This window comes from Drosophila suzukii, unplaced genomic scaffold (genome assembly GCF_043229965.1).
Source record: "Drosophila suzukii unplaced genomic scaffold, CBGP_Dsuzu_IsoJpt1.0 scf_17, whole genome shotgun sequence".
Classification (NCBI taxonomy): Eukaryota; Metazoa; Arthropoda; class Insecta; order Diptera; family Drosophilidae; genus Drosophila; species Drosophila suzukii.
This window is the reverse complement of record NW_027255904.1, coordinates 178,820-246,146: the sequence shown is the minus strand read 5'-3', so window position 1 is coordinate 246,146 and position 67,327 is coordinate 178,820. Positions and strand designations below refer to the sequence as shown.

General features: G+C 38.6%; 3 protein-coding genes and 3 long non-coding RNA genes across 6 annotated transcripts; 2 read left to right on the top strand and 4 right to left on the bottom strand.

Moving 5' to 3' along the window:
* Positions 1–17,326: 17,326 nt before the first annotated feature.
* LOC118879391 (uncharacterized) lies at positions 17,327–20,708 on the top strand. Its single transcript, XR_010654597.2, has 2 exons — positions 17,327–18,716; positions 19,005–20,708. It is a non-coding gene; the product is annotated as an uncharacterized lncRNA (long non-coding RNA).
* On the bottom strand, positions 20,130–22,051 carry ND-51 (NADH dehydrogenase (ubiquinone) 51 kDa subunit). Its single transcript, XM_017077158.4, has 4 exons — positions 21,909–22,051; positions 21,359–21,715; positions 20,463–21,297; positions 20,130–20,402 (listed from the first exon to the last, which is right to left on the bottom strand). The coding sequence occupies exons 1-4, from the start codon at positions 21,952–21,954 to the stop codon at positions 20,216–20,218; spliced, it is 1,425 nt and encodes a 474-aa protein (XP_016932647.1). The 5' UTR covers positions 21,955–22,051; the 3' UTR covers positions 20,130–20,215.
* Positions 22,052–25,592: 3,541 nt separating this feature from the next.
* LOC139354728 (uncharacterized) lies at positions 25,593–28,007 on the bottom strand. The gene is made up of 2 exons (XR_011605589.1): positions 26,902–28,007; positions 25,593–25,761 (listed from the first exon to the last, which is right to left on the bottom strand). It is a non-coding gene; the product is annotated as an uncharacterized lncRNA (long non-coding RNA).
* A 203-nt stretch (positions 28,008–28,210) lies between these two features.
* LOC108011910 (E3 ubiquitin-protein ligase PPP1R11) lies at positions 28,211–28,869 on the top strand. The gene is made up of 2 exons (XM_017077161.4): positions 28,211–28,486; positions 28,539–28,869. The coding sequence occupies exons 1-2, from the start codon at positions 28,291–28,293 to the stop codon at positions 28,820–28,822; spliced, it is 480 nt and encodes a 159-aa protein (XP_016932650.1). The 5' UTR covers positions 28,211–28,290; the 3' UTR covers positions 28,823–28,869.
* On the bottom strand, positions 28,816–31,194 carry Fbw5 (F-box and WD repeat domain containing 5). Its single transcript, XM_017077160.4, has 3 exons — positions 30,550–31,194; positions 29,076–30,494; positions 28,816–29,017 (listed from the first exon to the last, which is right to left on the bottom strand). The coding sequence occupies exons 1-3, from the start codon at positions 30,955–30,957 to the stop codon at positions 28,934–28,936; spliced, it is 1,911 nt and encodes a 636-aa protein (XP_016932649.3). The 5' UTR covers positions 30,958–31,194; the 3' UTR covers positions 28,816–28,933.
* A 354-nt stretch (positions 31,195–31,548) lies between these two features.
* LOC139354727 (uncharacterized) lies at positions 31,549–32,360 on the bottom strand. The gene is made up of 2 exons (XR_011605588.1): positions 31,992–32,360; positions 31,549–31,712 (listed from the first exon to the last, which is right to left on the bottom strand). It is a non-coding gene; the product is annotated as an uncharacterized lncRNA (long non-coding RNA).
* Positions 32,361–67,327: the final 34,967 nt, after the last annotated feature.

The following is a 67,327-nucleotide window of genomic DNA, read 5'->3' as shown; positions in this document are numbered from 1 at the left end:
TCTTTAGTTTTTATACCCGTTACTCGTAGAGTAAAAGGGTATACTAGATTCGTTGGAAAGTATGTAACAGGCAGAAGGAAGCGTTTCCGACCCCATAAAGTATATATATTCTTGATCAGGATCACTAGCCGAGTCGATCTAGCCATGTCCGTCTGTCCGTCTGTCCGTCTGTCCGTCTGTCCGGATGAACACTGAGATCTCGGAAACTATGGGAGCTAGGCTATTGAGATTTGGCGTGCAGATTCCTGAGCTTCCTACGCAGCGCAAGTTTGTTTCAGCAGAGTGCCACGCCCACTCTAACGCCCACAAACCGCCCAAAACTGTGGCTCCTACAGTTTTGATGCTAGATAGAAAATTTCAACTGAAATGTATTGGTCTCGTCAATACCTATCGATTGATCCAAAAAAAATTTGCCACGCCCACTCTAACGCCCATAACGCTTAAATCTGTATACCGCCGGTAGGTGGCGCATTTTAATCTCGCTTTGCTGCTTGCATATCTCCATTTAGCTGAGTAACGGGTATCTGATAGTCGAGGTACTCGACTATAGCGTTCTCCCTTGTTAATTTTAGCAAGACAGCATTTAATTCAAGTGGATTTATAGGAACTCTTAAGGGTCGATTTTCGCCATTGGTTACACCAATGTTGTCTATGTAGACCACAAATTTTCACTTTCTCTTTTCTCTTCTTTGCTAGCAGGATCCGTTATAGCTCTATCACTTACTTGGCTGGTTGGACTCGGATGACTTACAGGGTCATTGACTTCTTTCATTTCAACTTCTTCGCTTTCCGATTCCACTAAATTCTTATCCGTAGGTTTTTTCTTTTTATTTAAGGGCGATAATTTGGCCTTTTAACGTTGCTCAACTCCGAGGGTTTTTACCCTTGGCCTCGGAGGAGGCCATATTTCTTGGAGTAACTTTACTCGTAAATGATTATTTATTTAACCAATAACAATAAACAAATATTTATAAACAGTATTTAAACGTATATATTTTGTTATATTTATACCCGTTACTCGTAGAGTAAAAGGGTATACTAGATTCGTCGGAAAGTATGTAACAGGCAGAAGGTAGCGTTTCCGACCCCATAAAGTATATATATTCTTGATCAGGATCACTAGCCGAGTCGATCTAGCCATGTCCGTCTTTCCGTCTGTTCGTCTGTCCGTCTGTCTGTCCGGATGAACGCTGAGATCTCGGAAACTATGAGAGCTAGGCTATTGAGATTTGGCGTACAGATTCCTGAGCTTCTTACGCAGCGCAAGTTTGTTTCAGTAGACTGCCACGCCCACTCTAACGCCCACAAACCGCCCAAAACTGTAACTCCTACAGTTTTGATGCTAGACAGAAAATGTTATTAAAATTTTAACTGAAATGTATTGTTCTCATCAATACCTATCGATTGACCTAAAAAAAAGTTTGACACGCCCACTACACAATTTGCATGCTAGATAAAAAATTTTAACTGATATGTATTGGTGTCGTCAATACCTATCGATTGATCCAAAAATAAATTTGCCACGCCCACTCTAACGCCCAAAACGCTTAAATCTGTCTACCGCCGGTAGGTGGCGCATTTTAATCTCGCTTTGCTGCTTGCATATCTCCATTTCCCTTTGAGTAACGGGTATCTGATAGTCGAGGTACTCGACTATAGCGTTCTTCCTTGTTTTGTTTTGAATAAAACAGAAAAAGTACAAATCTGTTAGTATCACACACTGCTCAAACACCTCCGTTGCATGCAACAGTCATCACGAGAATGTTGTATTCTGCAGAAATTATTTAAGCTCTGATCAACAGCTCAATAAAGTTGTTTACAAATCTGAACACCCACAAGACTTATTACTTCCATCACCAGGTGACTCTCGCCAACTCACCCTAGCACAGTTCTTCGATCGCCTGTGGTCCGGCACCGTACTACTCTAGTTACCTGTGTCGCGACGCGATCGTCCTGTTCTACCTAGTGTCCCCGTGCCAGCGACAAGTGTTCAGTACCCCCTTGTCCCGCGGCGTGACCCCAACACACTGTTGATCCCCGGTTACACGAACATTCGTAAACTCACCCCACACAGTCCTATATAGCCTTTGGTCCGGCACCGTGCTACCCGTAGTCATCCGTGTTGCGACGCGATCATACTGAAATACACAACGTCCCCGTGCCCGCGACGAGCGTTCATATTTCACAAAATATTGACGAAATGTGCACAATTATAAGACTAACAAAACACGTGATTATCACAATACTAACTCCCCCACTTGTTGCCTTCTAGGTCACAGGACACTATTTGAGATATTGTGGGCTTTTGGGGTAAACCCAAAGCCTCTGCTCCCCCACCCAATCGTAGCAGCCGTAGATGTCTCCGACTGCCTCTTGTACCGGTCACCATAGGATACCTTGGGACTGTCTACTCGCCGTTAATTGTTCACGTACGGCAATAAATAAATTGATTTAAATTAGTGATATAAATAAATAAATAATCGCGCATTTAATTTTTAAGAGTAATAAAAATCCCCTCCCCAACAAATATTATACAAAAAAATTATAAATGATTTAATAAATAAATAAATAGCTAAATTAATGGACGACACAACATAAATATAAAAGAATTATTCCGCACTAAGCCGCCGATCTCTTCCAGCTCCGGTTGGTGACGCAACTCCACCACGTGCTGCTACGCTCGATCGAGTCACTCCACCGAATTCTGGACAGGATTACGCCTCTTCAAAAAAAAACTTGGCCAGGCCCTAACTATTGGAACCTGGCCACTACCTTCCTCGTCTCCTCTCGGCTGGCCATAGAGCCTTGGCCCGTCCGGCTTCGGAGACCGTTTTTCGGCGTCGGCGACTGGCGAAAACTTTCAATGAGCGGGATCACTCCATTTAAATTAACGGCACTGCGTTCGAAAATTTGATTGAAAATGTCTTGGAGCTGATGGCCACTTGAACACCGCGACTGCTGTAAGGAGGCTGCTATTTGAATGAACCCGCTGCGACTGCGCGCCGCCGACACCAAATCTGAACTGATCTAATGTCGGCCATTTTCCTTCCGCCAACCCATGCAGTGTCCCTATAACCTACATTGGTCCGGTTTGAATTTTAATTCGCCCCAAACCGACTCCAATTTTCACGTAGCCCATCACTGGACCCTAAACCCACTTTGCATCCCTGGTTTTCCTGATTAATCAATTACTGAGGGATGGCGAAATAACATACATTTTTTCATTTTCTTAATAATAAGACCAAACTTAATAAAAAAATATTTGCGTTTTTTTTTCGCATTTTTTAGGTGAAACAGTTAATTTGTTTTTATTACCACTAACATTTTTATCAACGTTAAGTAAGTAAAGTAATGTTAAACAAGGGAGAACGCTATAGTCGAGTACCTCGACTATCAGATACCCGTTACTCAGCTAAATGGAGATATGCAAGCAGCAAAGCGAGATTAAAATGCGCCACCTACCGGCGGTATACAGATTTAAGCGTTATGGGCGTTAGAGTGGGCGTGGCAATTTTTTTTTGGATCAATCGATAGGTATTGACGAGACCAATACATTTCAGTTAAAATTTTTTATCTAACATGAAAATTGTGGGCGTCACAGGGTTTTGCGGTTTGTGGGCGTTAAAGTGGGCGTGGCAAACTTTTTTTTGGGTCAATCGATAGGTATTGATGAGAACATTACATTTCAGTTAAAATTTTTTATCTAGCATCAAAACTGTAGGAGCCACAGTTTTGGGCGGTTTGTGGGCGTTAGAGTGGGCGTGGCAGTCTACTGAAACAAACTTGCGCTGCGTAGGAAGCTCAGGAATCTGCACGCCAAATCTCAATAGCCTAGCTCCCATAGTTTCCGAGATCTCAGCGTTCATCCGGACAGACGGACAGACGGACAGACGGACATGGCTAGATCGACTCGGCTAGTGATCCTGATCAAGAATATATATACTTTATGGGGTCGGAAACGCTTCCTTCTGCCTGTTACATACTTTCCGACGAATCTAGTATACCCTTTTACTCTACGAGTAACGGGTATAAAAATATTTTTAAAAGATGTATTGTTTAATAATAAAGATAATTGCTCACTGTTTATTTTAAGATAACCTAGAAACTAACATTTATCAGACAAAAATGCAGGAAACATACAGTATTAGGTAAAGGTCTTTAACGACAAATTTTAGAAAATGTGCGCAAAACTGCACTTTATGAGCTTAATGAGAATTAAATACTCTAAAAGTTAAAAAGGTTTCAGAGGAGGAAAGTACTGAAAGCTCTACTTAAAAATTAAAATTAACTTAAAGTTGTTAAAGTTAACTTATCTTTTTCTGTTAGTAACATTCGGAATTGATATTGATTTTTAACGAACTTTAAAACATGGGTTTCGGCCAATTCCCCATAGTGCAACGAAACAAATCGCAAAATGCATCATCGTCGAAGTACTGCTTCAAAAGCTGGATCCGGCAAGTCAGGCAAAATGGGAAAAGCGTCTGGAGGACCCTGCTTTCCTTACTTTAATTTCAATGTGGGAATCTATGGCATCTTTTCTGGAGCAGCGATGCGGGACGTTTACGATTATAGATTTTGCCATGGAAAACTATGCGCCGGGTAATCAGGTAGGAAATGACAGATTTTTCAAAACGCGTAGATTCGCATTTGTTGCCACATTTCTTAACCCTTGGATCTTTATTTTCTGTAATAATGCTGGTCACTCTACTTCCAATTGTCAGAATTTTAAAAACCTTACTGCTACGAATCGCCTTCAGGAGGCAAAAAGGCTCGACCTTTGCATAAATTTCATCAAGCGAGGCAATACAATTTCAGTTTGCACAAAACCTTTCTTCACCTGAGAAATTTATCTTCCACTTCTTCGCAAGAAGCATGGTAACTTCCAGAAGCGTTTGCCTCTGTCTCACTAAGTCGTGTCATAGAACCATCTGTATTGCCTTCCTTGCCTTCCTGTATTTGTTTTACAGTATTTCAGTAATGATTTCGTGCTCTTAGCAACAGCCAGCGTATTAGAAAAAAACCTGTCTGAGGGTAACGTTCCTTGTCGAGCTAAACTCGACTTGGGCTCTCAGCTGCACCTAACAAGCCGATTCGCAAACCAGCTTCAAAAAAGAAGATATGTAACAGGAATGTGAGATTTCAATTTTGTGATTTAATATAACAATGCAGTCCCGAGCGTCCGAATAGTCACTTAACTTCCTCCTGGATTGCCTCTAATTCAAAAGTCATTAGTCTCTGCCGCTGACATCGGACCGTGCCAATACTTCTTGCCTCATCATTGCTCCATAAAGGAAGATAGCTCCACCACAAAACTTCGCGTAGTTTTCAATGGGTCTTAGGCCAGTTCATCTGTCTAGTCTCTAAACAATTTGCTTATGGCGGGGCTCGTAATTCACCATAAACTGTTTCAGATTCTTCATCGGTTTCGTTCACACCCAGTAGCAATCACAGGGGAAATTTGCAAAATGTACCGTTGTGTTAGGGTTTGCAAGGAAGACAGCTATTTGCTATGCATTCTGTGGAGGGGTTCCCCTCAGATCATTGAAGATTGCTAAGTATCATTTCTATAGCGCTGCTGGCCTTCAGTTATAGCCTTATTTGAGTTGCCCACCATGAAGTGGCCGCTGGCAAGAGTGGTCGACGGCGTTGCTCAAGTTGCCGTAGTGAAGACAGCATCAGAAGTGATAAAGCGAGCAGTGAACATGCTGTGTCTGCTGCCCCTTGATGAAACACAGACTTCAGACTTCAATAAATGTTGACCGTTTTTCTTCTTGCGCTCTCGTTGCGAGCACAACCGAAAAAGTTCCTACTGTCTCGCTCTCGCTCTGAGCAAGAGACTCTTTTTGTCTTCATTTATGTTTTCTGTTGAGCGCTTTTCGGTGAGCTTTTTGTATGCCGCTCTTTAATGAGCAGTGCGTAAAGAGCGGAACGAGAAACGCTCGCACAATGACAGTCAACAAAAGACCGATTGTCCGAAAAACTCAACGCAAACGGTCTTCACATTTACTTTCGTTGTTGTGAAAAAGAAATAATATAATTTGTTTAATACAACATTTTAAATTTATTTTCAAATATTTTGGTTAACAAGTTCCATTTCGATTTCATGTAACGAATTGATATCAAAAAGCAATAAAGTTTCAGAATATGTTGTTTTTAAATTTTTTTTGCATTAAACGCGTTTGAACGTACGTTCGCGACCCGTGAAAATTCCCATATATATTTTTGTAACATTTTTTATATATTATGTGTTAAGCTTTATAACTAGTAAGGCGTTCAGATTCTCTGCACTAATCGAACTTCTTCGTATATGAATTTAATGGCAAGCGACCAAATGTAACGTCGAAGTTTTCGATGTCAGCATAAATTTTGACAAGTTTTGAAGAAACAGGATCTTTTTTGCTTTCTGACACTGTCTGAAAATCGTCCAAATATGCCGAGAACAGCGACTTCTCCTCAAATGAGGATGCGATTGACAAAGTTAACGAGAATGAGGAGTCAAACATCTCTTCACGCACAGGAGTTTCGAGCGCTGGAACATTTGGTGTTTGTGCCTTAAATAATAAAGCGATAATAAGTATGAAATGTTTTTTGAATTTTAGTTTAGTACAAGTATTAGTTTTTGACGAAGACAATCTTAGTTATTAACATAGTTTCTTAAAATTCCAACATAAACAAAACAGGACCCAAATTTCAAACATTCTGGTTTCTGGTAGTTCGTCAACATACAATTTACCCGAGGATCCATGTAAATCCCTGCCAACAATGCTTCATTTTCTAACAATTTACTTTCTCTTATTTTTATCTGTGCCGATAGTTATATTTTAATTGTTTGATATGTATGTTATATGTTTCTTTGGTTCTCAATTAAGATACGTCTGCATACTATTTATAAATAGTATGTATATATATCTACAAATACATATATATACAAATAAATATATATATATATATAGCTTATCATTACTTACCTATATGTGCGACAGGAACTTATTTTATAAGCGATCTGCCTTGCCTTGTTCACATCGAATACGCACAGTTGCAGAGTGTGTGCTGCACATCTCACAAGGTGTATATTAGCAAGTTAAATAGTATCCAGTTCATTCAGAAGATTCTCACTTTCTGTGTCTTCTTCAAGTTCAGTATTCGGGAGCAGCGGCCGTTAAACGTTATTTTAAATTTTCAGTGTTGGGGAACGTAAGAATTTGGTGCAAGTTGTTATGCATAACGTCAGTTTCCTTGCTAAAAATATATGAAAATGATTTCCTCGTAACTAAAATCGCATACTTTTTAGCTTGCCCAGCGCTCATAGCAAGAATCTGACGTTATGCATAACAACTTGCACCAAATTCTTACCTTTTCTTAATTAGGGAGATGTACCCTACCGGAAAACAAAGGTTTCTTTGAAGGCGTATTTCATCGATTTTTTTTGTAAACTGGTGTTATCAGACGTAACGCTTAAAAAAAATCACATGTTTTCTTAAAATTGTAAGTAGCTCAATTTTTATCTGTAGATTTGATCTAGTGATATTCCATAATCATCTAAGATTTCTAGAATTTTGTTCTTCATGTATATTCCAGTGTGAGATTCCCCGAGCTCAATCATGCCTAAAGTCTTTACAATAATCTCGGTTTTAGCCAGGCTTGCGTGAATCATTTGCAAATTTATTCCTAGAATGGCTTTAACCATTCTGGTGGCAACATCGACTTTCAAGGACAGCAGCTTTCCCTTCAGAAGAGCCCTTATGTTTCCTTTGACAAACTGCTCTTTGACTGACACAAAATTCATAATATTTCGAGACGTTACAGGGTTCATGTCAAGTGCATTATATATTGGATCCATTATTTCTTTGAACACTTCACTGTCTAGAAATATAAATGGTTTTCCGTCCGTGGTTACTATTTTAATCAAAGAAGAAACAATTGTTTCCTCGTTCGTTTGATACGATATTCTTCGTTTTTCTTCACATTGGGTTATTTGTGAATGTCCAGATTTGTTCCACTCATTGAAAATGTCCATATGTTTCGTTGTTAAATGCCGTATAAGGTTTGTTGAATGATTGCCCGACAATTTAATACCACAAACACTACAAATTGACTTGGTTTCTTCCAAATTAAATTTAAAGAATTGGTGCACTTTGTTATTCAATTCTCTTCCCATTTTACAGAACAAAATAATTGCGCAACTTCACACACTCAATTCACGATTGCAATTAATATATTTCGGCTGCAAAACCGACGTTTAACGATTTGCTTGCCTATGCGTGTGAATGTACGAGTATACCAATCCATACGCAAAAGACCGTTTGCTTCACTAAACAGGACAAAACGGTCCTGGAACAACCAGAACAAAACAGATTAGAATGAAAAGGTTTCGCTCTGAGCGCGAGCGAGCTCGTTCAAGAACCCATATATCGGTTGCTCTCTAAGTCTTTTCGTAAAGAGTCAGGACAAGACCCTTATTTGTAGACAACGAAAAACGGGCGACAGTTTTTTGCGAGCTCTGTGGGAGTACGTCGGGTCAGCAAAAACAGTTAATTAACTTCTTCTAATCCAAGCTCTTATATCAACTGCACTGCAATAAGCATCTCTTTCGATCTCGCTCTCTTGTTTTGCATTCTTGTGTCCAGCGTTTGACATTCATATTAACATACGCCCTCTTCGATTTTTTTCGAAAAATTCCTCCTCCCTATAGAAGCCAGCGGGTCTTTCAGCTCCGGTTAAGCTGCCAAGTAGCTGGAGGTGGTGGTGTACGGAGTACTAATGGAGAGGTCGTAGGAGATCACTTTCGTTGCGAGGAGACGCCCGGCAGGATGTCCATGTAGAGAGCCAAGTCCCACTCGGCATATTCCTTCCCACTGGGATTCTCTTGTGAATCTCCTCCAGCACTTCAACTATTCTGCGGATTTGCCCCTGTTGTTTTGCTTCCTGTCGGTGAAATCCCACAATAAAGGGCAACAGCTTGGATTAGGCGTTCTATTTCATCTGCACTGACCTCCTGCATCCTATTTTATGTCCGTCAAATTAGCGTCGGTGACTTAGCGGCGCTGGCGGAACGGTGGAATCTGGAACATGGGGCCCATTTTAATTTTTTGTTTTTCTCGGCTTTTTGGGGCCGAATCGAAAAATATTAAGTGCAAAATTGCTTAGAATAAAAATATCTATCGATCTAGATAGTTTGCAAACATATCCGACTTCTAGAAATTTATTAAAAATCTATTTAAAAAATCAGGTCCTCACAATTTTGTTTATTGCTCCCCTCACAGAGGTTGTACCAATATGCACGGTAAACCTGGTTATTGGGCGTTAATTCAAGTTTCTTGTTAAAAAGTATCATTGAGCTAAAGCCGTCAGTTTTCGAGAAAATAGCTTAACAGTGAAGGCACCTCGGATTTTCCCCATACAAAAAAGGGGGGCAAATAGTAAATTGCACAGGGCTCCACTCTCAGACGTTGTACCAACATGCACGGTATATTGGCAGATTGGGGATCGCCTAAAGCAAATTCAGTGCAAAAATTATAACGATAAAGCCGTCAGTTTTTGAGAAAATCGCTTTACAGTGGGGGAAGATAAATAATTAAAAGAAGTGGCGCCAGGTTAAAATTTGAACCAGTAAGTTCCAAGACATGAACCACTATGTAAGAAATGTATTCAGGACACTAACCATATGGCAAAAAATTATGTTTCGACGCTATCTCTATTTGTAATAATTTTGACTTTCACAGACGTTGTACCAACATGCACGGTACCTCGTTGGAAAGGAAATTCATTTTACTAATTAACAAATGCGGTTCGGCGAACGAAAAGAAGTCAGTTTTTGAGAAAAAAGCATAGTGCGTTGTGGGCATCTCATTTGTAACAAAATTGTTCACCCTGTTCTAAGCTTCCAAGACACTAACCATATGGGAAAAAAATAATGTTTCGACGCTATCTCTATTTTTAATTAATTTGACTTTCACAGACGTTGTACCAACATGCACGGTACCTCGTTGGAAAGGAAATTCATTTTGCTAACCAACAAATGCGGTTCGGCGAACGAAAAGCCGTCAGTTTTTGAGAAAAAAGCATAGTGCGTTGTGGGCATCTCATTTGTAACAAAATTGTTCACCCTGTTCTAAGCTTCCAAGACACTAACCATATGGGAAAAAAATAATGTTTCGACGCTATCTCTATTTTTAATTAATTTGACTTTCACAGACGTTGTACCAACATGCACGGTACCTCGTTGGAAAGGAAATTCATTTTACTAATTAACAAATGCGGTTCAGCGAACGAAAAGCCGTCAGTTTTTGAGAAAAAAGCATAGTGCGTTGTGGGCATCTCATTTGTTCCAAAATTGTAACTAAGAACACATGAACCTTATATCGATACCCTATATCGATACTTCGATAAAAACGAATGCACGAGGGCTGGAGAAGAAATAATTAATATATTTTACTGAAACTCTTAAAATGTGAATTTCTAATAAACTACGGACCCGATTTTAATAAATAATACATCAAATTGATCAGGTGAGCGAGTATAATCGAAGGAATGTCTTTATTTCGTTGAAAATATTATTAAACATAATTTCGTTTTTATGTATTATGGCGCCAAGATGTTGCCAGAGCGCAAGGGCAGCTCCTACAAATGCACGAGGGCTGGAGAAGAAATAATAAATATATTTTACTGAAACTCTTAAAATGTGAATTTCTAGTAAACAAGTAAAATACTATTTCAATAAATAATATATCAAATTGATCAGGCATGTCTTTAATTCGTTAAAAATATTCTTGAACACAAGACCGTTTTTATCGGACTTTTTTTTTATTTTATTAGTGTACTTTATAAAAAAAATAATTGTAATGAAAATCGGTGGGAAACAGGTAAGAAACTCAGAATTTGTACAAAATACACGAATTTGTCATACCCTACAAAGTATAATATTAAAAAAACTCGATATTTCCCTTAGTGTATTTAAAAAAAAAATAATTGTTATGAAAATCGGTGGGAAAATCAGGAGGCGGCCGTCGATAAGGCTGATGGCCAATAAATAAATATCAAGAAATAAAAACATCAAAAGTAAATGCGTCGAATTTTTATTTTTATACCCGTTACTCGTAGAGTAAAAGGGTATACTAGATTCGTCGAAAAGTATGTAACAGGCAGAAGGAAGCGTTTTCGGCCCCATAAATTATATATAATCTTGATCAGGATCACTAGCCAAGTCGATCTAGCCATGTCCGTCCGGATGAACGCTGAAATCTTGGAAACTATAAGAGCTAGGCTATTAGGATTTGGCATGCAGATTCCTGAGCTTCTTACGCAGCGCAAGATTGTTTCAGCAGCGTTTATTAAAATTAAGGAAAATATCGAGTTTTTTTAATTTTTTTTTTGTAGGGTATGACAAGTTCGTGTATTTTGTACAAATTCTGAGTTCCTTACACAATGCTGTTTCCCACCGATTTTCATTACAATTGTTGTTTTATAAAATACACTAAGGAAAATATCGAGTTTTTTTAATATTATATTTTGTAGGGTATGACAAATTCGTGTATTTTGTACAAATTCTGAGTTCCTTACCTGTTTCCCACCGATTTTCATTACAATTATTTTTTTTATAAAGTACACTAATAAAATAAAAATAAAGTCCGATAAAAACGGTCTTGTGTTCAAGAATATTTTTAACGAATTAAAGACATGCCTGATCAATTTGATATATTATTTATTGAAATAGTATTTTACTTGTTTACTAGAAATTCACATTTTAAGAGTTTCAGTAAAATATATTTATTATTTCTTCTCCAGCCCTCGTGCATTTGTAGGAGCTGCCCTTGCGCTCTGGCAACATCTTGGCGCCATAATACATAAAAACGAAATTATGTTTAATAATATTTTCAACGAAATAAAGACATTCCTTCGATTATACTCGCTCACCTGATCAATTTGATGTATTATTTATTAAAATCGGGTCCGTAGTTTATTAGAAATTCACATTTTAAGAGTTTCAGTAAAATATATTAATTATTTCTTCTCCAGCCCTCGTGCATTCGTTTTTATCGAAGTATCGATATAGGGTATCGATATAAGGTTCATGTGTTCTTAGTTACAATTTTGGAACAAATGAGATGCCCACAACGCACTATGCTTTTTTCTCAAAAACTGACGGCTTTTCGTTCGCCGAACCGCATTTGTTAGTTAGCAAAATGAATTTCCTTTCCAACGAGGTACCGTGCATGTTGGTACAACGTCTGTGAAAGTCAAAATTATTACAAATAGAGATAGCGTCGAAACATAATTTTTTGCCATATGGTTAGTGTCCTGAATACATTTCTTACATAGTGGTTCATGTCTTGGAACTTACTGGTTCAAATTTTAACCTGGCGCCACTTCTTTTAATTATTTATCTTCCCCCACTGTAAAGCGATTTTCTCAAAAACTGACGGCTTTATCGTTATGATTTTTGCACTGAATTTGCTTTAGGCGATCCCCAATCTGCCAATATACCGTGCATGTTGGTACAACGTCTGAGAGTGGAGCCCTGTGCAATTTACTATTTGCCCCCCTTTTTTGTATGGGGAAAATCCGAGGTGCCTTCACTGTTAAGCTATTTTCTCAAAAACTGACGGCTTTAGCTCAATGATACTTTTTGACAAGAAACTTGAATTAACGCCCAATAACCAGGTTTACCGTGCATATTGGTACAACCTCTGTGAGGGGAGCAATAAACAAAATTGTGAGGACCTGATTTTTTAAATAGATTTTTAATAAATTTCTAGAAGTCGGATATGTTTGCAAACTATCTAGATCGATAGATATTTTTATTCTAAACAACTTTGCATTTAATATTTTTCGATTCGGCCCCAAAAATCCGAGAACAACAAAAAATAAAAATTGGCCCCATGTTCCAGATTCCACCGTTCCGCCAGCGCCGCTAAGTCACCGACGCTAATTTGACGGACATTCCTATTTTGGGGTTTTCCTTTCATTTTTAATATTTAGTTTCCACATCGCCTTTGCACGAACACCGCCAAAAATTAAATTTCCTATTCTTTGGGCCGCGGCTAACGGCGTTCATCGAACTCGCGAAATCTGGTATTTTTTCTGGTATTTCCTTAGCTCATCTGAGTACCGCGCTGAAAAACAGACCCGACGAAAAGCTTTAGCCGCCTGTTTACCTTTCGCTCACTCCTATGGTTAGCTCGCGGTTTTCGTCGATGTGAGTACTAGGCTTAAGCGGCAATATAAATTAGTTTTCGTAGTTTATTTTAACGATTGCTTATATTAAAATTGTAAACAGAAAAATAGAGGTTTCAAATATTATAATTGAATTGCGCTGGGTGCTATGATACTTTTCCCCAAAAAGCAGTATTTTAGTCATTTTAGACTATTAGTTTGTTCGGCAACTTTGGTTTCACCCATACGATTTTTAAGCACCCAAATCGACCCGCCCTAATATATATACTTTATATGGTCGGAAAAGCTTCCTTCCACCTGTTATAATATAATACTAATATACCATTTTACTCTACGAGTAACGGAAGTTATCATCACTGCTAATTTTCAGACATCAATATATACCCGCTCGACGCGAGGAGCAGGCTGGAGTAGAACTGCAAATTTGCGGCCCCTTAAGGGGTTATTATATCTTCTTTGTCGAAGAAAAAGAGGAAAGTTTGGATTTTTTTTTTGGTATGTAGCAAATATTTCATTACACGAATGTTTTAATTTTTTGATTAACAACGTTTGTGCAAAATTTCGTGGAAAAATATTAAATAGTTTTTAAGGGGTGGCTGTTTCCCTTAGAGGCCTTTTTTTTGAAGAGCCATGCGGTGATACTTCCCCAGGTCGAACAGGTCAACTGAAACCATAAAAGTAAACAAATTTCATTAGTTTAGTCTAATTCCTTGTGCTTGAACGATCGTTTTTAAGATCGTTTTTTTTTTTTTGTGCATACGGGAACGTTTAATGCTAAAAATGAACTTTTTGGTCGCTAGAAATTTCACTAAAAAATTCATTTCGGCGAAAAAAAATTTTCGATCGTTCAAGCACAGAAAAATTTCATTACGAACATTTAAAAAAAAAATTGAAGTAAATCGGTTCAGTAGTTTTCCGCCAATCCATATCACCGCAAAGTCATTTTTCAAGAAGCACCATTTCGAGATATTCGCGTTTAAAGTTTCAAGTTCAGTTCAAGGGCCGCAACGAGGCGCGCGGTTAGGAGCGTTGTAACTTTTTTTGTACTGCTCGAATCTCTATGAAAATTTGGGAAAATGTTCTCAAGAAGTTGTTCTTTAAGATAAAGCAATAAAAAATTTTTTTCGATTTTTTGAAAATAAAAAAGGTTTATAACCCCTTAAGCATAAGTATCATAGTAGCAAATTCGATATTCAGGTGGTGATCAAACACATAAAAGGCTTTGTTCACGCTTGCCTCTTTATTTTAGTTGAAATTGTATGCTAAAAGATTACCCTCTATTGTAAAGCATTATGATCCACAATGAAAACGGTAAATCATAAGCTTTCTTGTTATGCACAGCCCAACCAAATGTATAACCAAAAGCAGAACACAGTCTCACACAGAACTTCGTGAAGTAAATATCATTGACTCCGTCGTTTTAATTTTTGGATCAAGCTCCGCCATCTGCACAGGGGCAGAAGCGGTGCAATAACAACAACCACTGGCATTTGCACGAGAGCAAATTTCACCTTTGGCTGCCTCCCATTAGGCAGCGGATAAAACATTGGCGACCGTGACAGGACAGCTGTCCTAAACCTTAACAACTCGGCTGCGAGGGATCACAAGGGATTCAGTAGCTGCTACAGTTCAAGCGGATCAGTTGAAAAGTTATCTCAACTTGGACTTTACGGCATTACACCATTACGTCAGAGTGTCACTTGGCCCTTTTGGAATCTCACTTTAGGCAATTGTGTTAAGTTCAACAGCAAATTGAAGAAATAGACTTCGAAGAAGATTCTCGCGATCAGTTTGAGGCAGATTTTATAGCAACAAAATCTACGCTTTTAAAACGAGCAAATGTTAGCAACCGCAATGGCCCTGAGGACTCCGTCTTGATAAATTCCACCTAATTAGGGGCCGGCGAGAAGGAGTTATGGGAATAAACGATTACCTTCTCTAAAACTACCAAAATTTGACGGAAAATATGGCAAGTACAACCGTTTTATTGCAGCCTTCAATCATATGGTTCATGATGATGTCTTACTTTCTGATATTGACAAGTTTACGTATCTACTCGGATGTCTTTCTGGTCCTGCATTGAGTGTAGTGGCTGCATTTCAAGTATCAGAAGAAAATTACAAAAAGGCATTGGAGCGCCTTAAGGAACGATACGATAAAAAAGTGTTGATACCCGAATATGTATCTTTTGCCATTTTTCAAATGAGAAAATCTGATTCCTCATCCCTTCGAGAAATTTTAGATTAAGTGGCAGCGTTCTCTCTCTTGGCACCGAAGAAAATGCATTTGAAGCCATTTTAATTAAGCTCGATTTGCAAAAGATCGATTCAGATTCAAAACATGCTTATGATCGAGGTCAGAACTATGAGCAGTTTTCAACTTGGAATAATTTCTACAACATTTTAGGTAGGCACTGTCAGTTTCTAGAATGCAGCGCAAAGCCAGGCCAGGAGTTCAAGCAGTATGATAAGCGTCCATAAAAACTAAATCACCCCCACAAAAAGGCATTCCTAACGGCTAGAGGCAGTTGTATAAAATGCGATTCTACAGATCACAATCTAGGATCGTGCCCTTCGCTTGTTGCCCTTCCACATGAGAAGCGACATGCTTGGATCAAACAGGCAGCGCTATGTTTAAACTGTCTTCATAAGAGCCACATCGGAGCTGACTGTCCTTCGAAATTTCGCTGTAGGACTTGTCGCGGGTTGCACCATTCTTCGTTACATAGCAGGAGTGAAACAAAAGAAACTTCTCAACCAAATGAAGAACAGACAAACCAGCAACCACGCTGCTCCACACAAGTAGTCGCATGTCTTTCTCGTAAATCAAATCGAGCTCTTATTCCAACCGCTATAGTTCCTATCCAGGATAAATGCGGAATGTTTCACCCGGCAAGGGCCTTGCTTGATTCTGGCTCGGAAATTAACTTTATCATAGAAACTTTGGCCAACAAATTACAACTTCAGCGAAAACGTCAACAATTTGAAGTTTCTGGTATAGGAGATGTTACAGCAAAACTTCAGTTCTCAGTCTGCTGACGAATGGTCATTGCAATTTGCTATTACCAAGACAATAGCATTGACTCAACCCGCCACTCGTATAAAACAATCATCAACGTGGTCAATCCCTGACGGAATAGATTTGGATGACTTATTGCTTCTTAAGCCAAAAAAAATTCACATTTTACTAAGCACCTAGGAATTCTTCGAATTGCTCACTGGCGGAAAATTATCACTGGGGCCTAGGCTGCCATGCCTACTTAACACTACACTCGGATGAATTATTGGTAGACAAGTTGTTGACAATCCGCAATCTGGGGCGAAGGCTAATGTTCTTATGTGCAAAATCTCGCAGTCCCAACAGTTTCATGAAAAACTAAAAAGGTTTTGGGAAATCGAATCATTTCCAGAACCATCTCAAAACCAGTACACAACTGAAGAGGAAGAATGTGATCGCCACTTCAGTGAATGGGCGAGTTCAAGTTCGGCTTCCCTTTTCGAAATCTACCCAACATTTGGGAAGTTCAGTGGAAATTGCCAAGCAACGATTTTGGCAAATAGAGCGTCGTTTACAACGTTTACCCGATAAAAAAAAATGTATTCTGATTTCATGCAAGAATATATTGATCTGGAGCACATGCAACCTGTAGATAGTTTCGACTCAAATCAACCTCACTATGTAATCCCGCATCTCGCTGTACTGCGTCCAGACAGCTCAACAACAAAGTTGCGTGTAGTTTTTGACGCATCTGCAAAGTCGTCGACGGGAGTATCATTAAATAACATTTTAATGGTTGGACCGACAATTCAGCAGGACCTTATCTTAACCCTGCTTTCATTTAGGTTGTATAGGCATGCTCTAACAGCTGATATAACAAAAACGTATCGGCAATTCATTGTAGATCCCCAAGACCGCAAGTTTCAGTTGATTTGCTGGAGGCACAATATTTCTGACCCTTTGAAATTATATCAGTTGAATACTGTCACATATGGGCTTGCTTGTGCACCGTTTCTTGCCATCAGAAGTTTGCATTTCATAGCAGAAAAATATAGGAAAGAATTTTCTATAGGATCTGAAATTATATCTAACGAGATGTATGTCGATGACCTCCTTACAGGAGCTGACTGCATTGAGGATTTAAAATTGAAGGTTGATAAAAATACTGGAATCTTGTCTTGTGCCGGATTGGAGTTAGCCAAATGGAATTTTAGCAAGTTGGATGATAATATCAAAGAACATCGATTCAAGTTAGACAGCAAAGATATCACAAAAACCTTAGGAATGTCGTGGAGGCCCCAGGTGGATGAATTTAGCTTTCAGTTCGATTTGCCAAAAACTAACGCTATGTCGAAAAGGAACATTCTTTCAATTATTGCACGCTTGTATGACATACTTGGCTTGTTAGGACCAGTGGTTACAAGATGCAAAATTTTTGTGCAGGAGCTGTGGATGAGTCATTTGGATTGGGATGAAATACTGCCTCAACAATTAATAGATCGTTGGCAATCTATTTATCCTGACTTGCACAATTTAAACCAAATCGGCATACCCCGATATAGGACTTTCCCCGAAACATGACTGCGAAATACATGGATTCGCAGATGCTTCACAGCGTGCATACGGCTGTTGTAAGGTCAAAGGTTGCCCCAAGTAAAGTTCTTTCTCTTCCACGATTAGAGCTCTGTGCTGCATCAATTCTTTGTGATACGTGGAACAAAATAAAACATAAGTTCAGCAACATACAAAAGGTTTTCTGGACAGACTCCAAAATCGTATTACACTGGCTCACTATGCACTCTTCCCAATTGAATTGCTTTGTAGCCAATCGGATCTCAGGAATTCAAACTCAATCATCGAACATTTCTTGGCGTCATGTGCCAGGAAAAGAAAACCCGACTGACATCATATCTCGTGGATGCAAGGTCAGCGAACTTCAAAATACAAGTTGGTTTACAGGGCCAACCTTTCTTAAGTTGGAAGAACATCTTTGGCCGCAGTCGTTGGACAAAATCGAAACCATAGATGCGGATTTGGAAATAAGAAAAATTTCATCATTCAAATGCACCGAACCTAAAGAAAACATCCTTGATCAAATTCTCAATCGAATCTCTTTGTATCGTGTTCTTCGAGTCACAGCTTACGTTTTGCGGGCGTTTAACGAGATCCCTGCAAGCAAAAACCTCTGCGTGTCGCAAGCGGTTGAAATGCCAGCAACTGAGTTGCATCACTCGTTCCTGTTTATTGTAGGACTTATTCAGCATCAAACATATTGGAAGGAAATAGATTGTTTACAGAAGGGTAAAGTCCTCAGCGCAGATCTTCAAAGGCTGACACCTTTTCTGTCGGAATCAGCTATAGGAACTCGCACGGCAACACTGATTCGTGTTGGCGGGCGTCTAGAAAATGCGCAAATCCCGGTAGAAGCCAAGTTCCCACTTTTACTGCCAAATGATCACAAATTCACAAATAAACTCGTCGAATTTCTTCACCAAACTAACATGCACGCAGGGCCCAAGGCTCTAATCGGAATCCTGCGTCTCCAAGTATGGATCGTTAATTCTCGTCGACTAGTTAGCAAAGTGCTGCGCAACTGTGTCCACTGCTATCATTACAAGCCTCATTTGCTGGACCAGATCATGGGGTCACTTCCTGCTGACCGGTTTGCTGTATCTGGAGTCGACCTGTGTGGTCCATTTCTGACGTCCTATCGCATTCGTGGAAGGGCTCCATACAAAACATACATGGCCGTCTTCTTTTGCTTTGCCACCAAAGCAGTACATGTAGAACTAGTATCTGATCTGTCAACTAATACCTTTATTCTCTGTTTTAAGCGTTTCATCGGGCGGAGAAGTTTGCCAAATCGGATATTCTGCGACAACGCAACCAACTTCGTTGGAACCCGCACTCAATTAGAGGAATTTAAAATGCAACTCTTCAGCCAGCAAGCGTTGAAGGACTTACAAATGTTGACCTCATCCAATGGCGTAGAATTTAGCTTCATTCCACCCCGCGCACCACATTTTGGCGGCTTGTGGGAGGCGGTGGTAAAGTCCATGAAGCTTTTATTGGTAAAAAAAACACTGGTCACTCACATCTGACGTACGAGGAACTCCAAACTGTCGCAGTTGATGCTGAAGCGGTTGTCAACTAACGACCCCTCGCGCCTCTTTCAGAAGATCCAAACGATGGAGAAGCCCTCACTCCATCGCATTTTTTGGTCGGAACGTCTTTAAAGGCACTTCCAGAGCCAAGTTTAGAGGAATGCAACCTATCGCACTTGACACGTTGGCAACGGGTAACCCACATCAAGCAACAATTCTGGGAGCTTTGGCGACGAGAGTACCTGCACACCTTGCAGGCCCGCAGCAAGTGGCTTTCTCCAAAGGCGAACATAGTCCCGGGGCAGCTGGTCATGATTCATGAAGACAACGCTTCACCTCAGCAATGGCCCTTGGGACGCATAACCAATACTTGCTCTGGAGCGGACGGAAGAGTCCGAGTCGTCGATATTAAGACGGCAAATTCGTAAGGTTGCGCCCCTGCCTATCTTACCTGTATCTTGAAAGAACGACCGTCCTTCCAACGGGCGGAGTATGTTCACGCTTGCCTCTTTATTATAGTTGAAATTGTATGCTAAAAGATTACCCTCTATTGTAAAGCATTATGATCCACAATGAAAACGGTAAATCATAAGCTTTCTTGTTATGGACAGCCCAACCAAATGTATAACCAAAAGCAGAATACAGTCTCACACATAACTTCGTGAAGTAAATATCATTGACTCCGTCGTTTTAATTTTTGGATCAAGCTCCGCCATCTGCACAGAGGCAGAGGCGGTGCAATAACAACAACCACTGGCATTTGCACGAGGGAAAATTTCACCTTTGGCTGCCTCCCATTAGGCAGCGGATTAAACAGGCTTAAAATTTGATTGAAAATCAAGACAAATAAGAATATAAATTTTTAGAGAACACTAAGTTTTATATGCAATTTGTTGCATCCTGGTTAATAAAATCTATAAAATTAGTTATAACTTTATATATTAATTGCTAGCGAGCTTTGCATATAGTTTCATTCGTTTCTCGATCTCGGGCCGAAAATGACGGATAAGTCCCTGAACTGGCCAGGCAGCACCGTCACCAAGCGCGCATATAGTGTGTCCCTCAATTTGCTTGGAAATCTCCCACAGCATATCTATCTCAGAGGGGTGTGCATCACCCTTAACAAATCTAAATCGGTTAAAGAAATTTTAATTGAATTGGATTTAATAAAACGTTTTTAAAATTTACCGCGTCATAATCTTGTTCATCCAGCCGATTCCCTCCCTGCACGGCGTGCACTGGCCACAACTCTCATGTTTATAGAAGGATATCAGCCGGGCAATAGCCTTTATCACATCCGTCGACTTGTCCATAACGATGATAGCCGCAGTACCTAGCGATGTCTGAGCGGCGATTAAGCCATCGAAATCCATAATTACGTCGTCGCAGACATTTTTCGGTATGATGGGGGTGGAAGAACCTCCGGGAATAACGCCCAGCAGATTATCCCAACCACCAGTGACGCCTCCGCAGTGGCGTTCAATCAGCTCCTTAAGTGGGATTGACATTTCCTCTTCCACAGTGCAGGGCCTGTTTACATGCCCCGATATGTTGAAGAGCTTAGTTCCCGAGTTACGAGTGCGACCGAAGCTGGCGAACCATAGGCCACCGCGGCGGCAAATGCTAGGAGCCACGGCAACAGTCTCCACATTGGTAACTGTAGTCGGGCAGCCAAAGACGCCAACGTCAGCGGGGAATGGCGGCTTCAAGCGCGGCTTTCCCTGCTTTCCTTCCAGCGACTCAATCAAAGCGGTCTCCTCGCCACAAATATAAGCTCCAGCGCCTCGGTGCATATAGACGTCGAAGTCGTAGCCTGTTCCGCAGGCATTTTTTCCAATCAGACCAGCCTGGTAGGCCTCGGAAATAGCCAGTTGCATATTCGAAGCCTCGTTGTAGAACTCGCCACGAATGTAGATGTAAGCAGCTTGGGCACCCATTGCCCGACCAGCAATCAGACAACCTTCCACCAGCTTGTGTGGATCGTGGCGCATGATCTCGCGATCCTTGCAGGTGCCAGGTTCTCCTGAGGGCGAATACAAAATCAGTCAATTCTTAGCGTCCTGAACACAAATTCTATTTCTTACCCTCATCGGCATTTACCACTAAGTACTTTGGGCGGCCGTCGCCGGGCTTGTTCATGAAGGACCACTTCATGCCACTAGGAAAACCGGCGCCTCCGCGGCCGCGCAGACCCGATGTCTTAATCTCGTTCACGATCCAGTCCGGACCCTTCAACACAATTTCCTTGGTTTTGTACCAATCACCACGCTTCAAAGCTCCCTTCAGCCTCCAGTCGTGCCGCCCATAAAGGTTGGTGAATATGCGATCCTTGTCCGCCAGCGGACCGAACTTAGTTTTTGTTTGTGGCGGAGGAGTCCCTAGGGTCGTGGGCTGGGTGCTCTGGAACCGGTGCAGCTGCAGACTGACTGGCAAAGCCCCACCTGCAATAGGCGCAGAGCATATCAATAAAATTAATTTTTTTTCGCCAAAAAATTACATAATTTGGTTGCGATAGAATCAATTGTTTTCAAGGCATGTGACACTTGTGGCAATCGAATGTTTCATGCCGATCAGGCTAATACCACTATAAGGCAACTAATTTTACTGTTATGTTGGTATCTCGGCGCTATTTACCAATATTTGGCTTCGCTAACAAATTAAATCGCGTAACAGCAGCCATTTTCGGAAGGACTGACTGACATCAGATATGTAAAAACATCGATGTTACTATCGATAGCATCGATGTTTTTCAAAAGGGCGATACACCGATGTATTTTTCCAACATGAATATTTGCTAGAGCCGTCGAAACGTAAATATTTTTACTCGAAGGGTAAAAGGGTATACTAGATTCGTCGGAAAGTATGTAACAGGTAGAAGGAAGCGTTCCCGACCCCATAAAGTATATTTATTCAGGATCAGGATCACTAGCCAAGTCGATCTAGCCATGTTCGTCTGTCTACTAGTCCCAGTAGTAGAAAAATCGTATTCTTCGTATTGTGCCTGTCAAGCAGCTGGGTTTGTTGCCGGAAGGAAACAAATCAGTTGGAGCAATTAAAAAACAAGAAAGTAAACTTCGGCAAGCCGAAGTTTGTATACCCTTGCAGTTATAATTTTTAAATTTAAAAATACGTCAAATGATATTCACAATAGTATATAGCTATAATTTGTTTCGTATTATTTTCCCACCAATTTTCCGATCGTTGCTATGGCAGCTATATGATATAGTCGTCCGATTTTGATAAAATTAAATTCCAAGTTCAGAACTTATTAAAAAATGTTATTTCCAAGAGTAGAAGGTTATATGTTAAAAAAACACCAAAGATGTAATTCTTTTATTATTTTTTCCGAATATTCTTATGGGAGCTATAAGATATAGTTGTCCGATTCGGCTGGATCCGACTTATATACTACCTGCAAAAGAAATAAGACTTTTGGGAAAGTTGCATCCCGATATCTTTAAAACTGAGAGACTAGTTTACGTAGGAACGGACGGACAGACGGACATGGCTAGATCAACTCTTCTAGTCAAGCTTATTAAAAATATATACTTTATGGGGTCGGAAACGTCTCCTTCACTGCGTTGCAAACTTCTGATTGAAATCATTATACCCTCTGCAAGGGTATAAAAAGAATCTGCTGGTATTCAAAGAATTTAAAATAAACACAAGGAAGAACGCTATAGTCAAGAAGCTCGACTATCAGATACCCGTTACTCAGCTAAAGGGACAAAAGGGAAATGTAGACACGCAAGCAGTAAAGCGAGACTGAAATGCGCCACCTACCCCTAATCACAATATATGGTTATGTGGGCGGTAGATAGATTTAAGCGTTATAGGCGTTATAGTGGGCATGGGAATGGATCAATCGATAGGTATTGACGAGACCAATACATTTCGGTAACACTTTTTTATCTAGCATAAAAATTGTGGGCGCCATAGGTTTGGGCGGTTTGTGGGCGTGGCATATTCGCGTAATAAACTTGCGCTGCGCTCAAGGCTACGAAATCTAAATCTTAAATCCCAATTCTCAATCTTTTATAGTTTCCGAGATATCCGCGTTCATATTTAAGACTTTTTGAAGTTTGTGGGCGTTAAAGTGGGCGTGGCAACCTTTTTTTTGGGTCAATCGATAGGTATTGATGTGAATAATACCGTTCAGTTAAAATTTTTATTTTAGCGTCAAAACTGTATGAGCCACAGTTTTGGGCGGTTTGTGGGCGTAAGAGTGGGCGTGGCACGCTGCTGAAACAAACTTGCGCTGCGTAAGAAGCTCAGGAATCTGCATGCCAAATCTCAATAGCCTAGCTCTATAGTTTCCGAGATCTCAGCGTTCATCCGGACAGACAGACAGACGGACATGGCTAGATCGACTCGGCTTGTGGTCCTGATCAAGAATATAAATACTTTATGGGGTCGGAAACGGCTTCTTCTGCCTGTTACATACTTTCCGACGAATCTAGTATACCCTTTTACTGTACTTGTAACGGGTATAATAATTGGAATGTTGAAAGTAATTGTTTATTTATGTAAACTCGTCCCACGGATGCTTTGAAATCTTACCCTCGCCACATGCAGTCAATTTTAGTTTCAATAGACATATTGGACCTTGAGGAAGTGGGAGCCGTTTTGGGAACGGGGTTGTTCCGCTGATGCTGCAGGAAGTCACCCTGCATCCTGGAACTGGCTGGTAATGGCTTCAGATTTCTCTCAGCAGGCATCCTTTTATCCTCCACCCCATAGAAGCCAACGCGACCTCCAGATCCGCACTAGCTGCCAAGCTGTGTGTCGTCGAATATCGTATTACTGGTTGTTCTGCTAAAAAGATACTTCTATTGGTGCCAAATCTTTTGGCCAGAACTAACTTTCTTTGCGAGGACACGCCCGGCAGGATGTCCGTGTAGAGAGCGAAGTCCTTCCCACTGGAATTCTCTACTGCATCTTCTCCAGCACTTCAAATATTCTGCGGATTCGCCCTGTTCTGGTATTGCTTTTGTCGGTAAAGTCCCACAATAATGGGCAACAGTTTGGATTAGGCGAGCTTTTTCATCTGCACTGACCTCTCTCTTGCAGGTATTTTCGGCCTATTTCTTCCATCTTAAATTTTTAGTTTCCACAGCGCTTTCGCACGAACACCGCAGGAAGCAGATTAAGCCACTCAATCAACATATTCTTTTGGCCGCCTCTAACGGCGTTCATTAAAATTCACTCGCTAAATCTGGTATTTTTTCTGGTCTTTAATTAGCTCATCTGAGTACCGCGCTGAAAAACAGACCCGACGAAAAGCGTTATTGGCTTCTCGCTCACACTTATGGTTAGCTATCGGTTTTCGTCGATGTGAGTACTAGGCATTAAAAAATCCCAGGCGTAAGTAGGGGAACGTGTTTTAAAAAAACATAGTTCTAAGTCGTATCTTTTTTACGCAAAACAGCACGTATGCAAATTTACCAAGGCAAATGTGCGTGCTGGGTGCATTCTATTGCGGTGCCTTCTAGATGTGTTTCAGAATAATGCATCCAGAAGCATGCCCAAACGGGTATTCGGGAACGTATTTCGAAACAAATAGTTCTGGGTCGTATCTTTTTTACGCAAAACAGCACGTATGCAAATTTACCTAGCAAATGTGCGTGCTGGGGGCAGTCTTTTGGGTGCCATCTGGGTGTATTTCAATAAAGTGCACAAGGCTGAACTGCGTAAATGACAAAAGTACATAAACAAGAAGGAAGCAGCAAAGCCCCGTACAGAAGGGGTGTTATTCCGATCAAAAATTAGTTGCGTTCTTGAATATTGAAATAAAAAATAAATATGAAATTTAAATCCAGTTTTATGTATTCATGGGGAATACTTCCAGATATTTGGTTTTTAAATGCTTCTAGGTGCATTCCTGGGTACATGTTACAGGTGCATTAAAAAAGAGTACACCCAGAAGGAGTTTAGTATGTTGTTTCCAGGTGCATTAAAAAAGAATGCACCCAGAATGTGTTTAGGTTGTTACTTTCTGGTGCAATAAAGAGTACACCAAGAAGGTGTTTAGTGTGTTGCTTCCAGGTGCATTAAAAAAGAGTGCACCCATAATGTGTTTAGTTTGTTACTTCCAGGTGCACTCCAAATATATGCTTCCAGAAGCATTCAACGGATGCATTCTATTTTGTCCCGCACCCGTGTAAAAAGAATGGACAGACTCATCACTTCCGGAACACCTTTTTGATGCCATTTCATAATGAAAGAACGCATGCTGGAATGCTGTAACATGTACCCAGAAATGCACCTAGAAGCATTTAAAAACCAAATATCTTGAAGTTTTCCCCAGGAACACATAAATCTGGATTGCAATTTCATATTTATTTTTTATTTCAATATTCAAGAACGCAACTAATTTTTAATCGGAGTAACTCCCCTTCTGTACGGGGCTTTGCTGCTTCCTTCTTGTTTATGTGCTTTTGTCATTTACGCAGTTCAGTCCTTGGTGTGTCTATTCATTTTAGGGATTCTGAAAAATATAGAGCAAATTGAATTAGGGTATTCAATTGCGTTGCAAAAGTGTAAACTTTGTAAGTTTGCCAGACGAGAATTGTGAACGCCCTCTATTTTAAAATATCGTTGCAGGAAATTGACGTACAAAATAACGCCAACTTTTAAATTTTTGTGAAAAGAAGGCTATGATATTTTCTGTCATTAAAACCCAACTTTTCAGTATATTTTTAGTATTTTAGATAAAATTCCTACCCGTTATTAACCCCCTATTTCTACACAAGTACAACAGATTTGTATACATAGGCTGGGGTGTTGTAGGCCTTGAAAACTATTTTGTATGGAAATTGTTGTTGGAACTGCTTACACTTTTACACTTTTCAAACGATTGCAACGCAATTGAATACCCTAAATATTTTATATTTTGAAACATGTATATATATATTACAAATATACAATTTGGGTATTCAATTGCTTTGCAAACGTTTGAAAAGTGTAAAAGTGTAAGCAGTTCCAACAACAATTTCCATACAAAATAGTTTTCAAGGCCTACAACACCCAGCCTATGTATACAAATCTGTTGTACTTGTGTAGAAATAGGGGGTTAATAATGGGTAGGAATTTTATCTAAAATACTAAAAGTATACTGAAAAGTTGGGTTTAAATCCATGGTAATGACATTGAGAGAAAAGAAACAAATTTGAATTTTAAATGCAAAAGAAAAACATTTGTCTTCTATAAAACAAAATCATTGAATAACAATTTCAATGGAAGAAAAACCCTCAAGAAAGCGAGCCAGAGAGGTCGAAACTAAGCGATGGTCTGAGAGCGAAGTTAATAAAGTCCTACATTATATGTTGGAGCAATACAAAAATTTAAAAGTTACCTTTCTATTGTACGTCAATTTCCTGCAACGTTATTTTAAAATAGAGGGAGTTCATAATTCTCGTCTGGCAAACTTACAAAGCTTACACTTTTACAACGCAATTGAATACCCTAAATATATTTATTTTGGCACAATAACACTGTTGTATGTACAATTTACATACAAATAATTTTTATTTTATTTGCTAATATGTTTTTAGTTTGAATGTTCAATGTACATGTACTGTTATTTTTTTGTGTTCATATTGAACTAAATTATCTACACTTTATTTACCTGTGAAACTATTGATGTAAAATTGGTGGCAGAAAGCAACAAACTTTTTCAAAACACGTGGCACGATCTTCACTTTTCAGAACTAAAAATGCAACTGACGAGAAATGCAAGAGACAAGAAAAATCGCTCGCTTCCTTGCATGTTCCCTTTTGTCTTAATTATTTGATTGTCAAGAGAACAGTACCGAAAAAAGACTATTGTACAAAAATGGTCATCGGCAACCCTGTGGTTTGAGTTTTGTTTCTTTACATTTCCACTAAAATACACCTAGATGCACTATATTGAAATACACCCAGATGACACCCAAAAGACTGCCCCCAGCACGCACATTTGCTATGTAAATTTGCATACGTGCTGTTTTGCGTAAAAATGATACGACCCAGAACTATTTGTTTCGAAATACGTTCCCGAATACCTGTTTGGGCATGCTTCTGGATGCATTATTCTGAAACACATCTAGAAGGCATTGCTATAGAATGCACCCAGCACGCACATTTGCCTTGGTAAATTTGCATGCGTGCTGTTTTGCGTAAAAAAGATACGACCCAGATCTATGTTTTTTTAAAACACGTTCACCAACTTACGACTGGGTGCTTCTAGATGCATTTTTCTGAAACTCATCTAGAAGGCACCGCAATAGAATGCACCCAGCACGCACGTTTGCCTTGGTAAATTTGCATGCGTGCTGTTTTGCGTAAAAAAGATACGACCCAGAACTCTGTTTTTTTAAAACACGTTCCCCAACTTACGACTGGGTTGTCATGCTTTTTTTAAGGGAATGTCCAGCTTATGTCCTTCTTGGCAAGATCTGGCATCGGTTGCACCAAAACGTACATTATTTATCTAAAGAAAAAGTCATTTGAGGAAGCATCATTCTTCCAAAGTTGTTGCCTAATAAATGGATGTAGTCAAAAAACCATCTGCTAGAAACGTGTTATAAATACTTATAAGGCTTGAAACGGTTCTAAGTTGTGAATATTCGTGGAGTCACTTTTAGCCCACAACAGTCCCTATTCAAGTTTTGAAATGGAAATCTAACCGTTGATCAATTTGCTATTGGCAAAGAAATCGTTCAAATTGTATTTAGTTTTGCGATGCTATCCATTTTTTTCGGAGAAACTTAAATTTCATGTCCTCTCCTTTTGGATACGGTGTGCTTAGACCGATCAGATGTTCGCTTCAGCGATTCCCTATGAGAACAATAATCCGCTTAAAATTGCAACAGCGACTTTAAACGGCTGTGTGCAGAGGCTATAACGGAAATGTTATACTTGATGAGTCAATAAATCGTATGTTGAGAAAAATACGTTTATACTAGACGCAAATAAGCAATTGTAGTGTAAATGGTTGTCAGACACTCACACTATATTCTCTTTTGTTTTGTTGAAAATGGCGCAAAAGCAGAGCAATGAGACAACCAGCGGAACAACTGAAATCATTGACCAAGCGGTGTCCTGTGCCGCGTCGCAGGTTCAGACCACGCCCACACTGCAATTGCGACTAGAACATCCGCAGGACGAACGCCGGGTGGTTTTTCATGCCGGGGTTATAGACAATGAGAATTTGAATCGCAAGAAATCAAAATGTAAGCCTTATTTACGGTCCCGCTGCGTATCGCTGATTACCTTCCATTTTAGGCTGCTGCATATTCAAAAAACCTCTGGCGTTCGACGAGAGCTCTTCGGATGATGACGAAGACTGCGAGCACTGCTTTGGGCATCCCGAAAAGCGGAGGAGAAACGCCAAGAACAATGATGATCGCGATGTAAACTTGTGTCCGGAGGCTTCGCATTCCGATGGACCATCTACATCCACGAGAGCGGTGGACTGTATTCCACCGCCAGCAGAGCCCGTTGAGCTGCCGGCGAATCAGAAAAATCCTATCGAATGCGTTGACTTTGAACACGCAAATAGTTCGTAGTGCTTCAATTAAAAAAGGTATAATTATAAACGTTAACACGAAACCAACTGGCAGCAAGCACTTGTATCTACAAATGTTTTTGAGCAGTTGGAGATTTTAAACAAGATACGGTCAGTTCTTGGTCTTAAGTTCAAATGACTCGCTGACATTATTGGGTATATTAAACTCCTTTGCTTTTGCCCGAGAGCGCCAGACCTGAGGAAACGCCGAGGTTAAACACTTCAATAGTAAAGTAGTGGTTAGTGGTACACACCTTGATTGTGTAATCGTCACTGGTGGTTATTAGCATCTCAGAGTCGCGCGGGTTGAAGGCCACACTGTTAACCACGTCTGAGTGCTTAAACTTGGCCAGACTGATACCATAGTATCGGTCCCAGAGGTAAGCGTGCTGATCTTCAGCCCCACTGGCTACGTACTCGTCGCATACGTCGAGGAAGATAAAGAAGCACTCCGTACTGGGCGTGTACGCCTTGTGGGAGCGTAGCATGTTACCCACCCGCTTGAGTGTCATAAGGTCAATCACGTGGATATCTATTTCTTGGGCGATCGGTGGTGGCTCCAAAGGGTTAATGATCACGTAGTTCTTCGGCCACGGACGTGTGTTAACGTACAAGAATCGATGGTCCGGGCTCAGAGCCATACCGATGATGTGACCGTGCAGATCTATCACCTTGTCCACCTTATCGAACCTGTCTTTGACAGACTCGTAATCCCACCAGTCGGGATCTGTGCGCGGTGTCTGATGTTGCTCCGCGGCCCGCTTTGCAGCTATTCTTTCCTTAAGTGTTGGTCCAGGATCTAGCTTTTTGGGAAAGTATACATTGTGTATGCGCTTGAAACCGATTTGGTGTGGCGTAAAGGTCTTAGAACCTGTTGAAAAAATTAGATATCTTGGCATACTGTTCTCCATCTCGTCGAATTCTTCTTGTACATCCATAGAGTCGTACCTCTCTTCATCGTATTCGTTCGGTTCATTGGCGGAGGCAACAGCTTCCCTGTATTCCTGCAAGTAGTGAATGGTAGAATCGCCGCGTCGCGAGCTGGAACGCCGTTCCCTTATGTCCGGCAAGTAGTACTCTTCGGAAATAGCGCTCCTTGTGCGTTGAAGGCTAGCAGCATGAGGCAGAGGATTGCCACTCGCCTGCGAGATCGACCCCTGATCGCTTTTGTGCGGTAAAAACGCCGCACTGTGAGGTTCTTGCTGAGCCACCGTGGCTAGCGGATCGTTGCTCTCGTCCAGCCACGGACACCTGGCTACCATTACGGCTCTCACTGAACTCGCGTTCCTGTTATAGAACTTGTATAGCTGGCTCATTATGGGAACGTGTTCTGAGTCAATTTCCTGGTTAGCCTTGTTAAGCCACAGAACCGAGGTGCTCACAAGATGCGCCAGCCAGTGCAAATCGCCCGAGATCAAATATTGGTCACTGAACCAGGTGCCAAAAATGTCGTATGGACGGTTAACTACCCGGCAGCGTAGGTGTGACTCAGTTGCCCCCAGATAAAATACCGCAATTTCCCCAGATGTGGACTGGGGCGAGCCAAAATGGACACCCGAGACTAGGAGCAAGGTGTCGCTCTGATTGAACTGCGAGTACTGAGAATACTTCCAGCTAAACTGCTTCATGTTGTGCGCGTACTTCTCAGTACACGGGTGCGTAGCGTTCCATACCTGCAAGTATGAGATTGGTATCTATGTATTCTTTACGGATCCGATAAGGTCTCACTATCACATAGCCGTCCTTGGAACATGTGGCAAACATTTCGCCGTTGTGGGCAAAGCTCACATGCAGCACCTGGTGCGTGTGTCCATGGTTATTTTCCATTGTAGGCTCCAGACTCTGCGCCTGGACAAAGGGAATATGCATGGATAGGCGCTGGTACTCCGATCGCCAGCTTTCGGCCCCTGGTCTAAGCAGAATGCTCTGAGAGGCCTTGAAGTGCTCCTGAAACTTATGGCGCCATAGCAGATCGTCTTGGGCAATGCTGTGCCACCTCCGACAGCATAGGCTGGTCTTCAGGAGATCAACCACACTCAGGCGCTCAAAGACCATTAAAAGCGCAGGCTCCGGCAAAGCCCACCAGCCGAACGGATCGGGGCCAGAGGATCTCTCGCCGTTTTCCACCAACTCCATTAGATTTTTGTGTTGAAGCAGATAGCTCCCCGTTTGCGTTTGTAAATTGCTGGTGTTATGTTGTGTCCGCGCCGAAGGATAATCTTTCTTTGCCTCAGCCGCTACGAAACTGCAGATGGCTTTCTCCCTTATTGTTATTGCTATCACAGGCCAACAGAACAGCTGCTGATATAAATTATTTTCGACCTTTCTCACTGGCTGCAGTATCGATTTCGATCCACATCCACCACCGAAAAAACAAGAGTTCATGCATGCAAAATAGAGATTCCCAGTCGTAAATGAATGCGTCTGGTAGCATATATCTGGAATGCACCTGGAAGTAACAAACTAAACACATTATGGGTGCACTCTTTTTTAATGCACCTGGAAGCAACATACTAAACACCTTGGTGTACTCTTTATTGCACCAGAAAGTAACAACCTAAACACATTCTGGGTGCACTCTTTTTTAATGCACCTGGAAGCAACATACTAAACTCCTTCTGGGTGTACTCTTTTTTAATGCACCTGTAACATGTACCCAGGAATGCACCTAGAAGCATTTAAAAACCAAATATCTGGAAGTATTCCCCATGAATACATAAAACTGGATTTAAATTTCATATTTATTTTTTATTTCAATATTCAAGAACGCCACTAATTTTTGATCGGAGTAACACCCCTTCTGTACGGGGCTTTGCTGCTTCCTTCTTGTTTATGTACTTTTGTCATTTACGCAGTTCAGTCCTTGGTGTGCCCGTTAATTTTTTGCTATTCTGAAAAATAAAAAGCAAATTGAATATTATATATTTTGAAACATGTATATATATATTACAAATATACAATATATTTATTTTGGCACAATAACACTGTTGTATGTACAATTTACATATAAATAATAATTATTTTATTTGCTTAATATGTTTTTGGTTTGAATGTTCAATGTACATGTACTGTGTTATTTTTTTGTGTTCATATTGAACTAAATTATCTACATGTTACTTAAAATGTAAAAAATTAAAATGATGTAAAATTGGTGGCAGAAAGCAACAAACTTTTTCAAAACACGTGGCACGAACTTCACTTTTCAGAACTAAAAATGCAACTGACGAGAAATGCAAGAGACAAGAAAAACCGCTCGCTTCCCTGCATGTTCCCTTTTGTCTTTATTATTTGCTTGTCAAGAGAACAGTACCGAAAAAAGACGATTGTAAAAAAGTTCTTTTTGAGTTTGTTTTTTTACATTCCCACTAAAATACACCTGGATGCACTATATTGAAATACACCCAGATGGCACCCAAAAGACTGCACCCAGCACGCACATTTGCTAGTTAAATTTGCATGCGTGCTGTTTTGCGTAAAAAAGATTCGACCCATAACTATTTGTTTCGAAATACGTTCCCCAACTTACGATTGGGTTTGCCTTGACGATAGCCAATACTCACCGCTAAAATTAAATATTTAACAATATATGTGCATTGTATGTATGTATGACACCGTCGATGTTTTTCATTTTATACATAAATGTATTCAGATTTTAATATTATGTTTGAAGCAAGTACCTTAGACAATCACAATTAATTTTTTTTAACAAAAATGTCATGATCAAGGAACATTTAAAAAAAAAAACCAATTATTCCAGTGCTTTTCATATGAATCATAGTTTTATTTTTATCTTTCCCGTTTTTTTTTAATTTGAAGGATAATGGTTATTTTTTTAGTTTTATATACTGCCAAAATATTCCAAGAAGGATTCTGGGTGTTCTTAGTAGAATTAAACCCCTGATCACAAAAAGATCATCTAGACAATTTTTGTTATTAGTTTGTTTATCTCCTTTTTTTTAATTATATCTCGACCATAATTTTGGCGAGTAAATTACTAAGTTGAGTCAATTGTGAGCTACAACTCGGAAAATTTGAAAATTTAGAATTTTTAGACAATTTTGAGAGACAGAGACACGTTTAATTCTTAAGTGAACGTACGTTAACAAGCCATTTGTCAAAATACATGGTAAGATAGATTAAATTTTATTTATTAAACTTCGTAAATAATATAATTCTATACATTTGACTCCTTATTTCTTCATTTCCACTCCACCATTGAGGTAAAGGTTTTAGCGCGTTTTTGTTGTGGTTTCCCCATGAACGTAATCCTCAATGCAAATATTGAATTAATTATCTTTTAATTTCAAAATTTTACATTTCCGGCATGACTTTCCCATAAACGATATTTTTGAATTTTTTCACTGGTGCTTGTAAGTAATTATATTAATTTAATTTATAATAATGTAGCGGAAAGGTGATATGGAGAACCACAAATCTATTTGCTTAAACATTTATATGTATTTAATTAAACATAGGAACGCAATTTTTGTTTGTAATATGAAACTAGTTTTGCCCTTTGAATAAAATGTGTTAAATCTGTTGGGTCCGCAAAGAGACCCTCTCTCGCCATGCCTCAGCTGGAAAAATGCGGGTGAAGGCAAGGAGGCCCAGAAATTAAAATGTAAATTAAATTCGTCGTTAATAGATGAATTAAAAAAATTTATTTTTAATTTTTAAAACTTGGGTGATAAACCTTTATTCTTAAACTGAATTAATACAAGACACTTTTTAAAAATTGTGAACCGATCGCGGTCTCGGATAAAATAGGACTGAATCTTAATTCTAAAAAATTCTCCAATGAACCTCGGCCAGAAGCTTTCCTTTTCTTAAGCTTCCAGAACTTTAATTTTTGTTTAAAATAAAAGCTTATGCTGAAACTGTCGCATCTCGTTGTGAAATGAAATTATGCTGACCGATGCAATTTGATTGAAAATCGGAACGCAATATGTTCTGAACTTAGAACGCAATACTGTGGGCTTTGAACGGAAAAGTTTGGGCTTCGAACGGAAGCTTGTGTTTACTTTACGATTGGTTTATTTATCTTAGCAGGACGGTCAAGCGCGGCCCTCGAAGTGAATGGCAAAGGCAAAGGCAGAATCTTAAACAAAGGCGAAGGTAATGTCGCTGAAGGCAAGGGTAACATAGCTGAGATTGAATTCAAAAATTTGTTTATAAATTCCATAAGTGAAACCGTTTCACGGGTTGGATAACTCTCCCCCCTCTAAAATGGATCGTCCCGATTCAATATGAAATTCATTTAATTGATCTCTTAATTCTGTTAAAAAATTTTCTTGGTTAATAGGTTTTTCTCGTTCTGGCCGTTGTTTTTTGGTTACAAATAATATGACATTTTTGTATATTATAATAAGTAAAAAAATCAAATATATAATGATTAAAATTAATAATATAAAGGTAAGTGATATTTTGGTATTATTAATTTTAATGAAAGGATTTAAAATGTTTATATTATCTAAAGAAAGTTCTGAGTTATTTGATAATAAGTAATCGGATATTTCATAATTTTTGAAGTGGTTCGTAGTTAAGTAGTAAAGAATTTTGTTTTCCAAATTGGTATAAGAAATATTATTAATTTCGGTTGTACCATTAAATGTTATCAAAAATGAACCGTTTAAATGAGAGTTGTTCACAATATTGTTACCATTTATAAGAATGGCACCATCTTGTATGATGTCTATTTTTTTATTTTTCTCTCTTATTTTTTTACAAGTGGATTTCTCGCCATTTAATAAGCGGGTAAAACAAGTTTTTTCATTATTTAAAGTGCAATAATTATTAAAAAGCTCGTTCTTAAAGTTAGACATTTCATAAAACATATTTGCGCATTTTGCGACTTGATTGCTTAATACTAGTTTCCCATCGATTTGGGAAATCGCTCTAGCGTAATATATTTCGCATCTGTTTTTTATTATTGGGTATTTTATATAAATTATTACAAGTTCATTATGCAGTGCGATTTTAAAAACAGAGATGTCCATTAAGTCAGCGATAATTACTGGTTTTTGTTCATGTTTTAATATTTCCATGATGTCATCATTGTTTAATATTTTGGTATTAAAAACGTCAATTTTTGCTAGTGTGATTGTGTCAATTAAATTTTGCAGATCAAATGTTAATAATCGTAAGCGATGTTTTCGCAGTGGTAAATCTTGATCAATAAAAACATTTTTAAAATCATCATTTCTTTAAACAGTTTGGAATTGATAATAAATTGCTTATTATTATTTTCAATTAATTCATCGATTTTATTCTGTATTTTAATAAAATCATCATGATCCGGAGTTCCAGCTAACCATTTCCACACAGTGCCTATCTCATTTATCCCCCTTTTTGACCTAGTTGATATTAATTGGGATAAAATTAATTCGATTACTTCTATGTCATATTTAATTTCCCATTGTGACCTTTTATTAGTATCCCTTTTTATATTTTCTGATTCCAATTTTATTATTTCTTTATAAAAACTTAAGTTAGTTACGTGGAATAATTCTGCGTATGAATCGTACGTCAATACGTCTTTATTGTCCTTGAATAAAAGATACTCGTGACTTGTATAGTCTATTATTTCTGATTTTGTTAATAAAATAAGGTGTAGTATGAGCACCCGATAAAACATTTTCTGGAAAAGGGAAAAAAAAGTAACATATAAATTTTTAGAATTTTATATTATCTTTGTGAATAATTCTATTTCTATTGTTGATTATTATTTTGTTAGGTAAATTTTCTTTAACTACTTGTTTTTTATATCTAGTTTTAAGTTTATTTCTTTCCCCGTGTTTCTTTTCATAAATTACCTGTCCTACATGATATACTTTTTCTTTTCTGTTTTCATTATGTGTTTCTAACATTTTCTCTTGTGTAATTTTTAAAATTTGAAGAATGTTATCGTGCTCTATTTTATTATATAGTATGTCAAAAGGTTTTTGGTTCGTTGTAGAGTGAATGCTCTGATTATATTCTTGAGCGGCTCTTATTACTATTTCGGAATAGTCGGTTAGATTAAATTCTTCTTTAATGCATCGAGCTAATTCTGTTAGTGTAGAATGTGCCCTTTCAACTTGTCCGTTTGAGGTACTGTGCCTCGGGTCTGCGTAATGTAAAGTTAAACCGCACCTTTGCGCAAAAGATTTAAATTGGGCCGAGGTAAAGCTTGGTTCATTATCGGTCATTATCACTTTGGCTTGTGGAAATTGTTGAAGAAGTTCCATTACTTTGTTTTCGATATTTAATTTATTTTGGATTTATTTTACTACTAAAAATTTTGAGTAAGCGTCAATACAAGTTATGAAAGTAAGACTTTGCGCGTAATATATGTCGATGTGTAAATTTTCGCCTTCTTTACTCGGGATTGGGGCTTCTCCAATTGGAATTTTAGTTGGGTGTCTGTTATATTTGTTTTCATTGCAAATTTTAAAATTTTTTATATATTCTTTTAATTTTGTAAGTAAGTTTGGCCAATAATACAATCTACTGATTTGTTTATAATTTTCGTCAAGTCCCCTGTGTGCTCTGCAATGTGTTTCTTCGATTATAAGTGATCTGTCCTCAGGAGTTTCTACATCTTGGACAAATATTTTTGCATACAAAAATTTATTCACAAAATTATCTTAAAGTGGTTTTTGAATTCTATAAAAGTCCTCTAAAGTACAATGAATACCTACCGTTAAATTAGGAGGAATATATTCTCTTAAGATTGATATCAAATTTTCGGGAGTGTCAAATTCTATTATGTGTCTGGTATTTTCGAATATATTAATCGACTCATGTATTGTATACCTTCCCGTTGCTAATAGCAATTGTTGCTTAAACTGGTTTAAGGGTTTACGGGTTTCTTGTATAACATTCTCAAAACTACTCTCTGCTGAATGCTGAGTGTTTTGATCTGAGACCGATTCGTTACTGTTAGTTAAGTTGTTGATCTGAATTCTTGATAAGGCGTCTGCAACTACATTAGTTGTACCTGGCTTATAAATGACTTTAGGAGTGAAACTTTCTATGAAGGTGTACCAGCGTTTCATTTCAATATTAGGATTTTTATCAGAGATTGCGAAAGATAATGGTTGATGATCGGTTTGGATTTAAATTCCAATCACTCCGTATAAGTAGTTTCTTAGATTTTTAAGAGCCCATACTATGGCTAAAAGTTCCTTCTTATTAGTTGCATAAACTTGTTCCGTTTTAGTCAAGGTTTTTGAAATAAAAGTAATTGGTTTACCTTCTTGAGATAATACTGCACCAATTGCGACGTCCGAAGCGTCGGTGGTCAGGGTAAATTTTTTATTATAATCCGGTTGAACTAATTCTACTTGAGCAATGAGATTTTCTTTCAGCTCGTTAAAAGCTTTAATAGCTGGGTCGTCCAGCTGAATTAACATTTTTGTTGACATTCTTTTTGAAATTTTGCCATTATGACCTCCAAGATATTTTGTTAGAGGTTTGGCTATAGAGGCGTAATTTAAAAAAAAATTTCCTATAATAGCCCGTATGGCCTAAGAAACTTCTTAGTTCCCGAATATTTTTTGGAAGCGGATATTTAATTATGGTGTCAATTTGTTCTGGGTCTGTCTTGATGACGTTATAAGATACGATGTATCCTAGAAAACTGGTTTCGCGTTTAAAAAACTTTGATTTTTCTAAAGAGATTTTCATGTTTGCCTTTAATAATATATTTATAATTTTGTTTAAGTCTTTATAATGGTGTTCAATCGAGTTTGAGAATATTATAATGTCGTCCATGTAGACATGACATGTTTTCCCTATTTGTTCTCTTAGGATGTCGTCCATTGCTCTCTGAAAAATTCTTGGTGCATTTGTTAGTCCGAATGGCATTCTTAAAAATTCGTATTTTCCATTATTTATTGAAAAGGATGTTTTTTCTACATCAGATTCTTTCATTAATATCTGATGAAAACCTGATTCTAAATCTATTGTTGAAAAATATCTTGCTTTTCCCAAATTAGATAGAATTACTGATGGGTCTTGCATTGGGTACCTGTCAGGTATGGTATTTTCATTTAATTTTTTATAGTCAATGACGAGTCTTAAATTACGGCTTCCGTCTTGATTTTCTCCTTTCTTTGGTACTACCAGAACTAGTGAATTATAAGGGCTTCGACTAGGCCTTATAATTTCCTCTGCTAACATTCTACTGATTTCGCTGTTCACGAAGTCGGTGACAGAAAAAGCGTACGGATATTGTTTCCCGTATATTGGCCTGTCGTGAATAAGATTTATTTCCCCCTTTATGTCTGTTCTAAAAGGAATTTGCATATTTATCTTTGAATGCTCTTTTTCAATATAGAGAACTATTTTTTCCTTTAGTACGTCTAATTGATCAGTACCTATATTGTTTATCTGTTGTTTGTCGGATAACTCAACGACGGCGGGCTTGAAATTTTTATATTTCAAACGATTTTTATTTATTTGATTTTTGACGGTATTTACTTCGTCGGCACTCTCAGGATTTTGAGTTCCCAAGATATTTGTATTTTTATTGACGGTATTTACTTCAGGATTTTGAATTCCCAAGATATTTGTATTTTTATTGACGGTATTTACTTCGTCGACACTCTCAGGATTTTGAATTCCCAAGATATTTGTATTTTTATTGACGGTATCTACTTCGTCGGCACTCTCAGGATTTTGAATTCCCAAGCTTTTTTCACTATTTTCCACAAATAATGAATCTGTGTTTTCGCTATTTTTTCATCAAAATATTTTTTTATAATAAATTCTTTTAACGGAAGAATATTATTTTCTTCAATTAAACTTATTTCATTTTTTTCCTCATTGTCATAATATTTTAACTTTTCTGTTTTCCCTTTATATTCCAAGACTCCCATTTCTATATTTATTATAGCTCCAATTTTTCTTAATAAATTAAATCCAATTAGCATATCGGATTCTAATCCTTCGGTTTCATAAAATAGTTGTCTTGTTTCAAATATATTTATAATATGGTAATACCTTATAATTGAATACCCATGAACTGTAGTTACCTTTTTGTATATTGATAACTCATTTTTATTTTCGAAAATTCCCTTTTTTATATAACAAGCAGTGGCTCCTGTATCTATTAAAATCTTTAACTGCTTCTTGGTTTTTCGGTCTGTCCTATTTAAATAAGGCATTCCCCTGTAGGGGTCTGGTCTAAAAAATGATCTTTGTTGATATTGTTTAATCTGGTTACTTTATTAGCTGGCTGATTTACTGTTCCTTCTGGTTCCCTTTTCTGAGCTTGAGTTTGCTCTTTATTTTGATTAGCGCGATAGTTATTTGATCGATTATTATTTTGATAATAATTATTATTGTATCTACCTCGATTATTATTTGCCTGCCAATTATTATTCGGCTGTCGATTGTAACTAGGTTTATTCTGGAGTTGAATCGATGGATCAACATCCATTGGCTCGACGGCTTGTTGCTTTTGATTATTATTATGATTATCGTTTTGCCAAAAATTTCCCTTTTGTGGCCAATTATAATTCTGGTTATTACTCCAATAATTTCCCGTTTTATTAGTATTATTGTTCTGTCTTTTTTGATCAAATCGTAAGTTGTTTCCCTGATATTTATTTTCATTTTTAAATCCATTAAACCTGTTTGCAAATTGAGCACGGAAATTGTTTGATTCTAGTTCTTGGACCTTTGCCAAGGCATTGGGTAAATCTGGTGGATTTAATGAGAAAAGAGTTTCTGAGATAGATCCATTTAGCCCAGATATAAAAATTCGTAAAGCATTGCTCCTTATTGTTTTGTTTGTTTCTTTGGCAATTAAGCTGTCCTTTCCGTATGTCATTATGGTTTTGTTTATTAGTAGTGCCATTTTTTTATTGACTTCATTATAGTATTCTGTAACTGTCATTCGTCCCTGCCTGAGGATACTTAGTTCTGACTCGAGAATATGTATTGGTCGTTTATCGCTATATATAAAGTCCAATCTAGATAAGATTGCTCGAAAGTTTAAAACGGTGCCATGATTGGTAAGAGCATCATGGGCATAAGGCGATAAAATATTGTTCACTTTGAATTTTATAGAGACTCATTACAGTTTCTGCGGCTTCCCTCCAACCTACATATTGTGTTGGTTCCCCCGTGAATTTTGGTAAAGATTTTACCACTTCAAGTGTTGTGTCGCATTTTATAGTTGAATCGATTATTTGTATTTTATAATCCTCCACAGTGTTTGCATCTGCGGCTAACTTTCCTTCTAAACCTTCTATTTTCCTGCTCACTTCATTTAATTGAACATTTATCAATCTATTTATTAATTCCACTGTTAAGCCGCCTGCTGTGGCTATACTACCTGCAGAAAAATTTGGTGCTGAACCTCCGGTTGCCATGGTTAGATTTATTTCACCAAAGCTATTTATTAAATCATCCAGATTGTTTCTCTATATTTTTTATTAAATCGTGAATCTATCTCACTTTCTATCAATGTTTAAATCTTATATTATTTTTTTTTAAATTCCCTAATCTTAGATTATAATTTTTAATTTTTTTTTTTTTTTGAAAATGAATTTCTTACGAGACTGTCCCGATGGGGTCTTCCTTCTGTGAGGTTGTGGGTTGATCTTCCTTCCTGAATTCAGTAGAAATGATTGGCAATAGAATGCCCTTCCTTCCTTCTTTAATTTTTCCTGTTTCAGCGAGTTGTGATTTTGTTGTTGTTGTTGTAAGAGCTGGGTTGTTTAACTGTTTTTGTTTAGTGCGTTTCTGGTTTTGCTTTATTTTGTGTTCTTGTATTTTTTTTTATTTAAGATTTTGGTCCACCTTTTTTTAAAGTTCACCTTTAAATGGAATATTTCATTTTTTAATTTCCATTTAATTATTGTTAACGACCACTGTCACTTTGTTGTGATGTTTGGTGGATTTTTTAATTTCTCCACTAGAAATGTTGAGTTGTTGGCCGCGCGAGCTCCGTTTATATTTAACTTATTTTTCACTAATTAATTTTTGGAACTTTTTATTTAACGCGGCCCCACGTTGGGCGCCAATTTAATTCGTCGTTAGTAGATGATTTAAAAAAAATAATTTGTTTATTTTTAAAACTCGGGTGATAAACCTTTACTCTTAAACTGAATTAATACAAGACACTTTTTAAAAATTGTGAACCGATCGCGGTCTCGGATAAAATAGGACTGAATCTTAATTCTAAAAAATTCTCCAATGAACCTCGGCCAGAAGCTTTCCTTTTCTTAAGCTTCCAGAACTTTAATTTTTGTTTAAAATAAAAGCTTATGCTGAAACTGTCGCATCTCGTTGTGAAAGGAAATTATGCTGACCGATGCAATTTGATTGAAAAGGCGTGGGCGTGGCAGTCTACTGAAACAAACTTTCGCTGCGTAAGAAGCTCAGGAATCTGTACGCCAAATCTCAATAGCCTAGCTCTCATAGTTTCCGAGATCTCAGCGTTCATCCGGACAGACAGACGGACAGACGGTCAGACGGACAGGCGGACAGACGGACAGACGGACATGGCTAGATCGACTCGGCTAGTGATCCTGATCAAGAATATATATACTTTATGGGGCCGGAAACGCGTCCTTCTGCCTGTTACATACTTTCCGACGAATCTAGTATACCCTTTTACTCTACGAGTAACGGGTATAAAAATTGTAATAAGTAATACAAAGAAATACGTGTGGTATATTTTTCTTTACAATTTTTTCCAAAAAAAATAATAAAATAGTTACCGAAAACAAAAATTTCAGAATTTCTTTAGTTTAGTTTCATTTTTGAAAAACCTCTGTGATTTTCTTTAAATGCCAAAGATAAAATTTTCTTTATTATAAATAAAACTTACAAATAACGATTACTTTCGGTCACTCGTTTTTATTCTCGTTTCGTTTTATTTTCAAAACTTATTTTTCTTCTAATACAAGATGCAATCGCTGCCGATAAGGCTCTGCAGAAGGCAATGCGCTGCGTGAATAATTTGAGCTCCACCAAAAAAAATCGCAACGCCGGCCCCAGATGTTGGCAAGGAGGTGCCAACGACTCCGTTAGGACCGGAAATCCCCGAGCCAACATTTTAAAATAAAAATCTAAGTCTGCCGCAGACCAATAAATATTTAAGCATTGAGAGTAAAAACAAGTTAATGTACATATATCAAAAAAAAAAGAAAAAGAAAAGAAAAGTAAAGAAAGAAAAAAAGAAAAACACGTGGCGGAAAAAAAATATTTGTGAAAAATATTAATTTTTGACGTGAAAAACAAAAGATGATGCATATAAATAAACAAATGAATGAATCTGTGAAAGAATTTTAAAATCTTATTGAGTGCAAAGTTCCCACAGATCAAAAATAAGAGATATTTGTTTTTAAAAGTTATGTTTGTGGTTAAAATTCGTTAAAAGTGAATATTAATACCCGTTACCCGTAGAGTAAAAGGGTATACTATATTCGTCGGAAAGTATGTAACAGGCAGAAGGAAGCGTTTCCGACCCCATAACGTATTTATATTCTTGATCAGGACCACTAGCCGAGTCGATTTAGCCATGTCCGTCTGTCCGGATGAACGCTAAGATCTCGGAAACTATAAGAGCTAGGCTATTGAGATTTGGCGTCCAGATTCCTGAGCTTCTTACGCAGCGCACGTTTGTTTCAGCAGAGTGCCACGCCCGCTCTAACGCCCACAAACCGCCCAAAACTGTGGCTCCTACAGTTTTGATGCTAGAATAAATTAATTATTATTAATTATTATTATTATAAATAATTAATTCATTTAACTGAAATGTATTGTTTTCATCAATACCTATCGATTGACCCAAAAAAAAGTTTTCCACGCCCACAAACCGCCTAAACCTGTGACGCCCATAACTTTCATGCTAGATTAAAATGTTTAACTGAAATGTATTGGTCTCGTCAATACCTATCAATTGATCCAAAACAAATTTTGCCACACCCACTCTAACGCCGGTAGGTGACGCATTTTAATCTCGCTTTGCTGCTTGCATATCTCCATTTAGCTGAGTAACGGGTATCTGTTAGTCGAGGTACTCGACTATAGCGACACAGATTCATTCATTTGTTCATTTATATGCATCATCTTTTGTTTTTCACGTCAAAAATTAAAATTTTTCACAGATATTTTTTTCCGCCAAGTGTTTTTTTTGGGAATCTTGTATTTTCCCTTTTTGGTATACATTTACTTGTTTTTACTCTTATTGTTTAAATATATATTGGTCTGCGAGAGACTTACCTGAGAATCGTATAGGTATCACTTTTAAACCACTGGCTTATTTTATTTAACTACGTTAGGTGCGTGTATTTTTAACTCCTCTACATAAATAAACGCAAGTGAAAAAGACGACAGGCAACAACAACAACGGTTCCGCTAATCCGTTGTTGCTCTGTTTTTTTGGCATGTCCCGTTTGATCTATGCACCTTGCACATAAATGCAGGGTATTTATAGACATATCCGACTATGCAAATCATTAAATAAAAATATATTTTTAAAACTTCACATATTAATAAATAATATTAATAAAAATATAAATTTTTTTAAGAAATACTGTTCGTACTCAAAGGTACTCAACATGACCACACCCAACAAATCAAGCAGTAGCCAAGTTGGGAACAGTACCAGGCGCTCAGTAGCACCCACTGCATATGAGAATTGCTGATCAGCATATTATATGTCTCACTAACTCACCGTCTCACCGACTCAACGGCACACTGACCCCCCAATGCAGTCAGCACATTTTGCAGTGTCAGCCAACTACGCAAAGTCGACTACGCAAACTGCTACCATAATCATAATTCCCTGACCTACTTTAGAATATAGCCTACTTCACTAATCATTACTTTAAATTTCCGTGGTCCAAGTAGTATATAAACATGTACCAAATGAAGAATAAATCAGTTATCAACGCATCTCATAACTCCGCGGTTCTACTTCCTACCTCTGGGAATAGGGCTCGTAATACACTATCTCCACTAGCAGCTAACCCACGTTAGCTCACCTTCAGCGCAGCTCCAGCATCGCCTGTGGTCCGGCATCGCAGTAACCATCGTTACCATTGCCGCGACGCGATCGTCCTGCCATCATAGCGTCCCCGTGCCAGCGACAAGTGCTCATTACCCCCTTGTCCCGCGGTGTGACCCGGAAGTGTCTACTACGGTTAGGCACAAACAAATACAAATATTTTAAAACTTAAACCTATTATTTTAACTTGTATTAACATTGACGAATAAATGTCGCATTATTTAGAAGGCAAGTGTGCACCAAAGTCTATATAATTTAATAGCTGGGCCTCCTTGCCTTCACCCTCATTTTACCAGCTGAGACATGGCGAGAGAGGGAGAGCCCAAAAGTACTTTTTGTGCTTTCTCTTTGCGGACCCCGACTGAGAACGCGTCTGTTTGCCGCCGTTGCGCTCAGCTATGCCGGCGTCGCTGGCTGCTCTACCGACGTCGCAGTCGACTTCGTGATTATTGGGCGCTTATACTCAATTGTGGAACTGCAGGGTATATACAAACACACACAGCATGCAAGTTATGTGACACATTATGTAGGGGCTCTTACCCAATTCATAAACAACTTTGAGCCGAGAGCTAATTTCCAAATAACTCTGACAAACCCGAGCTAAATCCGCGGTCAGCTATTTCTGTCAACCAGGCCTCCAAATCATTCCCACCCGGATCAAATTCACGCAGTCCGAATCAAACGGATGCTGTAAACATCCAAACCGATATTGTAAACAATCGGAGTCCCAAAGCGAGCCCCGAGTCCGCTAACGTAAACGAAAAGATCCCCAAAGCGGTCCCTAAACTCCGCTAATGTAAACACTAATTTCCGGCCAAGATTGGACTTCAAATTTAATTGGCATTCTCTTTATCAATTTTTGGGGATAAAATCTCTTAAGCCGAGGTTTGATTATTGATCATTGAACTAAAGAGCAGCCAGTCCGTATTTGAGATCCGAATCGAGCATCAGAACAAATCGAGAAAAGTATAAGAGCAGTGAATTAAATAAGTTCGACCTATTGAAAAATTGTATTAGTGAATAAGTGATTATTAAAAATAAAAATAATTTTTTTAAATTAATTCACTAGTGAGAAATTTAATTGGCGCCCAAAGTGGGGCCGTGTGATTAAAAAATTCTAAAACAAAGCTTTTAAATAAACGCAAAAAAGTTTAAAAGTGAAAAAAGAATTTTGCGCGTACAAAAACCCGATACAACCGACGAATATATAAAGCCTGTGTTGATAAAAGTAAGGTGGAAATTAATAAATGCAATAATCCCCTTAAAGTCTATACAACCGGCAAAAAAATAAAAAGTTTGTGTTGACCAAAAAAACTAAGGTTGAAATTTTTAATGAAATAATCCCCTTAAATCTCAAATTACAAAATAATGATCGTAACATAAATTCTCTGCTCGGACAATATAAAAATTTAAAAGTGACAACAAAATTCATCGAAACAAATAACCATTGTGAAAAACAATTTAGTTTAAAAAATGTTTAAAAACAAAAATTAAAATAAAAAGTCTTCGAAATCATCAACATAAAGACATTCAAAGAAAAAAGGCTGAAGGGAAATCCCTCGCCCAAAATAAACACTGAAAAGGAAGGAAGACCTTAAGATATAATTTGAAAATCAACAAAAGGAAGGACGACCCTAAGCAGGATCATCAGCCAAGAGAAGGACGACCCCAACAGGATCAGAAAACATCGAGAAGAAAAATAAGGAGGACGGTTCGTGAGCGATACTATTATTATTATTCTATTTATTTATTCATTATTATTATAAAACAAGGGAGAACGCTATAGTCGAGTACCTCGACTATCAGATACCCGTTACTCAGCTAAAGGGACCAAAGGGAAATGGAGATATGCAAGCAGTAAAGCGAGGTTGAAATGTGCCACCTACCCGCGATCTCAATATATGGTTATGTGGGCGATAGACAGATTTAGGCGTTCAGTTAACATTTTTTTCTAGCATGAAAACTGTGTGCGCCACAGGCTTATGCGGTTTGTGGGCGTTAGAGTGGGCGTGGCAAACTTTTTTTGGATCAAATAATAGGTATTAAAAAGACGAATACATTTCAGTTAACATTTTTTATTTAGCATTAAAATTGTGGGCACCACAGACTTGGGCGGTTTGTGGGCGTTAAAGTGGGCGTGGCATCTTCGCGTCACAAATTTGCACTGCGTACAAGGCTACGGAATCTAAATCTGAAATCCCAATTCACTGTCTTCTATGGTTTCTGAGATAACCGCGTTCATATTTACGGATTTGTTTAAGTCTGTGGGCGGTTTCTGGGCGTGGCGAAAGTTTTTTTTAGATTAGGTATTGATAAGGACAATACATTTCAGTTAAAATTTTTATTCTAGCATCAAAATTGTAGGAGCCACAGTTTTGGCTGAATTAAACTGGCGCTGCGTAAGAAGCTCAGGAATCTGCTTGCCAAGTCCCAATAGCATAGCTCTTATAGTTTCCGGGATCTCAGCGTTCATCCGGACGGCCAGACAGACGGACATGGCTAGATCGACTCGGCTAGTGATCCTGATCAAGAACATATATATGTCGGCGATTGGTATATCTCAGTGTATAAGGAATGCTAGTTTCTTGTGTCCTCTCTTGTGTCATCTTATGTCCTGCATTTTTGCAATATCATGCATCATTTTTGCATATCATGTTGCCTGTGCGGCGCTACAAAAAGTGTAGCACGACACACGGCTGCGTAGCAGGCTTCGTGGATTTTGTCATGTCCTTTTTTGAGAGGAACCGTTTTAGCGAGGCGTCAGCGTTGTGGCGCTGTCACCGTGTGTGGTTCGCAGGAACAGTATAGGCAGTTACAAGAACGTATAGTCAGTCTCTGTAAATCGACGCCTGTGTTCAGACAGAAACGCACTCTGCTCTAATGGAACCCGAACGTAGTTCGACATCAGAAGTGGGATCTGGCCCTCAACCTATAACAATGGATGGACAATGGCGTGCCATCATGGAATTGCAAAATATAAATTTGATCGATCTTGTGCGAGCCATTAAAACAACGGAACCTGGTGCAGGGCAGAGCAAATCCGTGCACCTACCCAAATTCAACCCAGACAAGGCAGGTGCCATCGCTTCATCGTGGTGTTCAACGGTGGAAATAATATTACAAGAAAATACGTTGAAAGGCAGTGCGTTGGTTGTGGCTTTAAGTTCAGCATTGGAGGGTAGCGCTTCGCAATGGCTATCCCAAGTGTGCTATGCTGATATAACCTGGCTCGAGTTCAAGGAATTGTTCATACAGCGCTTTGATACTTTAGAAACACCAGCCGCTATGTTTCTAAATATGCTGACAAAGCGAGCGACTGATGGCGAGTGTCTCGCGCTGCACGCAAGCCGCATGGTTACAGAACTAACGACGAAATGGCGTGAAATGGAGAAAGAAGAAATAGCTGTGTCCGTGACTCTCGCATTGCTGGCAAGCTTTGATAACCGTTTGCAGCGTTTAAGTTTCACATCAAATGTTCGAACCAGAAGCGATCTACAGTCCGAATTAAAAGCGTTCACATTTAATAAAAGGAAAAGTGGCTTTGTGGAGCATCAATCTGAAGTTTATCCAAAACGACAAAAGCAATCTTCGATCGAGTGTCATTTTTGTGGAAAATTAGGCCACAAAATGTTTGAGTGCAAATTCAAGAAACAACAACATCACCTTGCTAATGACAAAGAGCGACATGTCAGGCACGATGAACATCGACGTGAAAAATCAAATGTAACTTGCTATAAGTGTGGAGACTGGGGACACATAACTACCCAATGTACAAAGAAGAAAGCTGATAGGAACAAGACATTCAACCGGGAAAAACCAGTGGAGCAGTGCAGCGTTGCAGTACCTAAAGGAAGCATGAACCACAGAGGACACATCTTTGAAGTCACCTTTGATTCCGGAGCTGAATGCTCACTGATGAAAGAAAAGCTAAGTGCTAAGTTTTCTGGTAAACGATTAAATAATATTGTTATGTTAAAAGGCATAGGCAGTAATGGGATATGTAGTACTGTACAAGTTTTAAGTAACGTTAAGATTAAAGGCAATTTTATTGAGATTTTGTTTCATGTAGTAGGCGATGATCACATGCAAAACGATATCGTCATTGGGCGCGAAATACTTAAGCAGGGTTTTGATATTGTCATTTCATCCAACCAATTTACAATTTCAAGAGCCAAAATAATTAATTTGTGTACCGGTTCTGAGCCAGCCGATTTTGATACCGAACTTGACAAAGAAAGTAAAATAAAACTTAATTCATTGTTAGCAAAGTACTCAGATTGTTTTATAAAAGGCATTCCATGTACTAAGGTTAAAGTTGGCGAAATGAAAATTAGATTGATTGATCCAAGAAAAACAGTTCAAAGAAGGCCATACCGATTAAGTCCATGCGAGCGAGATTTAGTTCGACAGAAAATTGAGGAGCTGTTGAGGTGTAATATAATAAGACCTAGCTGTTCACTTTATGCAAGCCCTATATTGTTGGTAAAAAAGAAAAATGGTTCCGATAGGCTCTGCGTTGACTATAGAGAGCTAAATTCGAACACAGTCGCTGATAAATACCCGCTGCCACTCATACAGGATCAAATAGATAGACTTCGAGGAGCTAATTATTTTACATGTTTAGATATGGCCAGTGGATACTACCAAATTCCTTTGCATGCGGATTCTATTGAGTACACAGCGTTTGTGACGCCAGATGGCCAGTATGAGTTTCTGTCTATGCCATTCGGGCTTAAAAACCCGCCTTCTGTTTTTCAACGCTTAGTAATGCAGGCGCTAGGGGCTTAGCAAATTCTTATGTTGTCGTCTATATGGATGATATCATGATAACTGCCACAACACAATGCGACGCGTTCGAAAGATTAGAGATTGTTTTAAATGTTCTGACAAAGGCTGGGTTTTCATTCAATATTACAATGGGTTTTTTATTGAAAACATCGGTTCAATATTTAGGCTACAGTGTTAGTGCTGGTGAAATTCGTCCCAACCCTCAGAAAATTGTAGCGTTAACTGCCCTGCCGCCTCCACAGTCTGTAACAGCACTTAGACAATTTATTGGATTAGCGTCGTATTTCCGGCAGTTTATAAAGGCCTTTTCACAGTTGATGAAACCGTTATATTTCTTATCTTCAGACAAAAATAAATTTATTTGAAGAGCAGAACATGAACAGATACGGAAACAAGTTATTTCTATACTTACTGATGAGCCAGTCCTTGTTATTTTTGACCCAATTTATCCAATTGAATTACATACAGATGCAAGTGGCAATGGTTACGGTGCAATTTTATTACACAAAATTAATAACAAACCACAGGTAATAGAATATTATAGCAAAACTACTTCACCTGCAGAGTCAAGATATCACTCGTATGAGTTGGAAACTTTAGCGGTTGTAAACTCAATTAAACATTTTGGACATTACTTGGTGGGCAGGAACTTTACTGTTTATACCGACTGTAACTCATTGAAGGCGTCAAGAAATAAACAAGATCTGACTCCTAGAGCACAGGGTTGGTGGGCTTTCTTACAGTCATTTACATTTGATATTCAGTATAGAGAAGGGAAAAGAACGGCACATGTTGACTTTTTGTCGAGAAATCCTATCTTACCAGGGACTACTTTTGCTCCAAACGTACTTGAGGAGAAGAGAGTTAACTTGGCCGAAATTTCAAGTAATTGGCTCATTGCTGAACAGCGTCGAGACCCAGACATAGCCAAAATCGTGACTGAATTAAAAGATTTTTCTCTTGATGAAGATATTGCGAAAACTTATGAGCTAAGGACAGAGGTTCTTCACCGAAAAATACAGAGGAATGGCAGAACTCGCTGTTTACCGGTGGTGCCCCGTGCTTTCAGATGGTCCGTTATAAACCAATTCCATGAGTCGATAATGCATTTAGGTTTCGAAAAGACACTGGATAAAGTTTACGATTTTTACTGGTTTGACAATGTGTCAAAATACGTCAAAACTGCATCACTTGCAAAATGTCTAAATCAACCTCAGGAAAAAACAGGCTGAACTGCATCCAATCCCAAAAGTAAATATTCCTTGGCACACAATCCACATCGACATAACAGGGAAATTAAGCGGCAAGAGTGACCAAAAGGAGTATGTTACTGTTCAAGTTGACGCGTTTACCAAATATGTCTATCTTAGTCATACCCTTAAATTGGACAGTGAGAGTTGCATAAAGGCTGTCAAGTCCGCTATTTCGTTGTTTGGAGTACCAAACCGAATAATAGCTGACCAGGAAAGGTGTTTTACTGGAGCAAAGTTTAGTGAATTTTGTTCAGATCACAAAATAAACTTGCACTTGATTGCCACCGGTGCTAGTAGAGCTAACGGCCAAGTGAAACGAACAATGAGCACGTTGAAAAATAGGGAAGTTCCCGAGGAGCTTAATGTGTGTGATGATTATAATAATGTTGAGACCGAAAATGAAAATATTTAGAATGTTGAAGTTGCTGAAGAAAGGGAAGTGGCAAAAAGATGTAGTACTGCTGGCCAAAAGGAAATGGCAGAGTACAGAAATGAAATTAAAAAAAAAAACAAAAAAAAAAGAATAAGAAAGCCTCTGTGCTAAGAGAAAGTAATGAAATGATGAAAAGAGACTGTATCGTGGCCTGAGTGGAGGATAAAGAGATTCGTATTATTAATGTAAGCACAAGTGCAGAACAAACTAATGTTTTTTTTGATCATGGCGTGTGGTGCATTAGATATGAGAATGAATGAACTGAGTAAAAGAATTGGTTTAAAAATAAGTTTGTTTTTGTGAGATCGAAACATAATTTTTGAAGACCTGATTTGTTAATGAAAACCAAACAGAATGATAAAGTTTAAGTTAAGGTATGTCTTAAGGAGGTCTGATACTATTTTGTGAAATTGGTCATTAATTAGTTTACATAAATTAAGAAATGAAAATTGAATTTCGTTGTGGAAATATTTGTTTAAGTTGTAAAAATTAAAAGGTTGTTAAAAAAATAGAAGTAAAAAGAAAGCAAAAGAGAAACTAAAAATATGGTCTTTTATACACGAGGTCGTCTTAGAGTCAATATGGCCGTGTCGGCGATTGGTATATCTCAGTGTATAAGGAATGCTAGTTTCTTGTGTCCTCTCTTGTGTCATCTTATGTCCTGCATTTTTGCAATATCATGCATCATTTTTGCATATCATACAAAAAGTGTAGCACGACACACGGCTGCGTAGCAGGCTTCGTGGATTTTGTCATGTCCTTTTTTGAGAGGAACCGTTTTAGCGAGGCGTCAGCGTTGTGGCGCTGTCGCCGTGTGTGGTAGTCAGTCTTTGTAAATCGACGCCCGCTCTAATAGAACCCGAACGTAATTCGACATCAGAAGTGGGATCTGGCCCTCAACCTACAACAATGAATGGACAATGGCGTGCCATCATGGAATTGCAAAATAAAAATTTGATCGATCTTGTGCGAGCCATTAAAACAACGGAACCTGGTGCAGGGCAGAGCAAATCCGTGCACCTACCCAAATTCAACCCAGACAAGGCAGGTGCCATCGCTTCATCGTGGTGTTCAACGGTGGAAATAATATTACAAGAAAATACGTTGAAAGGCAGTGCGTTGGTTGTGGCTTTAAGTTCAGCATTGGAGGGTAGCGCTTCGCAATGGCTGTCCCAAGTGTGCTATGCTTATATAACCTGGCTCGAGTTCAAGGAATTGTTCATACAGCGCTTTGATACTTTAGAAACACCAGCCGCTATGTTTCTAAATATGCTGACAAAGCGAGCGACTGATGGCGAGTGTCTCGCACGCAAGCCGCATGGTTACAGAACTAACGACGAAATGGCGTGAAATGGAGAAAGAAGAAATTGCTGTGTCCGTGACTCTCGCATTGCTGGCAAGCTTTGATAACCGTTTGCAGCGTTTAAGTTTCACATCAAATGTTCGAACCACAGTCCGAATTAAAAGCGTTCACATTTAATAAAAGGAATAGTGGCTTTGTGGAGCATCAATCTGAAGTTTATCCAAAACGACAAAAGCAATCTTCGATCGAGTGTCATTTTTGTGGAAAATTAGGCCACAAAATGTTTGAGTGCAAATTCAAGAAACAACAACATCACCTTGCTAATGACAAAGAGCGACATGTCAGGCACGATGAACATCGACGTGAAAAATCAAATGTAACTTGCTATAAGTGTGGAGACTGGGGACACATAACTACCCAATGTACAAAGAAGAAAGCTGATAGGAACAAGACATTCAACCGGGAAAAACGAGTGGAGCAGTGCAGCGTTGCAGTACCTAAAGGAAGCATGAACCACAGAGGACACATTTTTGAAGTCACCTTTGATTCCGGAGCTGAATGCTCACTGATGAAAGAAAAGCTAAGTGCTAAGTTTTCTGGTAAACGATTAAATAATATTGTTATGTTAAAAGGCATAGGCAGTAATGGAATATGTAGTACTGTACAAGTTTTAAGTACGGTTAAGATTAAAGGCAATTTTATTGAGATTTTGTTTCATGTAGTAGGCGATGATCACATGCAAAACGATATCGTCATTGGGCGCGAAATACTTAAGCAGGGTTTTGATATTGTCATTTCATCCAACCAATTTACAATTTCAAGAGCCAAAATAATTAATTTGTGTACCGGTTCTGAGCCAGCCGATTTTGATACCGAACTTGACAAAGAAAATAAAATAAAACTTAATTCATTGTTAGCAAAGTACTCAGATTGTTTTATAAAAGGCATTCCATGTACTAAGGTTAAAGTTGGCGAAATGAAAATTAGATTGATTGATCCAAGAAAAACAGTTCAAAGAAGGCCATACCGATTAAGACCATGCGAGCGAGATTTAGTTCGACAGAAAATTGTGGAGCTGTTGAGGTGTAATATAATAAGACCTAGCTGTTCACCTTATGCAAGCCCTATATTGTTGGTAAAGAAGAAAAATGGTTCCGATAGGCTCTGCGTTGACTATAGAGAGCTAAATTCGAACACAGTCGCTGATAAATACCCGCTGCCACTCATACAGGATCAAATAGATAGACTTCGAGGAGCTAATTATTTTACATGTTTAGATATGGCCAGTGGATACTACCAAATTCCTTTGCATGCGGATTCTATTGAGTACACAGCGTTTGTGACGCCAGATGGCCAGTATGAGTTTCTGTCTATGCCATTCGGGCTTAAAAACCCGCCTTCTGTTTTTCAACGCTTAGTAATGCAGGCGCTAGGGGCTTAGCAAATTCTTATGTTGTCGTCTATATGGATGATATCATGATAACTGCCACAACACAATGCGACGCGTTCGAAAGATTAGAGATTGTTTTAAATGTTCTGACAAAGGCTGGGTTTTCATTCAATATTACAATGGGTTTTTTATTGAAAACATCGGTTCAATATTTAGGCTACAGTGTTAGTGCTGGTGAAATTCGTCCCAACCCTCAGAAAATTGTAGCGTTAACTGCCCTGCCGCCTCCACAGTCTGTAACAGCACTTAGACAATTTATTGGATTAGCGTCGTATTTCCGGCAGTTTATAAAGGCCTTTTCACAGTTGATGAAACCGTTATATTTCTTATCTTCAGACAAAAATAAATTTATTTGAAGAGCAGAACATGAACAGATACGGAAACAAGTTATTTCTATACTTACTGATGAGCCAGTCCTTGTTATTTTTGACCCAATTTATCCAATTGAATTACATACAGATGCAAGTGGCAATGGTTACGGTGCAATTTTATTACACAAAATTAATAACAAACCACAGGTAATAGAATATTATAGCAAAACTACTTCACCTGCAGAGTCAAGATATCACTCGTATGAGTTGGAAACTTTAGCGGTTGTAAACTCAATTAAACATTTTGGACATTACTTGGTGGGCAGGAACTTTACTGTTTATACCGACTGTAACTCATTGAAGGCGTCAAGAAATAAACAAGATCTGACTCCTAGAGCACAGGGTTGGTGGGCTTTCTTACAGTCATTTACATTTGATATTCAGTATAGAGAAGGGAAAAGAACGGCACATGTTGACTTTTTGTCGAGAAATCCTATCTTACCAGGGACTACTTTTGCTCCAAACGTACTTGAGGAGAAGAGAGTTAACTTGGCCGAAATTTCAAGTAATTGGCTCATTGCTGAACAGCGTCGAGACCCAGACATAGCCAAAATCGTGACTAAATTAAAAGATTTTTCTCTTGATGAAGATATTGCGAAAACTTATGAGCTAAGGACAGAGGTTCTTCACCGAAAAATACAGAGGAATGGCAGAACTCGCTGTTTACCGGTGGTGCCCCGTGCTTTCAGATGGTCCGTTATAAACCAATTCCATGAGTCGATAATGCATTTAGGTTTCGAAAAGACACTGGATAAAGTTTACGATTTTTACTGGTTTGACAATGTGTCAAAATACGTCAAAACTGCATCACTTGCAAAATGTCTAAACCAACCTCAGGAAAAAACAGGCTGAACTGCATCCAATCCCAAAAGTAAATATTCCTTGGCACACAATCCACATCGACATAACAGGGAAATTAAGCGGCAAGAGTGACCAAAAGGAGTATGTTACTGTTCAAGTTGACGCGTTTACCAAATATGTCTATCTTAGTCATACCCTTAAATTGGACAGTGAGAGTTGCATAAAGGCTGTCAAGTCCGCTATTTCGTTGTTTGGAGTACCAAACCGAATAATAGCTGACCAGGAAAGGTGTTTTACTGGAGCAAAGTTTAGTGAATTTTGTTCAGATCACAAAATAAACTTGCACTTGATTGCCACCGGTGCTAGTAGAGCTAACGGCCAAGTGAAACGAACAATGAGCACGTTGAAAAATAGGGAAGTTCCCGAGGAGCTTAATGTGTGTGATGATTATAATAATGTTGAGACCGAAAATGAAAATATTTAGAATGTTGAAGTTGCTGAAGAAAGGGAAGTGGCAAAAAGATGTAGTACTGCTGGCCAAAAGGAAATGGCAGAGTACAGAAATGAAATTAAAAAAAAAAAACAAAAAAAAAGAATAAGAAAGCCTCTGTGCTAAGAGAAAGTAATGAAATGATGAAAAGAGACAGTATCGTGGCCTGAGTGGACGATAAAGAGATTCGTATTATTAATGTTGATCATGGCGTGTGGTGCATTAGATATGAGAATGAATGAACTGAGAAAAAGAATTGGTTTAAAAATAAGTTTGTTTTTGTGAGATCGAAACATAATTTTTGAAGACCTGATTTGTTAATGAAAACCAAACAGAATGATAAAGTTTAAGTTAAGGTATGTCTTAAGGAGGTCTGATACTATTTTGTGAAATTGGTCATTAATTAGTTTACATAAATTAAGAAATGAAAATTGAATTTCGTTGTGGAAATGAAAATTAAAAGGTTGTTAAAAAAATAGAAGTAAAAAGAAAGCAAAAGAGAAACTAAAACAAGGGAGAACGCTATAGTCGAGTACCTCGACTATCAGATACCCGTTACTCAGCTAAATGGAGATATGCAAGCAGCAAAGCGAGATTAAAATGCGCCACCTACCGGCGGTATACAGATTTAAGCGTTATGGGCGTTAGAGTGGGCGTGGCAAATTTTTTTTTGGATCAATCGATAGGTATTGACGAGACCACTACATTTCAGGAATCTGCACGCCAAATCTCAATAGCCTAGCTCCCATAGTTTCCGAGATCTCAGCGTTCATCCGGACAGACGGACAGACGGACAGACGGACATGGCTAGATCGACTCGGCTAGTGATCCTGATCAAGAATATATATACTTTATGGGGTCGGAAACGCTTCCTTCTGCCTGTTACATACTTTCCGACGAATCTAGTATACCCTTTTACTCTACGAGTAACGGGTATAAATATGGTCTTTTATACACGAGGTCGTGTTAGAGTCAGTATGGCCGTGTCGGCGATTGGTATATCTCAGTGTATAAGGAATGCTAGTTTCTTGTGTCCTCTCTTGTGTCATCTTATGTCCTGCATTTTTGCAATATCATGCATCATTTTTGCATATCATGTTGCCTGTGCGGCGCTACAAAAAGTGTAACACGACACACGGCTGCGTAGCAGGCTTCGTGGATTTTGTCATGTCCTTTTTTGAGAGGTAGTCAGTCTTTGTAAATCGACGCCTGTGTTCAGACCGAAACGCACTCCGCTCTAATGGAACCCGAACGTAATTCGACATCAGAAGTGGGATCTGGCCCTCAACCTACAACAATGGATGGACAATGGCGTGCCATCATGGAATTGCAAAATAAAAATTTGATCGATCTTGTGCGAGCCATTAAAACAACGGAACCTGGTGCAGGGCAGAGCAAACCCGTGCACCTACCCAAATTCAACCCAGACAAGGCAGGTGCCATCGCTTCATCGTGGTCTTCAACGGTGGAAATAATATTACAAGAAAATACGTTGAAATGCAGTGCGTTGGTTGAGGCTTTAAGTTCAGCATTGGAGGGTAGCGCTTCGCAATGGCTGTCCCAAGTGTGCTAGGCTGATATAACCTGGCTCGAGTTCAAGGAATTGTTCATACAGCGCTTTGATACTTTAGAAACACCAGTCGATATGTTTCTAAATATGCTGACAAAGCGACCGACTGATGGCGAGTGTCTCGCGCTGCACGCAAGCCGTTACAGAACAAACTACGAAATGGCGTGAAATGGAGAAAGAAGAAATTGCTGTGTCCGTGACTCTCGCATTGCTGGCAAGCTTTGATAACCGTTTGCAGCGTTTAAGTTTCACATCAAATGTTCGAACCACAGTCCGAATTAAAAGCGTTCACATTTAATAAAAGGAATAGTGGCTTTGTGGAGCATCAATCTGAAGTTTATCCAAAACGACAAAAGCAATCTTCGATCGAGTGTCATTTTTGTGGAAAATTAGGCCACAAAATGTTTGAGTGCAAATTCAAGAAACAACAACATCACCTTGCTAATGACAAAGAGCGACATGTCAGGCACGATGAACATCGACGTGAAAAATCAAATGTAACTTGCTATAAGTGTGGAGACTGGGGACACATAACTACCCAATGTACAAAGAAGAAAGCTGTTAGGAACAAGACATTCAACCGGGAAAAACGAGTGGAGCAATGCAGCGTTGCAGTACCTAAAGGAAGCATGAACCACAGAGGACACATTTTTGAAGTCACCTTTGATTCCGGAGCTGAATGCTCACTGATGAAAGAAATGCTGAGTGCTAAGTTTTCTGGTAAACGATTAAATAATATTGTTGTGTTAAAAGGCATAGGCAGTAATGGAATATGTAGTACTGTACAAGTTTTAAGTAACGTTAAGATTAATGACAATTTTATTGAGATTTTGTTTCATGTAGTAGGCGATGATCACATGCAAAACGATATCGTCATTGGGCGCGAAATACTTAAGCAGGGTTTTGATATTGTCATTTCATCCAACCAATTTACAATTTCAAGAGCCAAAATAATTAATTTGTGTACCGGTTCTGAGCCAGCCGATTTTGATACCGAACTTGACAAAGAAAATAAAATAAAACTTAATTCATTGTTAGCAAAGTACTCAGATTGTTTTATAAAAGGCATTCCATGTACTAAGGTTAAAGTTGGCGAAATGAAAATTAGATTGATTGATCCAAGAAAAACAGTTCAAAGAAGGCCATACCGAATAAGTCCATTAAGTCCAAATAGATAGACTTCGAGGAGCTAATTATTTTACATGTTTAGATATGGCCAGTGGATACTACCAAATTCCTTTGCATGCGGATTCTATTGAGTACACAGCGTTTGTGACGCCAGATGGCCAGTATGAGTTTCTGTCTATGCCATTCGGGCTTAAAAACGCGCCTTCTGTTTTTCAACGCTTAGTACTGCAGGCGCTAGGGGCTTAGCAAATTCTTATGTTGTCGTCTATATGGATGATATCATGATAACTGCCACAACACAATGCGACGCGTTCGAAAGATTAGAGATTGTTTTAAATGTTCTGACAAAGGCTGGGTTTTCATTCAATATTACAAAGTGTTCTTTCCTGAAAACATCGGTTCAATATTTAGGCTACAGTGTTAGTGCTGGTGAAATTCGTCCCAACCCTCAGAAAATTGTAGCGTTAACTGCCCTGCCGCCTCCACAGTCCCGTAACAGCACTTAGACAATTTATTGGATTAGCGTCGTATTTCCGGCAGTTTATAAATGGCTTTTCACAATTGATGAAACCGTTATATTTCTTAACTTCAGACAAAAACAAGGGAGAACGCTATAGTCGAGTACCTCGACTATCAGATACCCGTTACTCAGCTAAATGGAGATATGCAAGCAGCAAAGCGAGATTAAAATGCGCCACCTACCGTCGGTATACAGATTTAAGCGTTATGGGCGTTAGAGTGGGCGTGGCAAATTTTTTTTTTGGATCAATCGATAGGTATTGACGAGACCAATACATTTCAGTTAAAATTTTTTATCTAGCATGAAAATTGTGGGCGTCACAGGGTTTTACGGTTTGTGGGCGTTAAAGTGGGCGTGGCAAACTTTTTTTTGGGTCAATCGATAGGTATTGATGAGAACATTACATTTCAGTTAAAATTTTCTATCTAGCATCAAAACTGTAGGAGCCACAGTTTTGGGCGGTTTGTGGGCGTTAGAGTGGGCGTGGCAGTCTACTGAAACAAACTTGCGCTGCGTAGGAAGCTCAGAAATCTGCACGCCAAATCTCAATAGCCTAGCTCCCATAGTTTCCGAGATCTCAGCGTTCATCCGGACAGACGGACAGACGGACAGACGGACATGGCTAGATCGACTCGGCTAGTGATCCTGATCAAGAATATATATACTTTATGGGGTCGGAAACGCTTCCTTCTGCCTGTTACATACTTTCCGACGAATCTAGTATACCCTTTTACTCTACGAGTAACGGGTATAATAAATTTATTTGGAAGGCAGAACATGAACAGATACGGAAACAAGTTATTTCTATACTTCCTGATGAGCCAATCCTTGTTATTTTTGACCCAATTTATCCAATTGAATTACATACAGATGCAAGTGGCAATGGTTACGGTGCAATTTTATTACACAAAATTAATAACAAACCACAGGTAATAGAATAATATAGCAAAACTACTTCACCTGCAGAGTCAAGATATCACTCGTATGAGTTGGAAACTTTAGCGGTTGTAAACTCAATTAAACATTTTGGACATTACTTGGTGGGCAGGAACTTTACTGTTTATACCGACTGTAACTCATTGAAGGCGTCAAGAAATAAACAAGATCTGACTCCTAGAGCACAGCGTTGGTGGGCTTTCTTACAGTCATTTACATTTGATATTCAGTATAGAGAAGGGAACAGAATGGCACATGTTGACTTTTTGTCGAGAAATCCTATCTTACCAGGGACTACTTTTGCTCCAAACGTACTTGAGGAGAAGAGAGTTAACTTGGCCGAAATTTCAAGTAATTGGCTCATTGCTGAACAGCGTCGAGACCCAGACATAGCCAAAATCGTGACTAAATTAAAAGATTTTTCTCTTGATGAAGATATTGCGAAAACTTATGAGCTAAGGACAGAGGTTCTTCACCGAAAAATACAGAGGAATGGCAGAACTCGCTGTTTACCGGTGGTGCCCCGTGCTTTCAGATGGTCCGTTATAAACCAATTCCATGAGTCGATAATGCATTTAGGTTTCGAAAAGACACTGGATAAAGTTTACGATTTTTACTGGTTTGACAATGTGTCAAAATACGTCAAAACTGCATCACTTGCAAAATGTCTAAATCAACCTCAGGAAAAAACAGGCTGAACTGCATCCAATCCCAAAAGTAAATATTCCTTGGCACACAATCCACATCGACATAACAGGGAAATTAAGCGGCAAGAGTGACCAAAAGGAGTATGTTACTGTTCAAGTTGACGCGTTTACCAAATATGTCTATCTTAGTCATACCCTTAAATTGGACAGTGAGAGTTGCATAAAGGCTGTCAAGTCCGCTATTTCGTTGTTTGGAGTACCAAACCGAATAATAGCTGACCAGGAAAGGTGTTTTACTGGAGCAAAGTTTAGTGAATTTTGTTCAGATCACAAAATAAACTTGCACTTGATTGCCACCGGTGCTAGTAGAGCTAACGGCCAAGTGAAACGAACAATGAGCACGTTGAAAAATAGGGAAGTTCCAGAGGAGCTTAATGTGTGTGATGATTATAATAATGTTGAGACCGAAAATGAAAATATTTCGAATGTTGAAGTTGCTGAAGAAAGGGAAGTGGCAAAAAGATGTAGTACTGCTGGCCAAAAGGAAATGGCAGAGTACAGAAATGAAATTAAAAAAAAAAAACAAAAAAAAAGAATAAGAAAGCCTCTGTGCTAAGAGAAAGTAATGAAATGATGAAAAGAGACAGTATCGTGGCCTGAGTGGACGATAAAGAGATTCGTGTTATTAATCTTGATCATGGCGTGTGGTGCATTAGATATGAGAATGAATGAACTGAGTAAAAGAATTGGTTTAAAAATAAGTTTGTTTTTGTGAGATCGAAACATAATTTTTGAAGACCTGATTTGTTAATGAAAACCAAACAGAATGATAAAGTTTAAGTTAAGGTATGTCTTAAGGAGGTCTGATACTATTTTGTGAAATTGGTCATTAATTAGTTTACATAAATTAAGAAATGAAAATTGAATTTCGTTGTGGAAATGAAAATTAAAAGGTTGTTAAAAAAAATAGAAGTAAAAAGAAAGCAAAAGAGAAACTAAAACAAGGGAGAACGCTATAGTCGAGTACCTCGACTATCAGATACCCGTTACTCAGCTAAATGGAGATATGCAAGCAGCAAAGCGAGATTAAAATGCGCCACCTACCGGCGGTATACAGATTTAAGCGTTATGGGCGTTAGAGTGGGCGTGGCAAATTTTTTTTTGGATCAATCGATAGGTATTGACGAGACCACTACATTTCAGGAATCTGCACGCCAAATCTCAATAGCCTAGCTCCCATAGTTTCCGAGATCTCAGCGTTCATCCGGACAGACGGACAGACGGACAGACGGACATGGCTAGATCGACTCGGCTAGTGATCCTGATCAAGAATATATATACTTTATGGGGTCGGAAACGCTTCCTTCTGCCTGTTACATACTTTCCGACGAATCTAGTATACCCTTTTACTCTACGAGTAACGGGTATAAATATGGTCTTTTATACACGAGGTCGTGTTAGAGTCAGTATGGCCGTGTCGGCGATTGGTATATCTCAGTGTATAAGGAATGCTAGTTTCTTGTGTCCTCTCTTGTGTCATCTTATGTCCTGCATTTTTGCAATATCATGCATCATTTTTGCATATCATGTTGCCTGTGCGGCGCTACAAAAAGTGTAACACGACACACGGCTGCGTAGCAGGCTTCGTGGATTTTGTCATGTCCTTTTTTGAGAGGTAGTCAGTCTTTGTAAATCGACGCCTGTGTTCAGACCGAAACGCACTCCGCTCTAATGGAACCCGAACGTAATTCGACATCAGAAGTGGGATCTGGCCCTCAACCTACAACAATGGATGGACAATGGCGTGCCATCATGGAATTGCAAAATAAAAATTTGATCGATCTTGTGCGAGCCATTAAAACAACGGAACCTGGTGCAGGGCAGAGCAAATCCGTGCACCTACCCAAATTCAACCCAGACAAGGCAGGTGCCATCGCTTCATCGTGGTGTTCAACGGTGGAAATAATATTACAAGAAAATACGTTGAAAGGCAGTGCGTTGGTTGTGGCTTTAAGTTCAGCATTGGAGGGTAGCGCTTCGCAATGGCTGTCCCAAGTGTGCTATGCTTATATAACCTGGCTCGAGTTCAAGGAATTGTTCATACAGCGCTTTGATACTTTAGAAACACCAGCCGCTATGTTTCTAAATATGCTGACAAAGCGAGCGACTGATGGCGAGTGTCTCGCACGCAAGCCGCATGGTTACAGAACTAACGACGAAATGGCGTGAAATGGAGAAAGAAGAAATTGCTGTGTCCGTGACTCTCGCATTGCTGGCAAGCTTTGATAACCGTTTGCAGCGTTTAAGTTTCACATCAAATGTTCGAACCACAGTCCGAATTAAAAGCGTTCACATTTAATAAAAGGAATAGTGGCTTTGTGGAGCATCAATCTGAAGTTTATCCAAAACGACAAAAGCAATCTTCGATCGAGTGTCATTTTTGTGGAAAATTAGGCCACAAAATGTTTGAGTGCAAATTCAAGAAACAACAACATCACCTTGCTAATGACAAAGAGCGACATGTCAGGCACGATGAACATCGACGTGAAAAATCAAATGTAACTTGCTATAAGTGTGGAGACTGGGGACACATAACTACCCAATGTACAAAGAAGAAAGCTGATAGGAACAAGACATTCAACCGGGAAAAACCAGTGGAGCAGTGCAGCGTTGCAGTACCTAAAGGAAGCATGAACCACAGAGGACACATCTTTGAAGTCACCTTTGATTCCGGAGCTGAATGCTCACTGATGAAAGAAAAGCTAAGTGCTAAGTTTTCTGGTAAACGATTAAATAATATTGTTATGTTAAAAGGCATAGGCAGTAATGGGATATGTAGTACTGTACAAGTTTTAAGTAACGTTAAGATTAAAGGCAATTTTATTGAGATTTTGTTTCATGTAGTAGGCGATGATCACATGCAAAACGATATCGTCATTGGGCGCGAAATACTTAAGCAGGGTTTTGATATTGTCATTTCATCCAACCAATTTACAATTTCAAGAGCCAAAATAATTAATTTGTGTACCGGTTCTGAGCCAGCCGATTTTGATACCGAACTTGACAAAGAAAGTAAAATAAAACTTAATTCATTGTTAGCAAAGTACTCAGATTGTTTTATAAAAGGCATTCCATGTACTAAGGTTAAAGTTGGCGAAATGAAAATTAGATTGATTGATCCAAGAAAAACAGTTCAAAGAAGGCCATACCGATTAAGTCCATGCGAGCGAGATTTAGTTCGACAGAAAATTGAGGAGCTGTTGAGGTGTAATATAATAAGACCTAGCTGTTCACTTTATGCAAGCCCTATATTGTTGGTAAAAAAGAAAAATGGTTCCGATAGGCTCTGCGTTGACTATAGAGAGCTAAATTCGAACACAGTCGCTGATAAATACCCGCTGCCACTCATACAGGATCAAATAGATAGACTTCGAGGAGCTAATTATTTTACATGTTTAGATATGGCCAGTGGATACTACCAAATTCCTTTGCATGCGGATTCTATTGAGTACACAGCGTTTGTGACGCCAGATGGCCAGTATGAGTTTCTGTCTATGCCATTCGGGCTTAAAAACGCGCCTTCTGTTTTTCAACGCTTAGTAATGCAGGCGCTAGGGGCTTAGCAAATTCTTATGTTGTCGTCTATATGGATGATATCATGATAACTGCCACAACACAATGCGACGCGTTCGAAAGATTAGAGATTGTTTTAAATGTTCTGACAAAGGCTGGGTTTTCATTCAATATTACAAAGTGTTCTTTCCTGAAAACATCGGTTCAATATTTAGGCTACAGTGTTAGTGCTGGTGAAATTCGTCCGAACCCTCAGAAAATTGTAGCGTTAACTGCCCTGCCGCCTCCACAGTCTGTAACAGCACTTAGACAATTTATTGGATTAGCGTCGTATTTCCGGCAGTTTATAAAGGGCTTTTCACAGTTGATGAAACCGTTATATTTCTTAACTTCAGACAAAAATAAATTTATTTGGAAAGCAGAACATGAACAGATACGGAAACAAGTTATTTCTATACTTCCTGATGAGCCAATCCTTGTTATTTTTGACCCAATTTATCCAATTGAATTACATACAGATGCAAGTGGCAATGGTTACGGTGCAATTTTATTACACAAAATTAATAACAAACCACAGGTAATAGAATAATATAGCAAAACTACTTCACCTGCAGAGTCAAGATATCACTCGTATGAGTTGGAAACTTTAGCGGTTGTAAACTCAATTAAACATTTTGGACATTACTTGGTGGGCAGGAACTTTACTGTTTATACCGACTGTAACTCATTGAAGGCGTCAAGAAATAAACAAGATCTGACTCCTAGAGCACAGCGTTGGTGGGCTTTCTTACAGTCATTTACATTTGATATTCAGTAGAGAAGGGAACAGAATGGCACATGTTGACTTTTTGTCGAGAAATCCTATCTTACCAGGGACTACTTTTGCTCCAAACGTACTTGAGGAGAAGAGAGTTAACTTGGCCGAAATTTCAAGTAATTGGCTCATTGCTGAACAGCGTCGAGACCCAGACATAGCCGAAATCGTGACTAAATTAAAAGATTTTTCTCTTGATGAAGATATTGCGAAAACTTATGAGCTAAGGACAGAGGTTCTTCACCGAAAAATACAGAGGAATGGCAGAACTCGCTGTTTACCGGTGGTGCCCCGTGCTTTCAGATGGTCCGTTATAAACCAATTCCATGAGTCGATAATGCATTTAGGTTTCGAAAAGACACTGGATAAAGTTTACGATTTTTACTGGTTTGACAATGTGTCAAAATACGTCAAAACTGCATCACTTGCAAAATGTCTAAATCAACCTCAGGAAAAAACAGGCTGAACTGCATCCAATCCCAAAAGTAAATATTCCTTGGCACACAATCCACATCGACATAACAGGGAAATTAAGCGGCAAGAGTGACCAAAAGGAGTATGTTACTGTTCAAGTTGACGCGCTTACCAAATATGTCTATCTTAGTCATACCCTTAAATTGGACAGTGAGAGTTGCATAAAGGCTGTCAAGTCCGCTATTTCGTTGTTTGGAGTACCAAACCGAATAATAGCTGACCAGGAAAGGTGTTTTACTGGAGCAAAGTTTAGTGAATTTTGTTCAGATCACAAAATAAACTTGCACTTGATTGCCACCGGTGCTAGTAGAGCTAACGGCCAAGTGAAACGAACAATGAGCACGTTGAAAAATAGGGAAGTTCCCGAGGAGCTTAATGTGTGTGATGATTATAATAATGTTGAGACCGAAAATGAAAATATTTAGAATGTTGAAGTTGCTGAAGAAAGGGAAGTGGCAAAAATATGTAGTACTGCTGGCCAAAAGAAAATGGCAGAGTACAGAAATGAAATTAAAAAAAAAAAAACAAAAAAAAAGAATAAGAAAGCCTCTGTGCTAAGAGAAAGTATTGAAATGATGAAAAGAGACAGTATCGTGGCCTGAGTGGACGATAAAGAGATTCGTATTATTAATGTTGATCATGGCGTGTGGTGCATTAGATATGAGAATGAATGAACTGAGTAAAAGAATTGGTTTAAAAATAAGTTTGTTTTTGTGAGATCGAAACATAATTTTTGAAGACCTGATTTGTTAATGAAAACCAAACAGAATGATAAAGTTTAAGTTAAGGTATGTCTTAAGGAGGTCTGATACTGTTTTGTGAAATTGGTCATTAATTAGTTTACATAAATTAAGAAATGAAAATTGAATTTCGTTGTGGAAATATTTGTTTAAGTTGTAAAAATTAAAAGGTTGTTAAAAAAATAGAAGTAAAAAGAAAGCAAAAGAGAAACTAAAAATATGGTCTTTTATACACGAGGTCGTGTTAGAGTCAGTATGGCCGTGTCGGCGATTGGTATATCTCAGTGTATAAGGAATGCTAGTTTCTTGTGTCCTCTCTTGTGTCATCTTATGTCCTGCATTTTTGCAATATCATGCATCATTTTTGCATATCATGTTACCTGTGCGGCGCTACAAAAAGTGTAGCACGACACACGGCTGCGTAGCAGGCTTCGTGGATTTTGTCATGTCCTTTTTTGAGAGGAACCGTTTTAGCGAGGCGTCAGCGTTGTGGCGCTGTCACCGTGTGTGGTTCGCAGGAACAGTATAGGCAGTTACAAGAACGTATAGTCAGTCTCTGTAAATCGACGCCTGTGTTCAGACCGAAACGCACTCCGCTCTAATGGAACCCGAACGTAATTCGACATATACTTTATGGGGTCGGAAATGCTTCCTTCGTCCTATCCGACGAATCTAGTATACCTTTTTACTCTACGAGTAACGGGTATAAACCAAGTGAAAGACCTAATTTCTGATTTCGAAAAAAATCTCAAAATGTCAGAACCTTCAACCAGCCAGACTGGAGCAAATAAAAGACTCCACATTTCCTCAAGAACATACAAACCATCAGGCAATAACAAGCAATACAATGTAGGAGATTTAATTAAACAAATTGTAAATTTTGAATTAAATCCATTAAAGGAAGAGATCGTTAACTTAAGATCGCAGCTTTCTCATAAAATTAAATCGGTTGAGGATTATCAGATAGAGATTATAGATCCAAATATCAAGTGCGACACATCTTATGAGATCATCAAATCTGTTAGGGAATATAAGGGTGAAGAAGATAAATATGTATGCTGGAGAGAATCAGCTGAAATAGCCATGGGGCAATATGCCAGAGGGAGTGAAAGGTTTTATTCTGCCTTATCTATATTAAGAAACAAAATAACGGGAATGGCAAATGATGCCTTAACCCATAATGGTACGGTATTAAATTTCGATGCCATAATGGCCAGACTTGACTTTGTCTTTAGCGACAAACGTCCAATTCATATTATTGAACATGAACTAAGTTAATTGAGTCAGGGAAAATTATCCATAATGGATTATTATGGTACAGTTAATAGAAAATTAACTCTACTAATTAGTAAAACTATTATGACCTATGGTAGAAACCAACCGATAACAGCGGAAATGATTGAGAAACATAGGAAGACAGTTTTCATTACCGGCCTCAATGGCCAAATTTCAGATACAATTTTCTCAATGAACCCACCTGACCTACCTAACCTACCTAACGACCTAACAAAAATACTTATGATTATTATACTTAGAATAAGAATAATTCTTGAAATTAGGGTAGATTTAATAATAACCAAAAAACTCAGTGGAACACTTATAGGCAGTTACAAAATAAGCCAGAACCAATGGAGGTAGACGAGTCTATCCAGGTTCAGAACAGGGCTAACAACGGCTATAATCAAAGCTATAATAAATATCAAAATAATAATTAAAAGAAATAAAAAAAAATAAAAGGGTAAGAACTGGAACTGTTAACCAACCGGCTAACAATTTAATTTTTATGAAATAGAAGGGCTAGACTCAGATTTACTGATCGGCTATAACCTATTGAAAAAAACAGGAGCTGTAATTGATACTGTTAAGGGAGTTATTAAATATAAAGGAAAGTAAGATAAATTAAAATATTATAACGGAAACATTTTAAACCAACATTCTTTAACAAAAGAATACACCACTCTTCCATTAAAGGAACTTATATTAAAAAAATACTTTGATGAAAAGGCTCAAATCAGATCCGAATTTGAAATGGGTAATCAAATCGAATTTAGTCAGGGATATGCAAATCCTGAACACGCCGTCGTTGAAAAATCCGTCAAAAATAAAAGTTTGGAATTCAAAACTTCCGAGCACGCCGTCGTTGAAATATCCGACAAAAATAAAAGTTTGGGAATTAAAAATCATGAACGCGCCGTCGTTGAAAAATCC

Bases quoted from the DNA above. Each gene is read 5' to 3' on its own strand.
- ND-51 (XM_017077158.4), bottom strand. From the start codon at position 21,954: ATGGCTGCTGTTACGCGATTTAATTTGTTAGCGAAGCCAAATATTG. The intron at 21,298-21,358 runs GTAAGAAATAGA...ATTCGCCCTCAG, and splicing joins AGTGGTAAATGCCGATGAGG to GAGAACCTGGCACCTGCAAG. The intron at 20,403-20,462 runs GTAAATTTTAAA...TAACCGATTTAG, and splicing joins ATGAACAAGATTATGACGCG to ATTTGTTAAGGGTGATGCAC.
- LOC108011910 (XM_017077161.4), top strand. From the start codon at position 28,291: ATGGCGCAAAAGCAGAGCAATGAGACAACCAGCGGAACAACTGAAATC. The intron at 28,487-28,538 runs GTAAGCCTTATT...CTTCCATTTTAG, and splicing joins GAATCGCAAGAAATCAAAAT to GCTGCTGCATATTCAAAAAA.
- Fbw5 (XM_017077160.4), bottom strand. From the start codon at position 30,957: ATGGAGTTGGTGGAAAACGGCGAGAGATCCTCTGGCCCCGATCCGTTC. The intron at 30,495-30,549 runs GTGAGACCTTAT...TCATACTTGCAG, and splicing joins CCAAGGACGGCTATGTGATA to GTATGGAACGCTACGCACCC. The intron at 29,018-29,075 runs GTGTGTACCACT...GCGTTTCCTCAG, and splicing joins GTGACGATTACACAATCAAG to GTCTGGCGCTCTCGGGCAAA.